A 69,281-nucleotide genomic window follows, 5' to 3' on the forward strand; every position below is an offset into this window, starting at 1 on the left:
GATCATTACAAACAATGTACTAAACAGAAAGAGTGTTCAAGGTACTAGAGCAACACAACCACAATTATATGAAACTTTTTTCCTCCTTTAAAGCAGTGAACAATTATCCATGCATAGAAAATACTGAGCACTATAAAGCATACAAAAAAAGTGACGCAAAACAAAAATTTGTATCCATCAACACAAAAGAGACCAAAGCTGCATCCCTTGCAGCATACTTTAAATTAGTATTTGGGAAATTCAAAATGTCCATCGACCAGAAAGGAAAAAGATAAGAGATTGTGTGCCATGTGTACTCTACTATAAACATGGAATGAATATTCCTGTCAGATAAAGGTGGGGGGATAAACATGCAAAAGCACATCTCAAATGGTGTAATGTTTTATATGCCTCTCAACAGCCCATATGAGAATGCTTCTGTTTATTCCCAGCACACTACACATGCTATTTAACAGTATTCAAGGCTTGTACAGACAAGATGTTTATGTGAAAAAAAATTATTAGCCATTGGATCACTAGCAATTTCCATGGAAGAAAGTTAATTTTATCTGCATAGAATTAGACTGAGGTTATTTTTTCTACTTCTTCCAGAATACACAATATTAAAAACAGAGATCCGTACTAACCCTGTAAATGTAAGTTGAAGTGGTGAGTTCTGTTATGTATCAGACTTGCTTTTAGTATGGAATATCAGTCATATCTGTAGGGGTAAGATTACTACATCATGTGTGTTTTCCACCATATAGATGATGAGGGATGTTAGCAGACATTCCAACTCTCCAGAAATCAAAACAACATTCAAACAATTTCCAAATGACTGCTGCTATGTAAAAAATAGCAATTCTTCAGAATACCAGCACCCAATGTGGCTTACTAGTGCCATTAAACAAACTAAAACTTTCCTATTTCTTTAGGACACAGAAGAAGGCCCGAAGACTTTATTTTTCTTTTGACATAGCATCTGTAACACAAGCGAGCATGTTAGGTACTCACATAACATACAGCTTTACACCTGGACATTTTATGATACAGAAGACATTGTTCCAGAAACAAAAGAAAAAATGGAAAAGGGTTAATCCAGATGTTTGGTAACACAGAGGCTGGCACTTGGTAAAACCCAGCATTTTCAAAACTTGCAAAAATAAATCTCAAGTAAGCAATGACTTAGAGCAGGAAGTTACCATGTCAATGCTTACAGAGTAGATTTCATAAATTACCTTGTCCCAAACTGCAGTTACTCTCACACAGCTCTTACTGCTGACTTTCAAGAACAAGTGTCTTTGAACAACATCAAAAAAATCTATTTCATTTTATTTTAAGCATTGAAACTGATGTTTGCTTTAAAGTGGGATAGAATAAACCATTGTTCAAAACCATAGACCAACCCAGTATAAATCAGTAACAGATAGATATATTGTAAGACTTCCTTTTCTTTAAAAACAACCAACTCCACACGTTTTGAGTAAGTCAGGTATGTTAAAATAACCAGTCAGACTTCATTCAAATGAATTAGACAACTTTTACTAAATGAAAAAAACCTACATTTAAAATATGCATTTAAAACAAAATGGAATTAGAAAAGAGACTTAAATCCATTTTAAAGAACTTGCTCACTGTGTCAGAAATCAATATATCTCTTGCATTATATAATGTGCCAGTTCATAAAACATAAGTTACTAGAATCCTCAATTTAACATTTTCAAAGACAATACTGAAGTCAAGAGTTTTACATCTACTGATGCACATTTAGAATGGTATAAATCTGCAGCCTTCCCCCAAAGAATCTAACAAATTTGACAGTATTCAGTAAAAGCTTTTGTAGTTGTGTCCAATAAGTATTGCATCCTAAAGCACCACAAATCTGTGCCTTTCATTTATCCTACTATATATTTTGTATCTTCTCTATATCTTGCCATTTGCCAATGTTAGCTCTTTTAATAAAGGAGAGAACTGAAAATACTGCTTAACTCTTGATCACGTACAGAAATTATTGCTACTATAGTACACTACAAAGCAGCAGTCTATACAATAGTATATGAAATTTGATCATGAAAATCCAAATGATAGATTCTTTAGTGATGTAAGCCTTACTATAAAGTTGGACATTCCTGTAGCATTTTCAGCTCACCACCCATCATCTAGCCTATTGTATGTTGAAGAACATCCATTTAAACACACCCTCTTCTGAAAAAGAATGTCAGCTTTCAAAGGCTTAGCAAGTAAGGATCTTCATGTTCTGTGGAACTATGTAAGATGAATTTTGATGCAGGTAGGAAGTTACCTGGAAGCTAAGCATGCCAAAGGTGTTTCATGCTAATAAAACTAAAGCCAAGGTACCACTAAATCAAGTTACCAACTAATAGGCAATACCATTTTTGTCCTAAGTTAAATGACGTGCCATTGCACAGTGTAATGTCAATAATTTAAAATAGTATAGTGCACAAATTCATTGTGTGGCAGTTGAAGTAAAAAGGTCAGGACAGATTTTTCTGTCTTAATGTATGTTGGCTGCCAAGCTGTCCAGTCCGGGCATTTGGGACTCAGTTTGCCTTTTAATGACTACTGTACTATAAACTTTGCATTATAATGGGGCACACAGCATTATGATGAAAAAACAGGGGATTGGGTGGGGGGGGGGGGGGATAAGAGATCAGTGGCTGTTCTAGAAAGCCCCTTCCTCATATCAATTTCAAAGAGCCAGGAAATAAGACTAGGTACCATATTCGCGTCATTCTAGCTACAAAATAACCAAAGTAAAAGCAATTAAGCAACAATAAGACCACATTACACAAATGGAACATCATGCTTTCATATGGTTTAACTATTACACCAAGTTTAACTGGGATGTTGGTCAACTTTAAAAACCGTGGTAAATGTGAATATGTAGTTGAAATAGTTTTTCCTAATTTTTTTTCCTCTCTATGCTGGATATTAGAACTTGGAGCTATACTTGTTACAATACAGTGTCGCACATCTTTCTACTAGAAAAATTAATAAAGATCCTTTACCCGTCTCTTTAAGTTAAACGTGTGACATCATAAAGGGTGTCAAATGGCTGGATGGTTTTACAGTGCACACTTATTATATATTGTAATATGGAGTTTTGTCCTTGACAGATCTGATGGTGTTTTCTACCATTATTTCCTTTCTTCACCTCTTCTTCGGTGGATTAGCTGTGCGAGGTGGAGTGACTGGACGCCCAGAATTCAGTCCACCATACTGGTACTTGGCTTTCTTTTCAGATGGTTTCAATATCTTAGAGAAAATAAAGAAGTTCCTTTGAGTCAGCAATAACTAAAAACATTTCAGATACTGTTAAGCCCACATGAAACCTTGTTCAGCAGGAACAATAGGGATGAGGATGGTGGGAGAGGGGGTGGAAATCACATCACAGCCCTACAAATTTCTTAGCTCTACATGCAACAGTAGCAGCAACTCTAAATCCTTCTAGTTCTACCACTATGTTGAGGTGGAAAGAGGAAAGAAAAGGCGCTGAAAACACATCCAAGAAGGAATAGGGACTCAAAACTGATCTTAGCAGCAGTATTAAAAGGGTCCCTATAACCATTAGTTTGCATAATTGTGTACTCCAATCATTAGGTATGACAAAAAAGAAATCACCCAACTAAACTTTAAATTTTGAAATGAGCATTTGAATAGAATGAACAACTTAATATGTAATAGTTTGGAAAATATCAAATTCCAGTTCTCTGGAGAACAGCTGGTTTGCAGTTCCAGTTGTTCACAAATGCCAGCCTCCTGTGCAGTCCCCTCTGTAGCCCAAGAATATTGCTTTACACTAAGCACCAGCACAGCCACGAGCACACTAACATGGTCCATACAGCCCAACACCTACAGTCATCTTACTGCACAAATATACCATACCTGGAAGGAACACATCAGAGTTTCATCCACACTCATCATGCCTCCTGCATTGTCAAACTCTCCACAGTAATTTGGAGCTGAGAACAGGGTGACCAACTGCCGTTTAGCAAAGAACTCGTATCCATCTTCAACCACCTGGCAACACCAGAGAAATCAATACGGCTCACATACAAAGTTTTGAAGAACAAAAAAAGTATCTTGAGGCAAACTGCACTTTATATTAGAAAGATAAAGGAACTCAAACAGCTATTTTATGTCTTGACTTTCAGACAGGACAAGTTCACTCATTTTATCTTACCTGACAGTATACCCCTTGTCTGACACTTCAAATGTTAAGCACACATGAGCTTGAATGTTAAATAATTTCATAGTTGAAGTCCAATTATACACTGCCAATGTAAGGATTCCCAGCATTTAATGCTTTATACACAGAATGTGGATGTTTGACCTAATTAGTTTGGAGCACACAAGGTCTGGATACCCCCTTCACTGCAACTTGAAACAATTAAGTTTTGCTTAAATTGGTGTTGACTGCACACACCTCAAGTGTAGGTGATTTTAGAGCGTCAAAATTATAAAAAAAGAGTGATTCTGCCAGATCTTGCCTAAGAGCATGATACACCTTTACAATTGTGCAAGAAGTATGATGCATCAGCTGAGGATGTTCCCTCTTTTCTGAAATAAAAGCTTTATGTTACAATGTAGCACAACAAATACACCCAACTGATTGCTTAGGTGCAATCATCATTATCTTCTATAAGATATCATCCTCCTTTTATAAAGAACTGAATCAACTATATGACTTAGAAAATTGGCAGCAATCTTGATCAGCAGTTAAGAAATCCAGTCAGCATGTGGAATCAATACTAAATCTTCTCTAATGTTTTAGCAGTAAAATTACAAAGAAAAAAATTTAAGTGTTCTAATAGTGTACCCAAGCCTAACAGTGACACAGAATAAAGAGCCTATTTTTGTTCCACAGCAAGAGGGAGCTTCTAAAATAGACTAAATAATGAAACTGAAATGCTATACAGGAAACTGAAACCTGATGTCCACCTAAGTAGCACTCTTGCTTGAAGTAACCTAATAAAAAAGCGTGCTCAGGATTGGCAATGCAAAAACTGCCTGACTGAAAGGTGAGGAAATAAAAAAACCTATGCCAAAATACTCTGGATTGCTGAATCAAAATACTGGCAAACAGTGAAAGTTTTTACGTACAGACTTATTTGTAGAGATAGTCAAAATGCATTTAATATTTCCATGAAGCAAAGTAGAGGTAGTTCAAGCCAGAACTACCAGGGAATTGTCTACTGCTGAACGTGAAGAACTCAAACTTCAGTGTAAATCTCAAATTCAAGTCACTCTGCCCCTTTAAATCTGGAGACTTTACCTGTGATGCTCACATACGTAAGTCTAACATTTAACAGACAGTACAAAAGGAAGACATCAATGGAAAAATCCAGTGTTAGTATTCTACTCAACTGACATTAGACACAGTTCAACATGAGCCAACAAAAGGACACAGCCTTTATAGGCCCTTTATTAGAAAGATTTTTGTCTCTAGAAATAACACAGTGCAAATTAATTTCCAAATATACACTACTGATAAGGAGCAGGAGAGGTTTCAAGAAGCAACAGCAGCAAAATTCATACCTGATGAGCTCGACAGATCAAATCCAGATCATGACGATTCAGAAATTTACTGACCACATCAGCACCAAAAGTGAAAGAGACCCCACGATCATTTTCACCCCAACCTTGCACATCTTTGTCTGGGTCAGACCACAGCAGGTCACAGAGCAAACCTTTGAAAGATAATAAAAATGAAAATGCCAGTCTTGGGAGGTATTTGATAATGCAAACCAGTTCTATTGTAATCACCAGAGCAACTCTCCTAAAGAAAATAAGCCTTAACGACAAATGCAACAATACTTACACTGCAACTCAGACAAAGAGTACAGTCTGAACCTCGAGATTGTTTACACCCTCACCACTGAAAATGCCTTGAGATGAAAAAAGTCAGATTCAAATAGTTCTCTGAAATAATCTTTTATTGTAATATTCAGTGTGTTTACAGTGAGCATTAAAGGAGTTTAAAAATATTAAAGTGCATGTGTATGAACAGGCAACCACAGCTCACCGAGAAAGCTTAGTTTGAAAGGTGCAGTAAATTGAAAAGTCCTATGCAAAGCCAGTCATAAAGGCAGTAATTTTGTACTCTGAGTTTCTGAACACAAACAACACAAACAAATTTCTGATTCTTACTTTTCCTGCCATTCATGAAGAACCTTAAATGACTAAATCAAAATGTAACGCAGCAAAAAACTACATTGTCTCACGTAGCACTGCCAATTTGCTAGGACCCCTGTTGACTGTTTCAAAAAGCCTCGTGACAGCCAGTCTGGAAGCTAAGCTAGAACAATAAACCTCTCTGGCATTTCAGCACCGGTCAAGATCTTTTTTTTTTTTTGCTGCCAACAAAAGGTCAGCCAACTCTGGAGTTAACACCGGGTATTAAAAAAGATTTCTCTAGATCAACTGCAATGCCTTTACACATATAGACCTTTCCATTGATATTAGCATGAGAAAGAACCAGGCCAATCCAACTGGAACACAAACAAACCCCCAAATGTTTGAAAGGCATTGTACTTTCTTTACCTGTGATGACCCACGGACATATAAATACTTAACAGCATTGTCTCACAATTTGAAAGATAAGCTGGAAGGCTCCTTCATCTACCATTCAGAAGTTTGACTGACATTTACATTTGGTTACTTGCTAAACAAAATATTGAAGGTGTTATTTCTTAAACAACAGATCCTTCAAGCTGTAATCAAGCAAACCAATGTTTGAAACCTATTGTGCAACTACACCATTTTATATTTACATATATTTATCAAATGGTCTTTGGCACCAGACACAGCTGCTCTCTAACAACAGGCTAAAATTTGATTTGTTTTTAGAAGAGAAAGAACAGAACAAGTACAACTGGATTTTAGATAATATTTCCATCTAGAGATAAACTACTGAATACAACCAATGCATGACAAGAACTTAACTTTACTGAAATTTAGTTCTATATTGAGTTTTTCAAAACAGTAATTGCCCTGCAATCTCTAATGGCTTCTTACCATGAGTTCCCAACAAGTGATAGAAGCAGCCTGTCTCAGCTGTTTAGTGAGTGCTTCCTCTTCTATTCTTTCCCCAAAATCAAATAATCTCTAGGGTCATACAGAACAACAGGCAAATCTGTCCTAAGAGGTCTTTAAATTGAAGTTGTAAAGCTTTTTTTCATCAGGCTCAAAGAAGCCATCATAATGATCTAATCCTAGCACAGCCACATGATCATCTACCAAAACTTTCGTATCAACACAAATATTCCCCAAGTGACACTCCTTCACAAAGAGATAGCTTTGAAGGGCTTAAAACTTTAATGGAAGTGAGACTACATCAGTTTATTTTCAATTTTCTGCAAGATTTACTTCCATTATGTAAAACTGGTTTCCTTAAATAGGTCCAAAAGATGAAGACCTTGGTCATTGCACAACAGCACGCATGCCTCTGATGGGACATTTCTTTTTAGCTCTGACAGTACACACACAGCTATTGCTTCTGAAAGCAAAATTAACACTACGCAAAACAAGAACCTTTTACAAAAAATCTGCATACTTATTTTTAGGAGGTACCAAGAAGAGAAATCATTTCAGTGGAGTGTCCATGGAAACAAGAACTACGTTCTGTAAGGGCATTCCTGAAGTGGGGGTGCCTCAAGCACTATTATGCCTGCTGAATAAAACCCTCTTTTCTGGGAACACTGATATATGCAAAGATTGACTCGTTTGTGCTGACATTTATTTGGTTATGCATTGAATGAATAAGTAGCATAAAAGGACAAACAGTATAGTAATTTATACTACAGAAACAATCACTCATCAGTCTATAATGCATCTTAGTGTCAGGAGTGTATATACTGGCTTGCACAGAAGTGGTGTTAAGGGACAGTAGATATATTAATATTAGTCCCTGAATTACTCCATGCCAAGGAACATCACAGGAAACAGAATGCTTCTAACTTATTTGTAACTTATGTTCAAAAAAAGGTTCAGATCTTATATCTCCTCTGAAAGTTAATTTCAGACCACTGTTGAAATCAACACTTTAAAAGTTATCCCACTGTATTGCTCAACAATCCACTAGTAAAAAAAATCTGTAATAAATGAGACACTGAGCAAGACTGATTTAAGCCATTCAAAAGAACATTGTACAGGAAGCACTAGCAATTTGCATCCAACATTTATAAACAGAACAATAACCTAGAAGAAGAAAATTTCCCAACTAGTACATTGATAGATGCAATTGAAATGCCAACTGCAATGAAGTAAGAGCTGTATTTTTCAAATTTAATGAGGAAGGAGACAAACAGAGAGAAGCTCAAATACTTAAATACCCAGGAAATTTAACTTTGTTGTACTGTTTAACTTTGAACAGTTATGTTCTTTGACAGACTAAAAGGTTTGTGCATGCCAAACCAAGGCAAGGGGAATGACCTCTTCCATTTCCTTTATCTTTCATTACACTTCTAAGATGTTTTAAGGAAACTTGTGAATAATGTATCCAAAAACATGTATCAAAAAACATACCCTACTCTGCTATGACAAACAACAACACCACAGACAACAACCCTTAACACATCAGATAGCATAGCCATCGTGAGGAACAGGCTCACATCCTATACAGGCACCAAGGAATATCGTACTGTGAACAGAGTTAAGTCACTACATTGCTTGCACAGAAATTGATTAAACCCATTTCATCATTAAGACTTGTTTACAGTAAATTTCATATCACTCACCTGTGTCAGGAACATCTGTAGGTCTCATAATTCTCCGGATCTGCTCCATTGACTGGAGATCTGGAGACAGTCCTGTAAAAGTACAAGAAAACAAGTGACTCATATACGCATTTTACCTGCGGAAAGGGTTCCAGAGAACACAAGATTTGAGGTTCAAAGGCACACAGCATCCATTGTTTCCACTGCAACATAAACAGAAGGCAGTTTGCTATAAGACAATTAAGTTGCTGAATAGAGGACAGAGAATAATGCAAGTGAAATTAGCAAGGGGTTCTCATCACCATCCTTTTAGCCATGGAGGTTGTCATCTACTGTAGCTCAGCTGCTTAAGTCAATTATAAAATGACAGTACTTTGATTACTCAAAAAAAAAACCCAAAACACTTAGTGCAGACACAGCTATCTTTCAATAGTTTAGCCATTAACATGCAACTGCAATTAAAGCATGGAATTCCAAAGCCACCCTTTGAGGAGTTTACACACCCTAAAGCTCCTCTGCTTGGGGGGGCGTACAGGTATGAAATAGAGCCTGCTAGATGCTACAGCATCCTAATGTGTCCTTCAATAAGGGTCCTAAGTGTTTTAAATGACTTAGGCCAAGGTATCTAATTAAGAAAGCTGCAAATTTTAAAACAGAACATGAAGACCTAATTTGTGATGAAACACATTTTGTGTTAACAAACCATATCAATTTGACTCAGTCCAGAACTCTGAACAGGACAGAAGAAAGCTGTCATTGGAAAGGTCACTTCACCATGTAAAATAATTTCAGCTAACATCAGTTTGCACAGTGACAATGTATATGTTACAAGAACAATGATATTTGACAGAAACCAAAGAATTTGACACAGACTTGAGAAACTTTTCTTCAAGTATGAAGACTTAAGATTATTTTTCTTGAAGCAATCTTATAGTAAAAGCCTTCTATCATCATCACCTTGCGAAAGCTGTTTTCATGCTCTTGCCTTGAGGTTGTAAAGAATGGCAGAAATCTAACAGTAAACTACTTAAAAGGAGTATTAATCAAGTCTATAAACACAACAATACAGGAATAATAAAATAAATTCTAGTTGAAAATCACCTTTCAAACTTTGACGAATCTACCACTTTCCCAGATCTGATCTATTTGCACACACATTTCATTAGCACATGGCACCGCACCCAGAGATTGCAATGGGCAGTCTCAGTGAAATAAACATGACCAGTCTGTGACTTTCTATGAAGGTACAGCTTTCAGCATTTCAGATTGCACCCAAAATAAATCTTTAATCCCTGGAAGTGTTCAAGGCCAGGCTGGATGGGATGGAGCATCCTGGTCTAGTGGAAGGTTCCTTGCCCACAGCAGGGTCACTGGGAACTAGGTGCCCCTTAATGCTCCTTCCAACTCAAAGCACTCTATGATTCTTTAAAAGGAAATGTTACTACAAACCACGTCTCAACCATGCAGCTGTCCATTTTTGTGCTATTTTGCATTACTGGAAAACAGCAAAACCCTACGGAATTGCCTACAGGTTTGCAGACTTTTTTGTAACCATTTCTTTCCCAGAGTATTTTCCTAACTCCCCTTGCTAACATCTCAAATTCATACCTACAGAGAGAAGTCCTACACGATCAGTGTTGAATAGAGGATATAAGAATGCCAAAGCTCACTGTAAAGCTGCTGCCAGTAAAGTGATTGCTGAAACCTACAGCATACTAAAAGCACAGAATTAAGTTGTCTTGTCACAACAGCTAAGCACAGGAAAAACACCTTTAAGTATACTCAGTATACTATATTTTTGAAGCATAAGACCACCTCCTCCCTAAGGGAAAACAAAGAATTCTCATTACTCCTGGCAGACTCATCAAATTTGATTTGAACCACCCTTTGACTGTGTGGAATTGGTAAAGTAAGTGTGATAGGTACTAATTTCTATAGGGTAATCTTTGAATACTATGTAAATTAAGTAGAGATAAACATCAACATCCAGCTTGTTGTCATTAATGTCACAAGAAAAACAGAATTCCAGAGCCTAAAAATACTACATAAATGCAGTATTTTACTGTACAAACACAACTCCCATCTCAGAGCTTCAACTGAGTGTGGTAAGACCAATGTATTCCATCAATATGACACTACAATATGGACTTCATTTATAGAAACTTGAAACTAACCATGTAAGTTTTCTAAAGATTAGAGCTAGAGAGTGCTGTCATAGATAAGAGGACCAATGCTGTACAGAATACAATGCAGAGAGAAAGGGAGAAGTCAGAAATAGTTAAGGAATAAGGTTTAATGAAGTGAGATAAAGAGCAAAGTCAGAAGTTAGTTGAGAGGACAGCCTTTAAAAAAGGACAAATTATTACATGTGTGAGGAATGTGGGAAGAGACGGAGCTGATGGAAAAGATACAATGAAAGATCCTCTCACTAGCTTGAACCTTTAAAGACAGGGGTAGCAAGAGAGGTTTGAGTTAGATTGCAAGATGGGTAACTCAAAACAGATATCCAGAAAAGTTTAGGTAAAAGAGATGACTCAATATATTAAGCTATTGTAGATGGCCTACTGGGGTTGAAGTTAGGTGCCTTTTGTTTTACTATGTTATGCGGTTTTGCAAAGTTTTATTATATCCCAGAGGGCAATAATTTAAAAATAAACTATGCAAAAATGCGCAATATAGTAAAAAAGGCACCTACCTTATATCTATATGCTAGCTTCAACCTCCAGCAGAGTTGAATGGTTTGTGTTGCTGCCTCAGTGTGTATTAGAGTAGTAACATCATGAAAAGGCGTTGACAGTCCATTACTTCATTGGAGCTGGAATGCAGTTTGGATAGGACTGGAGAAAAGTGGAAAAAGGGCAAAGCTTATTTCTGTGCTGAAAGTCCACTTCCATTTATTAGGAGCACACAGCACTTTAGTAGTCTTTTCACTTTGTTTCACAGCTACAGATCAGTTCAGAGTGGCAATAATTTCAGTTACAGACTAAGCCTGTACAATTTACGGGCCAATTAGCAATGAATAACAAAGTAAATACTGCTTTTCATAAAAAGATCCTTAAAGCCTACTATGCACAAAATAACCTCTTGTTTCGTGAAATAGGAAAACTTTTAATTCACACATGCTCCCCTCCCCCCCCCCCCCCCCCCATTTACAATGAAACTTTAAATCTTTTTTCTTGAAAAATAGCTCTCGAGGCTTCTTTCTCATGATTCAGGTCTCAAATGCATACACACAAAAAGCTACTGGTTTTGTCACAGAATTCTGCTCTACCTGCTAAGCTGCTTTGATTATCTTCCGCCTAAACTTAATTGTTTGCCTGGAACACTCTAGTATTTTGTTACTATTCATGCTCTGTTTTCCAAAAAAACAAAATTCTAAAACATATGTTGATAGTAAAACAGTAATTCTTTCATAAGCTGTTTTGGAGACAAATTTATTACATGGGTTTTTAGCCACTGATATTTGGCTACCTAGGTACAGAAGTGACTCTATCTCACATTCTTAAAACTATGAGACCTAGCCTGTAAGATAGATACCAGTGCTTAAAAAGAAAACACCATCACATGGCTTGAGAATAAGATTAAAAGATGAACTGCAAACAAACAGTTATTCTGACATGTCAGTGCTACCCAGAGACTGGCAGACCCAAGTGTATTACTGCATTAACTATGTTTTTACAGGGACTTAGCAGTATCTCAGAGCATGTTCTGTGTAAGACCCTGTTAGCCTATTCTAGCAGGCATTGAAGGCAGAAGCTTTCAATACAAGACACAAGAATACTCCAGACCATTTTTAAAGCACATTCCATACAGGCATAGCTCTTGAATTGATACCTGTAATTAATAAAGGCAGGATGGCAGCCATCAATAGAACCTCCTGAAGTCTGGAAACGGAGGTGTTCAAACAAGATGTTTCTGCATTGCTTTTTTTTCCACTAATTTCCATCTCACTGGCAACACAGGTGTGACATCTACCAAACCATTTCTAGATCACTCAGAGAAAGGCATTAAGTTGCTTATTAATGGAGGCAGTTGCAAACACAGCTGCAGAAGGCAGGATGGCTCTTTGTACAAGTAATTGAAATTCTTGTCAACTGTTTGATACTGCAAGCTTCTGAAAACCTGTTAAACATCATTGCCTGTAAAATCATGGCAAGGCCTGCTCTACAAAGAAGAGAACCCAAGTATGCTCCAATATTTAGACAAGTCACAGCCCTCAATCAGATCAACACCCAACATTTTTTTCAGTACACCGACAGGGCAGCACTGGGACAGGTACCCACAGAATGTAGAGTGTCTAGCACTAAAGGCTTTATGGAGTCCATGCAAGCCATGTCTAATCTGTTCCAGGGTCAACAAATGCTTCGCTTCAAACTGCAGGATTGACTGCGTGACCTCAGTGGTCCCACCCACCAAAGTGTTGTGAAACGGTTAAAGAGATAAAGTAGAGAGCCAAGGTTACTTGTGACAGCCACTCTTCACTGCTAGGGATGCCAATGTTAGCAAGGCTGCACTGATATATAGTAACAGCAACAGGTAATGTGGCAAAGTAGGCAATAATTCTAGCATTAAGTAACCTTCAGAGAGGGATACACTGATGGGAATACTTACAGATGCACTGCCCCCTCAGGCACAAGAGGCCATGTGTATCAGGTAAAGAATGACAGTCTACTGACAAGTGCACAGAAAAGCATGATGGTTAGACAACACAAGGTTAAATATCACCAGTTAAATATCAGGTACACACAGCCACACTCCATTTGGTAGAGCATTAACCCAAAATAAGTTTAGATACAGCTTCTAAAAAGCAGCCATCAGCTTACCTCCATGACAACAGAAGATCTTCTCATCCACAATGGCTGCAATAGGCAGACAGTTAAAACAGTCTGTGAAGGTCTTCCACAGCTTAATGTTAAATCTCCGCTTGCCTGCAAAAACAGTGTGTGACATTAGGAAGAGGAAGCTGGTTTTTAAAGATAACCTGTAATACATATCAGAGCCTAAGCAAAAACGCTAGCAAATTCTGTGAGCACACTAACATCTCAATCTCTTACAACAGCAGAAGAAAAAAATATTGCTCCAGAGTGACTTTAACCTTGTCTTGGAACTTAGAAAGTTTCAAAGCAGGCTCACAGAATATTGAAATCCTTTCATTACAAGAGTCACTACTACAAGTGTTTCCAAAATAAAGTATTAATCTGTTATAGTCTTGCAAAAGTAATAGATTTTGCTTACATTCATCATAAAATCCATAGATTCGATTGATGCTAGCACACTCATGATTTCCTCTTAGGAGAAAGAAGTTTTCTGGGTACTTGATTTTATATGCCAGTAGTAGGCAAATTGTTTCCAGAGACTGTTTGCCTCTGTCTACATAATCTCCAAGGAAAAGATAATTAGCTTCTGGTGGGAATCCTCCATATTCAAATAATCGAAGCAAGTCTGTATACTGACCATGGATATCACCTGAAAAAAAAAAAGTTTACCAGGGATTAGTGCAACAACATAAAGACTTACATAAGTCAAGAACTTAAGCCAGCTAATTAATTTTTATTCAGTGATATTAAAAAAGTCATTAATACTACCTTTAAAAACTGGCAATATGCATTACAAAGCTAAGAACCATGCTAATATTAAAGCTGAAGTACTCACAGGATATAAATAACTCACCATATCTGCACAAATGCTATGTCAGGTATGAAGCCAGTCTGAAATGCAAAAGCTACAAAATCTTCACAATAAAGCAGAAGCTTTCTAACCAAGCTTTAATTCACTTAAATTAAAACAAGGTCAGAAAGAAAACCTCTAATTGAACAGGTATATGACCAGAAAGCAAACGTACCTCAAAAAAAAATGACATTATCTACTGCAAAAACAGATCAGTGAAGAATTCAGACTGGAGAGAAACTGAACACTGTGCTGGCAAAGTACACTCACTTCAAAGGTCAATTTCCATAACATTGCTGTACTAAGAATCCCATCCTGCAGCATTTAGACTAACTCCTCCTTTGATGCGTGTAACAAGCAAGACAGACTCAAAAGACTCCATCCCTTACAAGATACTCAACCCTGCAGCTTGTTGTTAGGAAAAATACCTGTCATGTTACTCTTCCCACTGCCAGCTTTAAAACTAGGCTTTCTACAGAACAGCTCTGTGTGGCATTTACACCACCACAGTGCATCACATCAGAGCAGTCACAGCTAAACTATCTCTGAGCTGTCCACATGGGTGAAGAGGCCAAAGCTGCTCTACAGTAACTTCCAACATACATGCAATATATTCCAGCTGAGCGGAAAACTTATTATCAGAGTGACTGGATGGAAAACAGATAAGCCAAAAGCCTTCAGTACAAGCTGTATGTTATTTAGGTTCAGTACCTCCTGGTCCTGTACATTAAGCGTTACATAGATGTATCTTCACTATTGCTGCTTGTTCAGTGACAAAATCCTGACTTTGCTTAGCAGAGTTATTCTCCAGTAGAGCACAAGCTACTACAGCCTCAAAAGAGAAAAAAGAACAACTCACATAACTTTTTTCATCTTCAAAAAGGTAAAAGATTCCCAAACCTGTATGCTCTCTGGTTCAACTCTTAAAGCATACAGTGGTACGAAGAGTACATGTTATATTATATTCCTTTAAACTTCCCATGAAAAATGCAGTACTTCCTCCTTTAGGCAGCATTCTCCCATAACTATTTCTCACTCGGGAAGAAGAATCACTTTTCCAATTTTCTTCTAATAGACGTGATCAGTATCTACTATCCAATTTCAGTGATAATCTGAAGCTCCACTCGCTAAAATCTCTTTCACACATGTTGCAACAAGAATGATTTGTATTCTAACTGATATTTAGAAGTCTGCAGGTCACAACCTGAAGAAGCAGAGGACTCCTCAACAAATTGTTTCTATGCTGAGTCTAGTACTCCAGAACCATGTTATCAAATCCCCAGACTTCATCACTAACAGAATGAACTACCAAGTAAACACACTACAGAAAATATTATTATTATGTTGGCTATAACTACTTTCAGTTACACACATGCAACAGAGGGACAAATGCACTTAATGGGTAAAAACATTTTGCAGAAACAATTTTACAAAGGTACCAAGGCATTTACCATTCCATTCAGGGCACTTAGCACTTTGAAATACAGCTTCATGTGAGCACAAGTTGAAGTCTACCAGATATAAGACTTACATTAAAAACCACATCTATTTTAAAATGGACATTTACATAAGAGCATCTTTCATCTTACATTAAAACACAGCCATTTGAGATGTAGAGCTTATTTTGAACTGACTTGATTGTAAGACAAGACAATCCTATTATGGTTCCTCAGGCATTGCCTGAACACACAAAAGTAATAGTTCAAAGCATTACCAGCTGCATATTTTGCTTTTGGTGAAAGCAATCATCATTCTTTTGCTTTTATCTAAATGCAGCTCTGACAATTGCTCCAATATTAAATTTACATGCACCTGACACTTCCTGGTACTTTCACTTTTCCATGTTTGGAATCCGATTTAAGATAACAAATGCCTTATTTAGCTGTGCATTAGCTACATCTATTACTGCACACCTAACAGTCCATTCAACTGCTTCCATCTAAACAGATGAGGAGAACCTGACTTTGAAGCAGGAAAATTATTCTTTGCAGACCTTGACTTATGGATAATCTACCTGAGTTTCTATGTTTTCTTCATCTAGGAATACATTAAGACTACACTACAATGAAAAGTCTAAAGAAACCACAATGTGATAAAGTTGTATTTTACCTTCAACTTTACATCATTAGGCAAGCTGGGCTGGTTTTTCCTCCCCACCCTACCAAGCAATTAGTCATTTAAAAATGACTTTGCCATTAGTGGTTGGTTTGCGGGTTTGGCTGTTTTATTTTGGGGTTTGGGGTTTTTTTAATTGGTAATATCCTCTCAATGTAAGAAACATTGCAGACATTGCATCTGCCAGGAAGAAGCTAATCTATGTTTGAAGATATAAGTAGTAATGAATACAAAGACTGCTTCTCTTTTAATATTATGACACTTCAACTAATCTAATTCAAGGAATTTTATGCTTTCAAAGGCATTGTCTATTGTTAATAAGCAAGTTGAGGGATGGTTACAATCTGGTATTTACAGAACTTTTTAGACAATTTTTACAAGCTTGTAGTTACAGTGTACTTTGGAAGAAGTCTAGCATCTTATAAATGCTTAGTGAGGTAAAAATGCACATGTTGTATTTGTGTTTCAGAGTAATACTGATGTTTTTTAAAACATGCTGTAAAGCTCAAGGAATTTGTTACATGGTAACTAAGCCTAATTTAAGTCTGCATTCAGTTTCACTTTCTCAATTGAAAGACTAACAATGCCTTCAATTTTTCAAGTGTTTCATTTCACGAGGTCTTTGTTTTGTTATGCTTTGAAGTGAGCAACCCCAGCATGTGGGCCTTTTAAAAGCAGCTAACTGCTTTTTGAAATAGTGATCAGAAGAGCACCAGCTCTGTACAGGCAAGGAAAAGGTTGCAAAATTTGCACTGGATGAGGGCACAAGCAGTCCTTACTGCTAAGGACACTTGCTCCAAAACAGCGTGAGCAGCACTGGCAATGTACCAAGTGCTAACTGCCTGAAAACTACATTCAAGATTTTGAAGACCTCCCTCTAATCCCAACTCAACCTCATTTGCCTGACTCAAGTATTCTTCCAATCCCCCTGGCATAGAACTAGATTAAAACACCTACATATAACATGTATATATCAAGCTTACATACCACAAATTTTCAGAGGTGCCTCTAGTTCCAGAAGAATAGGTTGGCTAAGAAATATTTCCCGTGATTTTATGCACAAGCCCCGAACTTCTGCTTCGGTCATCTGAACAATCTTCCCAGGACGACATCCTCGTACTGAAATGAGATATTTAACAGCTGAAGGTAACTGCCACACAAACACACAGCAAGAGCTAAATGCAGATGATCTGTATTTAAAACCTGTATTTGATAAAAAGCCAACATCATATTCTACATGTGTACCAAATACCTTGAATTATGCTGCCCAGTGAATTGTAAAATTAATCTCTGATATTGTGGTAATCTGTGATTAAAGATCTATATGCATTCCTGTTGAATCAGGTCTCAGAAGAGAACAATTTAAGCTGTGCTTTTGTCCATATCTGAATAAATAGCAATTTTAAGAAGCGTTTAATTTAACAATTCTTTTATGCTAGAGTATTCATAAAAGACAAGAAAAATCTTGATACCAGAAAACCTGAAAACACTTCCACATTAGCACAAGGTAAACTTGTTTAGGACTGTTAAGTTTAACAGCAATAGTTAAATACAAGAAAAAAATGATAGACATTATTATGTTTAAATAAACTGAAACTGCCATATTAGAAACATCACACTAAAAACTATGAAAGTCTGATGGAACTTTCATGTATAATGGCTCTTAAATTACTTGAACCTTTACAGCCAAGAACATTCTAATTAGAAATGAAACTGAATTCTCAAAACCTGCAAGTCAGGCACTCAGACCTATATTTAGCATAAAATCAAAAGCATTTGCATGTCATTGCACTCCAAGCCATATCCTCTGGCAAGTTTATCTGCAGCTGCTTCTTTTTACAAGTATCTGTATGATTCCTGTCAGAGGCTGCAGTGTGTCTAATGAGGCAGCAAAATAGAACAATTGTGTTGTCACTTTGGCTGATCCACTTCAGTCTTCCATCTCAGCACAAACTAAACTTCAGAGTTCAAACAAATAAGCCAGAATCTATCAGTGTCTACAATAGGTGAACATCCTGTCCTGCCATCTGTTTTAGATGAAAGTAACATTCAGCATCAAACCATGGTAGTACCTTCAAGGGAAGGTAATATGCAACTTTTGCAGCTCAAATCCAAATGCTTTCAAATTCATGTATAGTAAGACTTTACTTCATAAAAAATTTAGCTACAACTTCAGTTAGTCTAGTAAATTTGTGAACAGAAGAGCAAGAACTATTTCTTCACACATAGCAAATTCCTAGGTCACCTGCTTTCCCTCTTCAAAACAGAAGAGTAAGTAAGCTTGTAAATTTTTTTTTAATTAACATAACCTCCCTTTTCCTTTTATTTCTGCTTAATTCCTAGAAAACTTACTATATAGAGGAGGTCAGTATAATTACACCTAGCATTATCTACATTGTGCAATGGGGAAGAAAGGATATGAGGGAAAACAGTTTGTCCTAGGTCACCCAGTACTACTGCTCTGGTTATCACTGCATACTTGTCCCAGTGTAACTGCACATCTGACCACACCAACACTGTGCTATAAATATTTATTTTTAATAAACACCAAACACTTGGTGAACAGAGGTTAGGAAGCAGTCACAGGGACACATGAAGAGGCAGAACTGAAGAGTGGTTTTCAAAAGCAGGGAAGAGATGCAAAATTAGATCCTGGGACAGCTAGTTTGAGTGCCAAAAGAGCAGGAGGAATAGTATATCTGAAGTTGAGGATATATTGTAAATACTTAGCTGATTAGAACCTCACAAGAAAAAGGCTGTGTCATACAGGACTTCTTTCAGTGACACTCAGTGAATCACTACCAGGTGATATTTATGACATGGTAAGTCACATTCCTCTTGCTGATTAAGATTTCAACTACACTTGGGAAAGTAAACAGCATTTTAGCAACACTTCTGTGTCATTTTTCCTCATGTATTAAGATGTTCACTTACACTAGAAGAAAACAAAGGCACACATCAGAAACAATCAATGTGACTTGCAAACAATATGTGCCTACAGGCTTCCATTTCATCACATTTCAAACAAATGAATGATGTTCTTACAGATACATCTTCAGCCCCATTATTAGCAAAAAAACTACAACCAACCAAACTCAGGCTTGACAGCTTTGCACAGGACTTGACTACCCACTTTGTGAGGTACCAAAATGTTCCAATAATCTTAATTTCAAAAGCTCGTGTTCCAATAGTTTATAATGATCCCCTTCAGAGACCTGGGACTCCTTCTGATAGGCACAATAAACTGCCATTATACCCAAGCAGAGTCTTCCTATTACAATGGCTATAATTTTATTTTAACAATTGCTCTATTTTAGACCCATAGCTTGCAACAAAGTGACACCAAAGCACCAAGCAGCACAACCAGCTTCCCAGTCATGTCTTCCCACAGACAGTGCATTCTTTTAACCATAAGCAATGACATTCTCTTCTGTATTTAACTCTCATAATGTCTTGCAGTACCAGAATGATGCCATTTCATACAGATCAAAACAAGAAGTCAAACCACACACTTATATCCACTATAGTTTTGGAATTCAAACCCAGGAAAGTCCACTATATACAACATGAACATTACCAGAAGCAGCACCAGACCAAGCACTGAGACCAAAACTGAGGTAACAGTTCAAGTAGGGTGCCCATAATACTTTAAATAACTTTGACCCAATCAGTTTTTCTTACAACACCAGCCTTTAGCTCCCTTTGAAAGTCACACAGGGGTTTAAATTTGGAACATCTGATTTATAGAATTGATACTTTGAGTGGTGCTGGATTTTTTCATGAGAAACAAGACACAGAGAACATGCAGTCCCTGACTTCATAATTAACTGCCAGTCAGTGCCTTGATGGTGTTTCTTTACCTCTAACAGTAGAGCCCTAAAAGCTGCAAGTCCTTAACAGACAAATCAACTAAGCTACTTATTACCTCACTTCAGATTTTCCAGGTTAGAAGACACTTCTACAACTCTGACAGGTCTAGCACTCTCAGAAGAGGAGACAGCATGCACAAGATGATCAGTCCCTTCCACCCTTTGGGAAAGGTGCAGGTCTGAGCCATTGTACCTTTGCAAAGGCCCCTTCCACCCAAACAGTCTGCAGCTCCAGAGCCAACACACAGGTTCAGTTACATTTGAAGTAATACAAAACCTGGAGTTTCATGAGGAATAATCATCAATACTAGTTAAGATAAAAGCAGTTTTCTCCCACAGTTCCTGGATCAGCAACAAGGGTACTATGTATTGAGAAAGGAGAGGCTCCTGTGAGCCCTGAAAGGCTTAGCACTACACTGGATTCACAAAGACACTGGAAGGTTTGCCAAGCCTTCATCCAGAACAGATGTGCCACAGCTGTGGTACAAGTACACAAGTAAGACTAAGCACTTATTTCAGCAGCTTACATTACAACTAGAATTTTGTTCAAGTTCCCTTGACTCAGCTGAGCTTTGTATGGATTGTAAACAACACTGCACTTAGTTTTTCAAAAGCCAAATCCCCAAGAACAGATTGAAGAGGAGGTTCTAAGAACCAGATCGAGAGCATAAGAGATGTTTTTCAGACTCATTTACAAATTACTAGAGCTAACCACTCCAGTCATGGCTTCTCACACTGCAAAATCTGTAGCTCAAACAGCCTTAAACAGCATTGGGAAAATCATCATTTTTAACAGCTGTCAGTTACCCAGGGCAGAAATATCTCAACATAGAAGGTAAATTAATTATCTTTAATCTAAAATGCTGTAAACAAGCTTTGATTTACATAAATTAGCCCTTTGATAGGGACAGCACTTCTGTTGTAATTCACAAACTCATGTGCATAGTGCTCTGAGAGAACAAGCCCTTCCTCCAGTGAGCTTCAAGCAGAGTGACATGGCACAGGATAAAAAAGAATAAAAGCAAATATATGCACTGAATACTGAGACTTATTTTAGCACAATAGATCCTACAGTTATCTAAAAGCTCTAATTAATACTAGAATAAGCTCTAATTAATACTAGAATAAGCTCTGCATCTACACAACCATTGGTAAGCAACCTTAAGAAGTTCAGTAACAGTAATTAGCAATCCAAGACATGAGTTGCACAGTGGCAGTAAGAAAAACTTCAGCAAAAAATATTTTTTTTAATCCCTCTAAACTTATGCCAGAGTGTAGCAGATTATGTAAGGCAATACTAGCAAGGAAAAGGAAAGTGGGTCAAGAATTGGCAGTTCCAAATTCCACTTGCATCCCTTTTTTCCATAGCCTTTCATGAAATGGAAAAAATGAATTTAACCTGTTCTGTCACACTGCTTCTGGTGTGCCTCTCTCTAAGCAGCTAAGCTGCTCATTTTGTGCCACCACTAATAGTTTCTTCAATGACTAAGTCAGCTATGGTATGCACAGCTACCCTAAGCATTTACCTGGTGCTGCTTTCCAAAATCACAGTGTCCAGTTTACTGGATGTAACACTCACAGTTTTATCATAACATCAGAACCCAGAGACTTCTCCCTGGTATCATAAAAAATTGGGTCAGCATCATTGCACTCTCTTTTCCATTCACTCTGCTCTTTTTGCAGACATGCACTTATGTGGCCACACAGTAGCCACACAGTAAACTGCAGTGAACTGATATTTTCTTCCTAGAACAAAGATACAACAAATCAAAAATGTAATCTAAATAGTTCCCCAAGGTGAAAAATATCCTCCTCTGTGAACTTGAGACAGGGCTAAAGAAAGAGTAAGGAGCTGGTTCTCCTTCTTTCCATACTAGCTCCAGCCAAGCTTATGTCAGAAATTATGGCTTTAGAAGTCAATTTTGCCAGAGCAGATCTAAAAAAGACCCCCAAACTACAACCCAAGACTGCAAGCATGCAATTTCACAAATTGCACACAAGCAATTCCCTTGCGCTTACACTCCCCCCACATTCTGTGGGATGTTTAATCATTGGTGGTTAACAACTCACACATTTAACTAATTTTTTTTGTACTTAAAAGTACTTTTGAGTATTTGGCAAATGTTGAACAGCCTGTCAATAGTAGGAGCAGAACAGATTTTAAAGCTTAAGGCGGCATTACCTATGACTTGGGGAAAAAAACAACAAGCAGTCCTCACACTGATATTTGGAAATATGTTTTGAAGTTATCTGCTCTTGGTATTTTTTAAATCCAAATTACATACTTTCATGAGTTTACATCAATAATCTCATACTTGATTTTAAAAGCAACTCTCAATTTTAAAAGCAAAACTTCTATTCCCTCAGAGTATCTTCTGTTATTTAACTTGTTCAGCGGCCATCCAGAAGCAGCCACTCCCTATCTTGCAGCAAAACAGAGAGTAAAGCCAGCAACACAAGTTTTAAATTTTCAGAACTGCTGTGACAGAACTAAGCTTAGAATAGCTCTCATTCACGAGTTACACTGGTGGACAACAATAATATAAATGAACCTGTTAGAACTTTGCTCAATTCAGCAAGAACAGAGCGCTGAACGTACAGCTCTTCTGCAGCACACCGAGCAACCCTGCACCTTTCCTAGGGTACATCACCCAAATTTCTCACTAAAAACAGAATAATCAGTCTTCCTGGGAGCTTTTCTTCCTGAAAAACTGTGCTTTTACATCCAAGTAACCTTGAAGTCTTGCTAAAATTGCCTTCACTAGATGACCTTGATATTAATTATTTTGGTGAAGAACAGTGATTGCTTACAAACTCATTTTAGCAGGCTTATTTAATATCAAGCACAAGTTCACTGCAGAGTAAGAGACTGCCTAAGCCTTTAATGGGAAAAAACCCCTAACAATTAAGTGGTGCTGTTCTACCCAAACTTGAGTTTACATTCTTCAAATACACACTACCCAGCAAAATTAATACTCATGGAGAAGAGGCTTTGAAATGACTTAGAAACAATTATGTAAAATTGCTTCAGGGGATGCTCCAGTAAGCCCATGAATACCCATGCAACTTTTACCCATTCCTTTAGCTTTTCATGGACCACCTGCTGCCTTATACTGAAGTTCCATAAACTAACTGCTGTCTCAGTCATCCTGTATCACACATGGTGGCAAGAATTGCTGAATTCAATGCTGAAGGACAAGACCCTATGTTCTGCATTTACTGTTTGCTTAAGTACACTTGAACCTAAAACTCCAGCAACCAGCAAACACAAGGTAGAGGCCTCTTAGAATGCTGTATTACACAGTGATAGTAATTCCTGGAATTACTATCTACTACTACTTGGAAAGCTAACTTAGCATAAAAATTTCATGAAACGAAGAATTTCAGCTTATTTCACAGGATGACTTTCTTTTCCCCTATCACAGTGCTAATAAAATTCCTAAAACTCAAGGAAGGTGGAGGTAAATTACAAAAGTGATCTAGTTAACTTCTGAGAAGAACCAAGGAAAGAAGCTACTGAAGTTATGATACAAGAAGCTGGGTGTAATTTCTGCATATCAGTGTCACTGCTGCTTAACCAATACAATTACATGGGACATATACAGAAAAAGCTTTATATCAGGCTTGATATAAAAATACCAAAAAACAAACACAAAACACCACCTCAAAACCCAGAAAAGATGGTAAAACTAAAATGGTAAAACTGCAAAACTAAAATGTCCTAGTCAATGTACTAAGCAAATCACACAATAGAAGGTTGATTTCAATGTCTCAAATTATAAAGCAGATACCCAATACCTTCAGAGGCACCTCAGGCTACAGTTAAGAGTGGATTCCCCTCTACAGCCCCTTCACTGAACACTGCACCTGACCTTAGTGAGCAACAGCCAAATATAGCAGGCTGTCCTCACCACAGTCTAGGGTTCAGCAGCGCAGCTTCTTCCTTTCTGAAAAAGTTACACTCCTACCTCTGGTGGTAACCAATGAGCACTTAAAAGGAATTTTAACAGTTTATAGTTGCAGTTACCTTAAATATGAACCGTTTCTCTCTTTTTATACTATGATTTAGCTGAGCAGGGAGAAAGCACGGAATGACTCAAGTAAAACCTGTGCTGCAGAGTATCTAAATGAAACAGACAGTGATTCATGGAGCCTTCAAGTGGCCAAACAGGCAGGCAGAATAAAGAACCCCATCACAGTGCCTGGTGCTGGCTCTTGGCCTTCAGAGCAGTGTTTCAAGCCAACCATTCCATTCTTCATGCACTTATAAAGCTAAAGATGAAGTGGCTGATATCTGCACTGCTGAACAAAGCCAGAAACAAACTTCATTCCTTATCCCTCCTCTCTGGTTAATACAATACCTACCCTCCTAGAAACACACCAAAAATGCCTATTTTCCTCCTCTTTTTAAAAACTATTTTTTGAAAAGTCCTTTGCAAGCAAGTCCTTTTACAGTTATTCTTGTTTATTTTTCTAGTAGCAAATTATCCAGTCATTTCACACCAAGCCAGGTGATAACTCCTGTTTATGCAGGATTCATCTCCATGGTTTGTTTGTATTGTTTTGCAAGAGATCATTAAGGTCTATTTTATTTCTCTCTTTCTCAGCATCAGTAACAGAGCCTAGAACTGCAAGCACTACTACCATATCATAATACCACACCATCAGGCTGGCGGGATATATTAATTAGTTAAGACAGTAACAAAATAAGAAATGTTATTGACCACAGCACATTTGACCAGTATGCTCTATACTATTTAAAACTAATAAGGAAAAATCTCAATTATTTCATAAGAATATAAAATACAACTTTCATTAAAAAAGTTGAGTACCAGTCACATTTTTATATTTATCACAACCTATAAGACCTCCAAAATCACAAGAAAACGAAGCTTGCAGCTTTCTTAGAAGACAACACATGACATGGTAAGAACACCATGCAACCAGCTTTATTAAGGCAATCATAAAAATCACCTTTTTAGCTGAACATTGAAGCAATAACCATTCCCCACACCTACTGGTAGTCCAACATGTCTCTTCTTGGATAAATATTTCACAGCTTCTTTGGTGCATTGGAACTGCCAGAACTAGTAGCCCTCAGCCTCACCAAAAAAATTTGTTTAGAAAAGATCCACATTAAGTTCAGTCAGATTAATTCAACTTGTTAGTTTTGATTAGGAAAGCTAGATGTCTTGCCTAGGCAAGGCAAATTTGTTTGTACAGCAATAGAAATGAAGCCCTTTTACAGAAAGCCGTCTTGTACCTAAGGTTACCGTGTCTGGGTTTCCCTGAGTACATCCTCTCTTCCATATGGTAAACTCCCTAGTGTTTACTAAGACACCTATAAATTTAAAAGAGCAGAAATTCATTCCAGCTGGGATGCCTTATACCCATAAATTAAGGATACAGCACAGAAACAGGAAGCCCAACACCCTGACAGAAATATGGAAATCTTACTTAACACCATTCACAGCACGCTGTACAAGTCAAGGTTACACCTATTCCAGGATCTTTGCTTTGATATAGGGGCAACCTTTTCCACATATCACACATCTAAGCTAAATTAAAATTAGCTTAGAACGTGGCTTAAATGTAGACCTGGTGCACTGAATTTAGCTCAGCATTGTTACAATTTTCAGGGCATTTCCCAGACAGGGATACATGGTATTCCTAGATGAGGCAAAACACAAGTAGCAATTTCAGCTGCAAAGCCCAAGCGAAAAAAAACTTCTCTATTCACATTGGAGAGCAGGATTCAAGCAGACCATTGAATCACAGCCTTCCAATACTTAAAGAGGGCTTATAAGAAAGATGAGGACAGACTTTTTAATAGGGCTTGTTGCAATGAGACAAGGAAAACTGATTTATACTAAATAAATTTTAAAAAAATAAAAGTAGGTTAAGTCTAGATATATGGATGAAATTCTTTTACAGTGACAGTGATGAAACACAGAACAGGATGCCCAGAGAGGTGGTGGATGCTTCATTCCTGGAAATATTCAGGATCACACTGGAGAGGGCTCTGAGCAACCTGATCTAGGTGAAGCTGTCCCTCCACTGGAGAGGGGCTGTACCAAGTGACCTTTACAAGCTCCTTCCAACCCAAACCATGGTATTATTCCATATTCCGCATCTGATGTGCTCACGGCAGTATCGTGTGTGCATATTCCTGTTTGTTGTCCACAGCTAGAAGGGACTAGGAAAAAAATCTATCCACCAGATGGCATAGCTGGGATAGTAGGAAGGAAAAAAATAATAACATGTAATAAGCACACACACTGAAGCAAAAATAAGACCACCATCTTCATGTACCGTAACATAGCTAAGCCCGATCTGTGATTCTGCATACCAGCACAAGAAGGAAACACTCTTTCAATGAATTTGGATAATTCACTTTCAAGGTCACATATCACTCTAAGAGTCTTTTAACAAAGATATGGAATTCTGTATTTGAATGACCTGCAAATCTTTGCAGATTCACTCATGACAGACAGTAAAACTCAAAGTGTCTCCAAGATAGTGAGGCACACATGTCAGAGCACCAGCATCTCCTTCATTCTTCTAGTAAAGCAACAGGAATGACAATTTAAATCTGGCAGATGGTACTTGGTAGACAGAGATAAAAGAAAAGAAAACACTGTTATGTTCAGACTTTATGTACAAACTTGAGTTTTTACCTTCCTACCATTTCCAAACAGTAGTTATTTATAAGGTATCACTAACTACTGGCCAAGAACTAGACACATTGTAAGAGAAAGTCAATTCAAAATGAGATCTTACCATTCCTAAACTCACCACTTAACCAGTGAATAGAGAAGAACTTGGTATATGCAAAAGGACATGGAAATTAAAAGCTGATGTCACAGAAGACTATTAACATTCATTACACCCTGGTTCAGGTGAATCTATGAAAACTCTCCCTAAATTCAACTCAAGAGTTAATCGATTTGGCTTTCAGCACTCAGAAGATCTACAAAGTAACTAAGTACACATTCTAGATAAGCAGGTGGGCACACTCCTTGAGGAGTTCTTGGGAAGATGTTCTTGAATTCTCCCAAGCAGCCCAGCTGTAGGCCACTTCATATTGATATCTCAAAAAGAAATGAAAAACACAATTAAACACAAAGAAAGTAAGACAATCTAAGTAGGTAATTCCAATCAAAAGGCAAGTTAATGTGTCATATAACCCAGAAGGATAAAAACAGTTAGAGTGACCTAATTAAAGTAGGAGCAAGAACTCCTGACAGTTAATATCACAGCCTAGAAACAGGTGTCACCACCCAGCAACACAGTGACAGCAGGAAGTTTCCTACGGCTCTGGCTTTTGACACCCCTTTCAAGGGTTTTGCTACCCTTGAAAAATTACATGTAGCAGCCACTGAGAAACAATTGTGGACTGTTATTCAAACTTAAAACCATACATTTCACTTAAAGCAACAAAAAGAACTAAATATGTACTGCATGACAACATTTAACTAAAATGTCTTTTTATTATTTCACTGTGCTTACACTTACAGCACAAAAGCCATGTTAAATTATCCTTTTAAGTCAAAGTTGAAGTGTGAGTAATGGAGCCAAACAACTCGCTTTGAACAATTTAACTGGAGATAAGAGTCAACAGAAATTTTTCTGCGCAACCAGCGTGGGGAGGGATTCAAACTCACTTTACCAGAACAGGTCAGCTAAGCAACAGCATGAGCTCCAGAATGTGAGCTGCCAATTGAACAAAAAACCAACCTTCATTGTGGAACACTGCTGTTTGAACAACAGGTTAAAATGCTATATGCTAGCAGTGCAACAAATAAAAGATGTTAAAAAGAAAGCAAAAATAATGCATTCCTTAACTGCTGCCATTTTTTCCCAAATAAAACCTGTAAGAATTACCTATTACATTTCAGATACAAGATGTTAAACAAGGCACTCCTCGAATGTTAGCAGATGACAAGCAGAAAGAAAGCACCCCATTCCCCTAAAAAAATCTTCATAGTCTCTGCTCAGAGTTAAAAATGGACTCAGAAACAGAAAAGAAAAATTACAAGCAAGGCTTGGTTCAGAAGTTGTACATACATATATCCCTAAAGGTTAAAGTACTATGGAAGACAAGAAGCACAGAGTAGGCTGCTGAAACACAAGGTAAGAACCATAACCCAAAAGTAATGAAGTTGTAACACAAGTATTTATGGTGTGTGTAAACTGTATGGAAGACATATTTTAAAAGTTTTCAGCAAATAAAAAATAAGCAGAGTAATACTTAAGAGGGAACATAACAATCCAACAAGTTGCACACCAAAACACTGCAGAATCCCCTCCTCCTAAAGCACTTTAGATTACTACACTATCGTGGAACAAGTGTCTTTCAAATATATTATTTAAAGTGTCTCAAAAACCCCAGAACCATAAGTATCCATGTATCTTCACGTCTCCCCCCCAAAAAATTCTGCCCTAAAATGTCAACATTTACTAGGTTATTATTTAGTTTGTCTTAAAACCCTATCTATTAATCTGTGTTTCAACATCCAGAAAAGGGAGTTTTATCTGCATTAACGATCTAAGAGAAACTTCAACTGATACTTGTTTCTTCATACTATACTACACTGCATATCTCAAATCACAAACATAGGCACAACTGTTCAAAGACTTTACGTATTTTTAAATACTGCTTTTGCTGTTCTTCGTTTTCACATCGAAAAAGATGAGATAGCAGCTGCTAAGAAGTCCTTAAAGCCCTAAACCCCCTGCTTTGTTATAACTCGACTAAACAAAACTCAGCCTTACAAAACTTGTTTCACGTCCCAAACTATACATGCTCCATAAATTCCTTCCTATAAGCCTTCTGCAATGTGATCCAACTATCTAAGGAGTACAGCTACCAAATAAATGAACGGCGCATACCCATGCAAGTACTCTCATCTCATCTCCGGCATACCAGGTATTTGTTGAATGTGGAATGAAAGATTAATGGAAGAAGAGGCCCAAGAAGACTAAACATTCACGACATAACTTAAAAAAAAAGAAAACGCTAGCAATAATTCCTCAGCTTCTCCAAAAGCAGGCAACAAGCGAGCTTACTTTCAAGGGCAGAATCACTGTTTAATACACAGAAAACCCTCCACAGCCTTTATCAGCCACCCGTAAGATCCACTTCTGCAGACTGCCCCGTGGGCAGGCTGAGGAATGTCAGCGCACTAAATCCCTCTGCTCCCACCGACACTCACGTACACACAACTCCACAACTAAGGCAGCTCGCACACGTAATTTTACACACGGAGGGCTGCGACTACAACCCGACCGGAGGCACGGGGAGAAAAGGCCGCTCGGCTAGCGAGGAGAACAGCTCGGCTAGAGCGGCGCCCCCAGCTCGCCCCTCAGCCAGGCAGCTGCAGCGGGGTGAAGAAGGGAAGATGGAAAATTAGGCTTTTTTTTTTTTCTCCTTCCTATTAAATAGGAAGGCAGCCAGACAGGGCGGGCATCCCCCTGCACAGCAGCCCCTCCTCCCTCCGCGGGGCTGCAGGGCCGGGGCTCGGGGCACCGGCGGGACGCGCCGAGCCCGCTCCCAGCCGCCACCCCGGGGAAGGCGCTGCCCCCGCTCGTCCCGCGCCGCACCGCGCCGGCAGCCCCGGCTCGTCCCGCGGGGAGCGGCGGCCGTGCCCTCTGGCTCCCCGCGGCGCCCCGCTCACCTTCCAGCAGCCGGGTGATGAGGCTGTCCACGTTCAGCTCCCCGTCCGCCATTTTGTGGCCACCAGACTCGGTCCCGGGCGGGGAGAGGGCGGGGTGGAGGGCGCTCCACGGAGGAGGAGGAGCAGGGAGCGGCGGCCGCAGCGACAGTGGCTCCCCCCACCCCCCTCCGGCGGTCCCCGGCGGCCGCCCGGCTTCTCCCGCTCCCTCGCAGCTAAATGGGAGAACGCGGCCACCGCTCCTCCCCGCGCCTCCTCCCCTCCTCAGCAGCCGCCAGGGCGCATGTGCCGCCTCGCCCGCCGCGGCCGCTCCGCGCCCCGGCAGCGCGCAGGCGCGGCGGGCTCGGCGGCGCAGGCGCGGAGCGGGCCCGGGCCCGCGCCCGGCCGTGCCCCGCTAGCCCGGAGGCCTCGGGCCGGGGCGGCAGCGCCGGGCTCGGACACGGAGGAGAGGCAGGAAAAGGAGCCCCGGGAGCCTCCGTGCCAGCCCAGGGTCACCCCTCCGCCTGCTGGCACCGCACCTGTGCCACCTCGCAATTTATTAAAAATAATTTTTAAAAAACGTGTCATAACTGGAATGACGAGTTGTGCCCTTTACACCGCTTTTCGAACGCAGTTCGCAGAGAAAACTCTGTGGTTCGTGTTTCTCTGCGGCTGGAGCTGCTAAGAGTACTTTTTTGGTGATTTCTGGAACTTCTTTTTTTTTTTTAAGATGAGCTCTCTTAAGACATGTTTACATACTTCTGTCAGCAGATGCTTGCCTTGGATGGACACAGAAGTGCTTTAAAATGTAGGTGGTGAAAACCCTCTGTGAACCGGGAGAGCAGATAAATACATGTATGTTGACAAAGTAACAAAGTGCAGATGTTCTAGGAAAAACAGACCTCTCTTTTATATGCCTAAATATAGATGTTGATGTAGAAACTTGAACTTGAATTTTTCCATCAGTCCCTACAAGCCAGCAAAATGCTTCCACCTTATATAATGTTGAAACCCAATTTTTATCTCTTGATTAGAAGAAAATGAGTATGAGCAAAACAAAAGCAATTAGGACAAGGTGGGGCAGGTATCATCAGGTATCAGATGATGCTAAGCGTCCAGACAGTCAGGTGGAAGAACGCTCTTTTGAAATGCCTACACAGGTGGGCAGGATACACAGAAATAAAATTTCAGCTCATCTGTTCATGATAGGATGTACATCTATCCTTTCTTGTTTTTCAAATTCTGCTAGTATTGGAAATCTAAATTTAAAAAAACAACCCTAGAATGTTTTTTCTTTCATTTTTCATTAAACTGGGAAAAAGAATTATTCCCCTTTTTGAAAGTTCATCCTTATCCCAACTACTTTATTGCTGCCAAGACTAATAGATCTGCAGTCCCTCTTGAGCATTTAGGAATTGTCCCAGTTTTGTTTCACACAACTGAACTGCCCTGAAGGCTATTTTAAGCCATCACAACATCAGGTTCAGACAGTTCATACATAATAATATATTATTGCAGAACATTCTGCATTGATAATTAAATGGGGATATGAAATTATCTTTCACTGTGGCATAAAAATATAATTAAGGCATCTTCCCAAACTCCATAGGACGATAAACTTTCAGGTACACTGAGCAAAACAATCCCCTAACAACTGTTTTTACTAGGCATGCCAGCATCTTCCAGAAACAATTTAGCAGCATATCATCACAACAAAATAATTTAATATAAGCAGAGATGCTATGAAAAAGAACAAGCTGCAAAACATAGCTCATTTCTTTCCTTGTAGATTCTGTGCCAGTTTTATTGGGAGCATGGCTGGGTGACAGCCAGTGCCCAGCTGTACCTGGGCTCTCAGCTGGATGGAAGATCCCCTTACTGTGCTGCATAACCCTGTCAAGTTTGCACCCCTCTTTCTTTGTAGCTTGAGGAGACACAAATGTGTGGGTTTCTTCCTCAGTGGGTTAAAACTTAGCATGTCCCATTGACATAATCCAAGTACAGTAAACAGAATTAAAAGATCAGAGAATGAGGCTCATTGTCTTCTGCAATACAGAAAGCATTAGTCAGTGAAAGCATTTTCTGTGATCAAGGGTGGATGTTCAGTAGTTTTTGGCATTATACCATGCACACATACAGGCCAAAGACAGATATCTGGTGATTCAAGTACAAGGGGGAACTGGACTGATGCCTTGTCAAAATCTCATTAACAATGCTCACCTTTCTAAACTGTCTTTCAGTTATTTTGAAATTCCTCTCATGTCCAACACTTTATATAAACAAATGTCCACCAAGATGGCTTTGCTTCTAACTTTCCCCTACTTGGTCTCAGAGCTATTTACCCTAAATACCTCATATGTCAACTTTCCTTATCCAATGCTGTCTCAAGATGTCTTTTAATTTGCACTGCTGTGATCTGAAAGACAGAAATTTCCTAAGAAATTGGCAAAACAACTATGTGCTAGTAAATGTCTTTTCCTGACCTGTGACTGTGTAGACATGAGCTCTCACTGAGGCTGCTGTTGCTGGGAATTTGAGAGAGTTGCTTCCCCAGGTACAGAGCACTGACTCAGCATCTCTACTGTTAACCTGCTCTTTCCTGGTGACCTTGTGTTGGTTCAGACAGAACTTCTGCTACTCACTGCACATTAAAGTTAGTGCACTACATACACTTTTTATGTTATTTACTATGGAGTTGTGACTTTCAAAAACCATCTCCCTCCTAGGTCTGTCATCAGGTACCTGGCAGACAGTACATGGCAGTATTTTACAGCACTATCCCATCACTAGAGCTCATTTCTAATGTACTTTATCACCTGGCACACTGTAACTCAGGGCTGACTGCAACTCTTATGTGGATGGGAGGGAGAGGCCAGTAGGAGCCATGTGGTTAATTTTCCAGTGTGTAATTAGGAGCATATCCTCCCTGAGTGGCAATAGCTAAACCACTGCTGCCTCCTCAGTGCCGTTTTCCAGCAGAAATTAGTGATCCAATTGACAGTGTATTTCCTTAGGAGAGTTTGTTTACAAAAATTTTTAAAGATCCTATCTCTTTTGTCAGAAATTATAGGGAACTGTATTAAAGTAATCTCAAAATAAACAAAATCTGCAGATAACTCATCCCTGTTTTGTCCAAAAAGCTTAGATTAAGAGATAGAAGAAGAAAAGTCAACAAATCCCACTCTGTAGTACTTTATGACCCTTTTCTGTTTCTCAGTATTTGCCCTAAAACTGGGTAAATAGTTGGGTTTGGTTATAACATTTTAAGATGTAAAAAATAAAATAATTATTCTTCTACACTGAGCTAAACTCAAGATTTTCTCAACCTTCCTCACAAATTAAGGTTGAGAGTCACAAACTAGCCAGCAGTTTGCATTTGGAGGCACGTAGCAAGGATGTGGAAAACTCTCCTCTGAACTCCTGCATCCATACTGATTCTCTTGATATCCCTGCTTGGAACTGGAACACTTTATATACACAATGAAACACCCACTGGCCCAGGCACTCCAGTCTGGGTCTGTGTCCAATTAGTGCCCCAATCATTCAGTGCTAGTGCTGTTCTGTCTCTCTTAATCTAGTTTTTGTTGGAAACATGAGATCTTTGATTGAGACACAAATGCTATACTCCTCAAGGCAATAATATTTTTTGAAGAACAAGATTGTTTTGTAGATTAATACTGACCCTTGATTCCTGTGAATGTAGTTATGCCATCATTGCCTTTTATGCATATTTAAAAGGCAGGGCAGGGCAGGTCTAGATATTCCCAGAAAACAGATTGCTTATGTCAAAAACCAATGCTGAAACAGTAAAAAAAAACCAACAAAAAAAAAGGAATAGATATAGTAAGTAAGACCTATATTGAAAATCTTATTTTTTAAAAAAGAGCAGCTCCCCCTGCCCTACCCTACAGCTCCCAGGTGGGTTAGAGAGTCTGGAAGGCAGGAGAGAGTCTCCCAGGAGCTGCATGCAAAATGGGGACAAGGTGAAGCATAACCAGGGTTATGTATTACAGGTTACTTCATCTCTCTGTGTCAGAACTATTTCAAAGTGTGAGAAGCATTGTTTTGGGTTTTTTTTTTCTTTAAATTATGTTTATTAGCATGTGATACAATCTCAGTTCCCCTGGCAGCCTGTCCTACTGCCCACAAACCATGAGAAATACACAGCACTTGCTGAGGCGTTACTCCCCAAGTGAGGAAGGGGGAAGGACTTCTGGAGCAAAACAAGGAAAATAATTTGGGCCTGCAAGATCTGCAGTTTGCAGGATGTCAATCAAGCTTACTATTCCTCTGCTTTGGAGAGAAAAAATCTTCTACTGTTTCCCAGGAAGGAACAGCTGCAAGAACTGAAAGTGTCTGCATCTATTTTCCTCAGTAAACATGGGAATATTTAGTTTCAGCAAAACCAGATGGTTTACGCCCTGTGAATATGCTGGCATTTGACACCAGCAGCAGCCACTTTCACAAAGTGCATGCAGAGAGTGGGAAAGAACTCCTTTAAACTCTGGGACCTGACACAAGAGATAAAAGCTCTGAAGGCAGGAATAACAGATTGACTAAAAACCCAACCTTTATCCAGGGATCTCTTAAGTGCTCTCTAAATATCATTAATCAGACTACATAACAGTCCATGAAGTGATTAAATTTTGACACACATTTCTTACACTGAGGGTTACACTTAAAATGAGAAGGTAAATAAGTTCCTCCAGGTTATGTGGTGAGTCATGGTCTGGTCTCCTGCACGCTCTGTGTACATCTCTTCTCACTAATGCCTCTCCAGTGTGCTGTGTCCTCAGCCATATTCCCAGGACACAATTTTTAAATGTGAAACCATTACAGTAATAGCACAGGGACAGGATTGCAGTGTTTGCAGCATAAATCACCATAGCTGGGGCATCTGAGTGCTCTATGGGGAATTTATAATATGCTAAAGAGATTTATGAACAGCCCTCAAACCTCTTGCTAATGGTGGTCACAGTGGGTGTTAAGTGACTGAAAGTTCTTAATTATTTGATGATTTTTATTGATTTGTGTTGTTATTGCTTAACATGACTCTGTAGTAACAAGGCATCTGTCAATCTGAGAATGTTTTCCAGCCAGTGAATTATTAAAGTATGTGATTCTTATAGGTTCTCACTGTTCTGTTGGACTGCTGGCAGGCTGAAGTGGTTTGCTCAAGAATACTCATAGCTTGCAGGGCAAGGCTAAAGGGGGGCTTTGGACATAGCAGTCTCTGATGGATGCACCACATGTTCCTGAGCCAAATCTGCCCCTGCTGACTCTCTGCTGTCTGCTGCACCTAAAAGCAGGCTTGGGAAGGATTTCTTTTTACCTGCTGTTACAGGGGGAACCTTCCCAAAAAAAGTACATTAATTCACGACTTAGTGAAATATGTATTTACAGTGAATCACTAGGTATTGCTTCTCCTTAGACCTACAACCATGAGCCCTAAAGGGGTTCTAGTCCTGGTTCAGGACACAGCAAAGGCCTACAATATCTGCTTCAGTCTCCTGGAGGGGAGCTGTGTTGTGCTCCAGTTTATCCCATCGTCTGCATGATGGAGGGTGTGCCACTGAGCACACCTGCCCTGCAGTTGAGGCAATGCTATAATTTAATATACTTTGTGATCAGCATTTTAAGAGTTTGAATTTGCTATTTCTCCATTATGTAATTACATAATAATAATAATTTAGCTAACATAATGTATGTGGAGTTTTGCTGTTGCTTCTTATGTAAATTAGAGAAATTTAGCAATATGTTGCAAAATGGATATGTCTATTTCAGGCTAAGATGTAAGAGGTTACTTTGATTCAGAATAAAATAAAAAGAAGCTGTTGGAAAGACCTATTTTATAGAGAAATAACTATTTAATTATAACTCTTTATCCCATGGCTTATTCACTAAGGTAGAAACTGTAGAGCTTCAAAGTGTTTAAATTTTAAAAGAAGACCAAACAAAACCTCTCTGTACTTCCCTCTCTTTAGAGAAATTCAGATATTTAAATGTAGGTTCATAAACTCAAATTATATACAAATGGGGAATTTGAGCCTGAATTTTGAAAAAGCAGCCTGAACAACTAACTAAACATTAAGGAAATAGCTAATCTTTAGGTAGAAAAGAACACTTATTTTAGTTGTTAATCTGCTCATAAGAAGCAGAGACACTCCATATTTAAAGTACGCTCCAGAAGAACTTACGAAGAAATTGAAAGTCAAATTTGCATATCAAAATGCATCAGACAGCTTAACTTCTACAAAATTGTAACAAACACTTTTCATTCCTATTAAATTATGTGGCATTTTTATTGCCCATTAAGTAATCTAATTTAACCCTGTTGTTCCAAAAATAGTTCACTCACATACAGTGTGGCTCAGAAGAACAGGAGGTGGGTGAGACCACAGCAATGAGTCACACTGACAGGTTCAAGCCTTGAGTCAGCAAAACCTGGCCTTACTCTCAAACCTGGGTGGGCTTGATTAAGAGGAGGCCATAGCTGCCATTTGGGTATGGGATTGTACACATGCTCTCCCAAAAGCGGATCCCAGGTCTGCAAAACACATGTGGCCATGGCTGGCCACGCTGCACTTTCCCTGGTGCCAGCTCTGGCTGGAGGTGGTCATTCCAAGCTCCTGCTCTCCTTCCCCACTGTGATTTGCCATCCTTGCCACCGTGCTGATGTGTTTCTGGGACTGCACTGCAAGTCAGCTGTCTGCAGTGATCCAGATGAATGACAACTCCCTCTGGCTCTCTGGAAAGCAGCAGCTTTATCCCATGTTGCTCTGGGTGATCTGGTGTACAGCAACCTCCCAAAGACACGTGTCTCAGCCCAGCTGAGGACTGAACTGTGGTATGAGGCTGACCCTGGCAGTGGCTGGTGGAGGAGGGGACTGGCTGAGCAGCCCCCAGAGCAGTGGGGTAGCTGTACCTTCAGCAGGCTGGCAGGGAGGCTTCAGTCCCCAGCTGCGGCTCTCGCGTCCTCCTGACTCATCCCATGGCTCCAGATAAGCCTCGCGCCTTATCGTGCCTCAGCCTGCCACCTGCAAATCAGAGATAACAAAATTTAAATAATTCAGAAGAACGTAGCAAGGCTTAATGGAGGTTTGTAATATGTTTTGAACTCCTTGCATACACTAGTGTGGAATTTAAGGTATCGCTGTTACAGAGCGTGTTGCTAGTAGTGCTGTCTTCCTTTAATAATCCCTGCAAACTCCCTGTCTTCCTACTCTCATTATCAGTCCTAGGCTTTGGTGTCATTGTGCTGCTTGGACACCTTCTAATTTAAATTTCATGTTTTGATTTCTGGGTGATAACTTCAAACACCAATTTTCTTCTGATACGCTATGCAGCCTTTTGCTCATTTTAATGAAACCTAGCAACCATAATGTAAATTGGAAATAACTACAGCCCATTAGACTATTGAAATCCCTGAAGATTTGAATTATTCACTATTAACAGAACTTGTATAATTATAGGTTAAGATATCACTTAGGCATTTAGCATACATCAGCTCCACTGTTAATTTTTAGCTCTTGATCTGTATTAGTAACCTCGGCTAGCTAAATTAAAGGATATGCCTCCAATTAGCCTAAATTTAACATTCAAGAACACATCTCTGGTGGGATGATGCTTATAAGTTTAGAACATCCAAGCAATTTCAGCTGATCTACTAAGTCTCTATCACAAGTGGAAGAGAAAACATTTTCTTACAAACACTTCCGTGACTTTCACAGGGGTAAAAGAAAAAAGGACAGAGCTGCATTTTGTGTAGATCCAAAGCCAAAAGTGTGACAAGCATTGCAGTCCTCTGCCCCTGTAGAGATTGCCAAAATGTTTGTACCTGGGACACAGGCAGCTGGGTCATTGAATGAGCACCTTCAGAAACCAAAACACTTAGTCTGAAGCAACAAGAAAGCATTGAGATACATAGAAAAAAAGGGAGAGCACTGACATTGTTAGCAAAAAAAACCCCAAACCAAACCAAACCACACCAACACAGTAAACAACAAACCAGCAAAAAGTTGTTACTTTTCCCCAAGAACTTGCCTGTGTTGAACACAGCAGGGCTGGGCAGGACACTTTTGTTTGTGCACTGGACATGTCAGGTATGTACTGCAGTGCAGGCAGTTGTGGCACCTGTGCAATGTGTGGTTCTCGCAGAGTTTGGTGCTCTAAAAGCAAAACTCTGCACAAGCTGAGTGTCAGAGTTAAGCAGTGTAAATCCTTCATTCAAAGCTGAGCTCCTTTTTTGGGATTGTCCCCAGGAATTTTCTGCATCTTCTTTCCAATTAAGTGACCAGAAAAGTTAGTGTGACAGAGTTAAAATCTCATGTACTCCCCCATTAAAATAAGGGTGCTTTCTGATCTGACTAAACTGTAATTGTCTGGTTAGGGATCTTAAGAACAGGATTTCAGCTACCACTGGGTAGTTTTAACTCCTTCTTGAGGGTAAGAAACTCAGCTGCAGTATCTTTGATAACACTCAACATTTGTCCTTTTTCTTCTGAGAGCAATGAGATGACTTTCTGTTTGCTAGTGTATAAATTAATTCTTCTGTTCCACCTGGAAGGAAAGATTCCTGGTAAGCATCTGTGTATTTTTCCTACCATTTGATACCTGCTTGAGATGATTTGCTTGCAGTACATAGTCCTAGGTAATCACACTTCCACTTCTGGAAAGCCCTTTTAAAATATGTAGCTAGAAAATGGTTTAGGCTTCAAAGCAGATGATGAGTCTGTTCACATGTGCTGGTCAGAAGATGGAATAGAATCTTAAAGCTTTTGTCTTGGCCAACACTGAGAAAAAAATACAGTTTTTCACAGTGTCATCTCTTACATCCATAAATTCAATAAAATAAATTCCAGTAAGCATGAGTGATCTTGTTAATGAGGAGAAATGCAGTGCACTTGGTAGCTGTATAATTGTGTCATAAGTATAATTCAAAAAATGGTTGCTAATATCGATGAGTGTCTCCATAGGAAAGCTCTGGGTGATAACAAATCCTCTTGTTGGGAAATCTGCTTATAAACTTATAATGGCAACCATTACAGAGAAGGGAAAAAGCACTAAACTGGAAAATGCTATTAAAAATGTAATAGGACCCAAATTATTCAAAGATTAGTAATGACATTCATTCAGCAAAACTTGTTGCAAAGTGTGGATTTTATTGGAAACAATTGGAATCAAAAGATTATACTACTAATACCTAACTATGGTGTATCCAGAACAAATGAAAAAGAAAAAAGAACATTTTCAGCTCATAGCACACTGAGAATTTTTCCTCAGGGCTTTTTTTTTTCACTTAGGAAATTGGACTGTGTCATATAAAACCTTTTGTCATGCTAAGCAGTCACTGTAGTATGTGCATCTTCTTAGTTAGACCTCCAAAATTATGGGGGTGCCTCACTCCTTAGACAGTTCCTTCTGGCCATGCCAAATTCCAAAACCATAATGCCCATAGTTGTCCTACCAGCCCCCAAATGAGGGCTTTGGTTGCTGAATCTCAGATTTGTGACATCCTCCATGCACTTGCAGTCCTGTTTCTGAGCAGCCCCATGTGGTCCTAGCACAGGCAGTACTGGTATCCAACACCTCTGTTTCATGAGGCTCCTTGAGCTTTTCATTCCTTTGGCTCTACTGCTTGTCCCTGATGCCAGCATTATTTGTGTCCCATGTAAAGTAGATGCCATCTAGTATAAGATCCAATAAAGCCCTGAGAGTAAGGACCAAAGCTGAGGTGCCTGACTAATTCAAGGCAGCTCTCTGATGAGCACATGGGATTTTTCATCACCCTTTGGAGGCTGCTTATTCTACTCTGTGGTTGCAGGGAATGCCTGTGTGCCTGACTTGAGTGCTTTGAATCACCCTACATGGACAGGGACTGACTTCTCAGCCCTTGCAATGTCTCAGTAGAGCTGCCTAAGCAGTCTGGCCTCCTCCTCTGCCTCTCCTTGTGTGGGTTTATGCCTGAACCCTTGCAGATTTCTCTTTAAAACTGTCACATGTTTAAGGAGTTTGGATTTCTCTCATCTACTCTAGAATTTTATCTTTAATTACTTAGAACAAAGACTTTTCCCATTCTAATTAAACACCTTTTGCCTCAAGTGCAGACTATTCATGCTTCTGCATGATCATTTACTTTTAAGATTTTGAAAGCATTTTTCACTTGCATGCTCCAGATGGCTTGCCAGTGACAACATTCATGCATTTAGTTCTTTTCTCTCATTAAGCTGTGGATTTTCAAAATATTTCTGGAATGCGATCTTACAGTTTTCTCTCTCTCTCTAATTTTTTTTCCTCTGCCCTTTTCAACCCAAATGCAAGAAAAAGTACAAAATAGGTGTTTCCATGTCTGACTTAGGTGTTGGGGTTTTTTGGATGGGGGAAGAGTGGAAAGGGTACAGGCAGAGCTTACTAAATTAGTGATGCCAACAGTCAGAAATACAATGGGCAGGTACAGTACTGCTCAATTGCTGTAATCCTGTAAATGTGACCTCCAGCCCAGCCTTTCTGGGTACATCTGCTCTGTGAGTTGGAAGAATGACCCAAGCTTTGACAACCTGAGCTGGTGAGGCTTCCTCACACAGCATCACACAGATGCAGTCTAGCCACACCACAGACAAGAAGAGAGTCTCCTGCAGCTGGTTATGGATGGGGTGAGGGAGAGCCTGTTCCATGCAGGGCACAGCCTGCTTGGTGTCCCATAACATCTCTTAAATCCCTTTTGTCCCAGCTGCACCCGTGCACAGATCAGTAAGGAAGTTAGAGCTGGCATGAGTTACACAGGAGGGTGAAAAGTCACACAAATGTGTCAGTAAGTAGGAGTAGGACAAGCAGGACTAATTTTTTGCATGTTTTTGTACTTCCCAGGGTGTTGCTTTTCTCATTATACCACCCTCTGCTAGTGGGAGAATCCCATTAATGCAGCCTTTCTCCAAAGGATCAGGCCTGATCCTCCCTCTCAGGTGGGCTGGTGTCCTTCTGTTAACTTCTGAATGGGGTAAGAGTCAGACCCACTGTGAGGCTGGGGAAGGGGAGGTTTTGGAAAACAAATTATGCTTTGTTAAGTGGTTAGAAGACACGCTGACTTAAATAAGCACTTAGCTCCTATTTACACTTGAAAGTTTGTCTGCTGGTAGAGTTCTGCCAGTAAACTCCTCCCACATAATTAGAGGCTTTTTGCCTATAAGATGCATTCCAGTCTGGCAAGCAACATCAGCCATAACATCAAAACCACCACTTCTTTTTGATTTCTTTTCCTTTTTTTTTTTTCTCCCTTTGTTATTCTGTCTATGCAAGAGCTTTTGTTGAAGTAGTTATGTCATAAAAATCACCCTAAAAAACACAAAGCCTTCAAGTACAAACTAAAACCTTGTCTACCCAGCCAGATGTTACTGTGCTTTAAATACAGTTATGGAAAATCAAGGTAAATTTGTTGGAATGTGCTGATCACAACAGAACAGTCATCAGAGATGAAGTTAAATCCCATTCATCACTATATGAGCTAACCCTATATCCAGAGTGGTATAATCTAATTTGACTTTTTCGTAGCTGTGGTTGGACAGGGACTGTTCAACTTGCCTTAAACTATATCAAATTTTAATAGGGCCAGAATGAAATCTGCTTTATTTCGGTTTATTTTTCACTAGCATTATAAAATATTTATTCTGACACCTATACTGTGGTTGCCATCTCAATTAAGTGTGTTAAGCATTCTTTCTTTTAGGCTTTCATATTCATTTGCCATTTTTTTGATACCATGAACTCTAAGCATATCTGAGATCTCAATGGGAAAGAAATGTCTGTCACTTTGATACTCCACTGGATCTTTAAATGCAGGCCCCCTAAAATTTCTTTAATTGCCTCAGTTAAACTATTTTAAAGCATTAATATAGCAGATTATGAATACAAATGATAATATATCTTCTTAGCTGAGTATCACTTTTTAAAGGATGTCATTAGACACACTCAGATTCACTTTCCTCAGTAGACAGTAATTTGGTCTTTCATTTCTAATAGTCTACCACATTTTAATTATATTTCTATCACATGAATGTTGCTAGCTTTCCCCAACAATGCTAATGTTGCCCTTCAGCAAACAATGACAAGCTTTTATAATTGGCAAGGCTAGGACCTGAAGAAGTAACAGAAATTTATTTATTAGGCCCCATAGAAAATCAATATTATCTTACACATACAAGTGTAAGTGCAAGTTTCACTCACTGACATCCAAAGTCCATCTGCTAATGAAGGACTGGAGCCAGGTGTGCCCCAGAATCAGTCACAGTTTGTTACTGAATTCAGAGGAGGTAGATGCAGGCCTATACAAAGTAAAAGAGAAACCTAATTTTTCTCTGAGGTGCAATTAACTCTGCAGTGTGATGTGGAGCAGTTCAATCAGCTCTGCTTGTTTCCCAGACATGAGAATGCCCATGACCATGCTGTGAGTACCAGCTGACACTCTGACAGCTGAACAGTTTGTTAAGCCACAGCCAAAGCAGGGAATGCACAATGCTATATCCTGGTGATACCACTGGCAAATGTGGCTGGACCACTTAAAGAGCCAAGCTGGAATTAAACTAGGCCTTTACCTTTATTGCAGAAAGCACTGGGGGTTTCCTACTTGCCACATGTGGGGTTTGTGCCTCACTCCAGGCAGGTACTGTGGCTCATGATGCGTTCGTACTGAGTCTGGCAAAGAGAGTCTGTCTTTGTGTCACTGTGCCCTCTGTAAGACTTTATGTGATGATAATCCTTGGAGAGATCCCTGCCACCAGCACTTAAAGCTACAGAAAGGACAAACTGAAAGGCTGAACCAGGAACCAGGAGCACAGGTGAGTACTGGCACGTGCTTCCAGTCATGGGATACCAAATAGACACAGTGACTGAGGTGTTCAGGGACCATGAGAAAGTCAAACACTTGGATATATTTTTGTATTGTTTTATAATTATATTGTTTTATAATTGATATTTTTGTATTTTGCCTGCAAAAACAGTGAAGGACTAGTGGCTGATATTCCACTTCAGGCCAGAGCCTCACGTTGAAATAATGAAATTCTTGCTTCACTACTCAAGCAAACAGACCCAAGAGCATTTTTTCTAAACACAAACAAAAGTGATGCAAATGCAATTTTTATTGCTGGCACACAGCCTCCGTGTGTATTGCACCCATTACTTTTGCTTTGGTGCCAGGCTGAAAACAAAATATATATAAGCCTACATGGCTGTTTAAGGTCAATCCTGCCAGGCTAACAGTAGGGTTTTCTCTGACCATCTATTTACCATCCATCATTGTCATCTGTATCACCACAGGAGAGTATCATCTCCTCTTTGCTCTAAGTGTTTGCTGTTATCCTCTGCAGCACCAATTGATTTCCCAGTACAGATAATAATAAACACCCATAACAGTTACATAATCCACCCACGATTTTCCAAGAGAGGACATAAAAAATTATGCCTGTGAAAAGCAGAAACTTTCTTCTTCAAAGAATACTGTGTAATTTTGATAAATAGTCTTAAATGTATAATTCAAGTGCAGAATTCCAAATTCCGATTCCAAAGATTCATTAGTTGTTATGTATCTTTTAGCTCCAGGCCACTGACTGAATCTGGACCACACGAGTAGTGACAGAAAGTTGTTACTGCCTGGCAGCCAAGGGGAGAAGAGGTGCTGCTCCATCCCACTCAGGTTTTTCATGGGCTGCTGACCACAATACAAAGACCCTGGACTGAACAATGTGCACAGATTAATCATCTGACTCTGATCTGGGAATTATCCCTTTTGATCAGAGTAGATAAGCAATTGCCCTGCATGGCAAGCAGTCTTACCACTGCCCTTTCTGTATATATCATATGAAAAATGAATACAGGCAGACCTGTAGCCAGTCCAAATTGTCAGAGTTGGGGTCATTGATTTCAGAGTGATTACCATTGCTGATGCTGCTGAGGAGCTAGCCCAACAGGGTTTATACACATTGATGGAAGCCAGATTTTTCATGTGCATTACATATACTTCTTATATATGCCAACTGTAGACATATATATATATATATATAATTGTATATATATAATTATTCCATCTTTTAAAGTTATAAAATATGTTTCTCAAATTACTTGCAATCAATCAATATCCAATGCACTGGATTCTTTTCCACCCTCTTACTATACCAGATTTCATTAATTTTACAGCAAATTGGAGTAAAACACATGGGTTTATATTTTTGAGAGTGCCTTATGGTATTTTTGCTAGGAAACTACTTTCAAAGTTGGGTAAGGGTTTTTTTCTTTTCTTTTTTCCTGTGTATTCATTAATCCAGTCTCAAATTCTGATATTTCTGTCCTTTTCAACCTTTGATAGATAAGAACAGGACACACTATAGTACATTCACAATTCCCATTTCACTGCAAACTTTTAACTTGCTTCTATAAGTCACATAACTCCTTCTGCTGCTAGTGGAAGGTATGTGTCCCCAACAAATGATATACCAGGTATTAGTGGTGTTAAACTCTAAGAACTCTAACTTAAAAGAAGTACACCTGTCATTACATATTTCAAGACATGGGCAGAACACCTTTTTTAACTGTCTCGAAGGAAGCAGCATGGGTGCAGTCTCATGCTTAAGAACAGCCATTTCTACTTCTTCACATCACATGAACAGCAATAAACAGCTGGTGTGATTAATTAAATGAACCACAACCTTCTCCAACCTGATTTGAGTATTTAGTTAGTCAAAGCAGTTCTTTACTTCCCATGTGACAAAGCATCGGCAGTTCCTATAATTAATAAAAAAGCAATAATAAATAATTTTGAGAATATGAGCTGTATGAATGTTTACTAAATGTTTGAACAACAGATTTAAAAAACCCCAAACTCCTCCAAGCATGACTCTATAACCCCATGTTTCCCTGCCCTGAGTTTTGGAGGCGAGCCGTAACGCCCCAGTGGCTCCGCTCTGCTCTGGTGTGGGCGAGAGGAGGGGACACAAACCCACGTGAATGAGGCCACTGGCCAAACTCCCTGTTTGTGGCACAGCTCTGAGGCACACACACCCACAGAGGTGTGGCTGTGCTTTCAGTGCTGTAGGGCACCCGAAGATAAGCTGGGGAAAGAGCCTGGGCAAGTGGAAGATTTGCATCTCCTCATGGAGAACCCCATGAGCGGGTGATGACAGACCCGACGTGGGGGCCGTGTCTCATGGCTGGCTTGTGGTCTGCACTGTTTTCAACTGAGCAGCACAGGTCAGCCTGGCAAAACAGCACCATGTTTACCCTTTGGTATTCCTAAATGAGGTGTTCCCATGTTCCTTTTTCATCTCTGCAGCTGCCATTTCTTATTTATGTGTGATGTGCCACACATCTTCTCATCTGCCAAGAGCCTTTAACTCACAAAACATAAAATAAAACTCCAAAGTATCTCATCCCAGCCACAGCAATACACAGGTTTTCATCATTTACTTGGTTCTTTTTTCAGCAAAGAAATACTTTGGGGGAGAAGCACAGAGACCTATTGATCTACTGACTTTGATGTCAAATTGGCAGATCACACATAGCCTCCCCAAAGCTTTTCTCTTGCTGAGTACCCCACTTTTCCATGGCTTAGCAGCCTGACCTCCTGAAGGGAGATTTACTCAAGTAACATGCAGCTTTTCCCAATTGCATTTGCTTTTCCCAACACCCATTTTGTCAATGAGCAATTCCATGACCATCAATGACTCTGGCTTCACACTGGACCAAATAAATGTTTTGTGTACTTGAAGATCTGATGCATTTGATTAGAGCTGCAAATAGAATGGACTCAAACACAAAACCAACTTCGGCTTCAAGGAAGAAAGTTCCATGAAGTAAAAGTTTGGTGAGTCTAACAGAGGTTAAAGTTATTTGACCTGGGTTGAATTTGAGCTTGTAAGAAGGGCAAATTGAGAACAAGCAAAGACTTGAAGAATAGTTCCATAAACAAAAAAGGTACTTTATCAGATAAGCATTCACATTAATTTTTATTCAGTCTCATTCAAGGAAGTTATTTTTTTCGTGCAAAGAGATTTTGTTAAGATTAGTTCTGAACTCCCAGAGAAAGTGGTTGGTCTCTGTTTCTGAGCCATGACTGAATCCTCAATGAGTAGAAGACAAAAGAGAGCTTTTGTGGCACAACAGCAGACAAATGAAGAGCCCACAATCCTGGGAGGGGACTGATAGGGGCAGGCCCAAAGAGAGGCAGAGGCATCACCATTTGCCTATCAAGGGAAGTGTGAGGTAGAGCAAGAGCAAATCTTCCTGTCAAGGTTTGGTGTAGACAGGAGAACCTTACACCCAGCTGGTCAAGCTCTTAGTGCTTCTCTTCCAGAAAGAGGTAAGCTCCTAGCTGTGGCCTTGCCATACAGAATACATGAAAAAATAACAGAAATAGTGTCCACCATACATTGGGATTAAAGAGGGAGAGCTGTGACATAGTGCTGATTAGCCCATGACTATATTCTGCTTTTTTTGCTTTGCTCTTCTTTTCCTAAAATTTTCCACTGTTTTTATTTCTCCCTCTCTCGTTCAAGCTGTGTTTGAGAAACCATTCCTCTCCATGGACTACAGTGGGGTTTGGATCAAATCTTAAAGCACATTTGCAGCTTGTTAAATTACTAAACACGCTTGCCTCACAATCTTTGTGCTATATATTGCTTCATCAGATGAAACAATGATAAAATTTGATCATATGGTCTAATTCCAAGGAAGGCAAGTACTCTACCCTAGTCAGAACTAGCATGCTAGCTCAGCTTTTTAGTCCTTTGGAAAGCTGAGCTCCACTAAACACAGGCTTTCACTGCTGGTAGGTGGCCAGATTTACAATACAATAAATTACTTGCTCCTGGAGAGAATTGTAATCAGATAAATACAGTGAATTCTTTATACTGTCTGGAGGCAGTCTCTGAACAGAACCCCATTTCATACAGCCTGATGTGACTGAGTTAGTGTTACTTTATAGGGATACATGCATTTTGTATGATGGCTTACTTTTAAGAATGTTTATTTTTTCCAGTAGTGATCTCTATGTTACTATCACTATTTATCCAGGCGAAGAAAACTTGTGGCTAACAGTGCCTTGCCCATATCAGTCCTCACTCCCAGTACATTCCAAGTAGGATGTGAGTCTAAATTTATGGCTCATCAGAGCCCATTAAGTATGGGAAAGGTTTTTTCTCTTCTGATTTAACCTAATAAGTAACCATAAAGAAGCCAAGAAGAAGAAAAAATGGTTCAGAACAGGTTTCTCTGCAGTAAACACTCAAAGATTGTGAAAAGACTATGCCATCATTACCAGAAGATAAAGCTGGCATAAAGGAATAATACTTATTTCAATGTTGCGAACAGTGAGATTAAAAAATTTAATTAAAGAATCTTGCCCATATATAAAAAATGGTGGGCTAGTCTAGTCTCAAACGCATAAGTGCGAAAAACATTTGGGGCTTAAAATGAGTGCCTCAGCTGCTGCTTTGGACAAAGACCTTTAACCAATAATTAAATTAGTAAAATAATAAGTTGCTTGGTGTTTTGGGGGCATTCTTGGGGTTTTCTGGGGTTTTTTTTGGTTTGGTTTTGGGGTTTTTTTTTTGGTTGGCTGGGGTTTTACTAGCTTGCTTTAGGTTGTGGGGTGGTTTTTTTGGTTGGTTGCTTTGTGTTGGGGTTTTTGGTTGTGTTCAATTGCTAAAACCCTATACCTGCCTTAAGACACCAAAACTGCCTCCATGTCTGAGAAATTAAGTGCCCACAACCATAACATGTTGGCTGCTTCTGTAGCTTTGTCAAGGAGACCTCACTAGAAGGGTTAGGGAAGGTTCCAGCTCAGTGGTTCTCAAGCTAGGATTATAATAAATATATGGAGACTTTAATACCTATTTCTTGCTTTCCTTCCCTCTTCCTTTCCTTACTAGCTGGTATCAAAGACTTTCACCATGCAACACTTGTTACTTGGACTTCAGAACAAATGCATTCAGTGCCCACAAAACCCTACAGAGAGCACACTGCACCTGGGTTGAGTGAGCAGGGGAGCACACTCAGGGACAAACAACTCTCATGCCTGTAACAATTCCTCCTAACTGCATCTGCACATCTGTCATTCATCTCTCTCTTTATATTTGCTAGCAGATTTATTACTATCTAGGCCACTAAGCAGATTTTCTCTTCAAAACCTGTGGCCCAAATTCTTAAGAACACACATTATATCCCCTTAAAAGGACAGAGAGGAGTGTGTCTGTTTGTTTACATTTGATTAGAAAGCAGAGCCAATGAGCTAAATTATGACACATTTGCAAAGAAACAGTGGAAATTTGCTTGATTAAGAGTTCCAATAGATTTCTGTTTTCTGGTTAATATCTGCCCCGCATTTAACTCGCCTTATGATGGTTAATTCTGTCAAAAGTATAAATAATACAACCTAGGGGGTCAAGCCTAGAAGCCAGGAGCTGTATCCCCTGCCTCTTTACATCCAAAATGCCTCATGTTAAAGAAGACTGCAGTACAGCTGCTTCATTGTTCAGCCACTTAAATGAAAACAAAACCAGATAAACATTCTTGAACCCTAATCTTACATTGGCTGTCAGTTCTCAAAAGAGCATCTTTTCACCTTAGAACATAGTCCAGAACAGTAAGAGACCCCACAGTGAAGCCTCACATACAGGAGCCCTTAATGAAACTAACACCCAGTGGTTTAAGCAAAACAAATCATGCATTTAAATTTGCTTGAGAACATCCTATGGACGGTGGAGTGGAAGGACTTTTTTATACTGACAGCACAGGCTGGGAGAGTGCTCATCTTGTTCTGTTCCCTGGCCTTAGCTAATAACTTCTAGCATCACCCTGGGCACACTAATTATCTCCTGGTTACATTTAGAAAAATCCCATGAAGAGCTTTCCAAAGCTGGCTTTTTTTCAGAATTCTTGATGTGAAATGATTAAATCAGGATGAATGGTGTTTCTAAAAATAGATACTTGTGTAGTCACAGGTTGTTCAGTCCAATGCAGGAAAAAGGGTTAAATTATACAACATAAGCAGAAGTTCAGCATAGATGGTCATAACAGTCCCTGCTGGACTTAATATGCATGAATTAATGTATGACAGGGGATAAATGCAGTGGGACATAGTGTGATTACTGACTCCAGCTCCTGCTTCCTCTTCTATGAAGCAGCTCCCAAGCCCAGCAGTTTACAACCCCACTGCATCCCTGATGAAATATACCACCAATGCATTGCTGCTGGTCCCCCTGAAAAGGATGGAAGAGGTTACATTGTTTTCTTATGCAAGAATATGTGCATTTTGGTCACAAATGTAGGGATAAGCAAATCTTCAAGATGGAAGCAGAAAATCAAGGGTCAGAGCAGAATTTTCCAGTCCTTATCATTACACAAGTAGCAAACATTTGAGATCTCTCGTGCTATCTTTTTTTTTGGCTTTTAAAAAACCTTTTTCCTTTCTTTTCTTTGAAGCCTCAGACACTGACCATTATTCAAGTCTGAATCACAGAATGATTTGGTTTGGGAGAGACCTTAAAAATCACTGAGTTCCAGAACCCCCTGCCATGGGCAGGGACATCTTCCACTAAACCAAATTGCTCAGAGCCTCATCCTACCTTACCTTAAGCACTTCAGGGATTGGACATCCACAGCTTCTCTGGGCAACCTGTTCCAGTGCCTCCCCACCCTCACAGTAAATAATTTCTTCCTAAAATCTAATCTAAATCTGTCCTCTCAGTTTAAAACCATTCCCCTTTGCCCTATCACTAAAATGACAATCTGTACAGGTTAATGGCTTCATCCCATGAGGGAAACTTTTTAAAATATGGTAGATTGGAAGAGTTCTTTGTCAAAAGCACACAGAGTAGCTGCCTTTGACAAAAGAAATTTTTTTTCAGTGTGAGCTTTTGGCTTCAACTGTTCTTCAAAAGTGGATCACCCAGTGCTGACTAAAGGCAGTGGTAAAGCTTCCACGTGACTTCAGTGACCCAACCCTTCTCCACTGCTCTTATTCCATCCATCCAGCACAATGAGTCAACTGACTGCATTTAGGAATTTGCTGTACACCTGTAATTTATTGTGCTGTCATCTCAGAAAGCAGTATTGTTGAAGAATGACATAGACTTTCCTTTAGAATTTACTGTCCCAATAAAATTATTCGCCCAATCTCCAGTTCCTAGAAAACTCCACAGAGGAAATCACATATTAAAGAAGGTCTTTTCTTATCAGTAACAACTGAGTAAAAAGTGAATCATTGCACAGGACTTGATGTGAAATACCGATGGCCTTGGAGTGGCAATCAAACTTTAAAAGTTTATGTTTCACAGAAAACATTAAGCTGGGCTGTTGGAAAAGTTTGCCCCCACACTTTAAAGCATTTTTTGTTTTAATGCAGTTACCAGTTGTTTCAGCATGCAAGGAGGAGCCCACCCAGGGCAACTGATGTGATTTAGATAAGGGAGATGCACAGCCTCATGCCAATGGCTGAGTCAGATGAGTGACAACACAGAGAATCCAGCCCAGCCTTTGCTTTGAGTCTGGCACCCATTAAAAGCCACCTCCCAAGGACACGTGTGACACAAAGCCACGATCTGGTAGAATGGTGAGGGCCCTGAATGAACGCAAAGCTGGTTTGTCCTAAGCCCTCCCATCCACGACTTCCAGTGCAGAGGGGCAGGTTTGCCAGGACTGAGGAGGTCCATCCATCCCTTCCCAGGCTGTTAGTGGTGCCACCACTCAGCACAGCACACACTGTGTGACTCCAAGGGAAAGCAGCCACACCAAGGAGCAGCTGCCCCATTGCTCCATCAGGAGTGCTGTGCTTTACAAACACTGATGTACAAAGACCCAGAACTCCTTTTGCTATGGATTTACCACTCCCTTCAAGAGGAATTCAGTGAAGTTATAGATGAAAACACAACAGCCTTCCCATTCTTCCAGTGCCTCACAGTTAGTGTCAAAGAGTTCTGAAGGAAAAAAATCAGTTCCAGAAAATGAAATCCCCCTACCTATGAGATCCCAGTCGACACCAGTCCTCCTCTTTTATTTTTTAGAGAGAAAACTCAAGATTATTCAGCTGAATCAGTAAGAAATATAATTTTCATGAGTCTTTAGAGGCTATACAGAAATCAAGAGCTCCATGCAAATTTTGCCACTAATTTGCTATGGTTAGGTCACTTAAACTCTCCATTCTCCCTTTTTCTTGCCCATAAAGTAAAGCCAATTCTAATGACTGCTCTTATGGCAGAAGTACTGGAAGATTTAATTAGCTAATATTTTTCCAACAAGGGAAAATATGTGAAGTACTCAGCAAATGCTGAATGTTATCACTAGTGCAGGAATAGTGGTGGATAGTAAGAGTGCCAGCCCTTTTAGCTAAGGGAGACATAGAAAAAAAATCTGTTTATTGAGATGGAACCAAAATTGAAATGGATTCAATTTTTACACATTTTCACAACTGCACATTTCAGAACTTGCTTAAAACCCCAGACATTATGAAATCACACAACCTATTTGCTGCTTTTCAAAACCAGGAGAGCGACTCCCTCATCTCCACAAACACACTTCAGTCTTGTTTCTACTGCTTCTTCACATACAACTTTCCATTACATATTTTAAAATCTCTACGCTAGGCAAAATGAACTAGTTCAAAAGTCTTACAGAAAACAGATTTATAAACTCATTTGATAAATGCTGTGTTTCAGCCTAGGATGTTTTTTTTTTTGCACATTAACAGATGAAAGCTACCAGAAATGATGATAAAGCACAGGATAAGAAACTCAGGTAGTATAAAAGTACTCTTCAGTTGGCTTAGCATGACTTACACTTTGAGGATCTGGACACGAACCAAGAGGAAGCTTGCCAACAGAGCTTTTCCTCAGCAACTGTCTCTTAGAGAGGCTGTTGCAATCCCAAATAATTTCCTCTATTAAGCCCCTGTTCCAGCTCAGGAGTTCCTTCCTTTTGCTGTAGCAATGGGAAAATGCAACCAACAGCATCAGACCCATCTGTACAAGTAGTTTAACTACACAGATCCATGATTAGTATTTTAATTTGTGCACTGTGCTTACCAAAGAAGCTTGAGAGCCAGCTTCAATTCATAAGGAAACATATTTTTCAAAACCATCTGAGCCGACATGTTCACAAAAGAACACTATCTGACTCACTGAAATCAAGATCCTCCTCAGCAAGAAAAACCTAGGGAAAGAGAGGACTTGCATCTTGCCCAGGATGTCAACAGGATTTGCTCAGTGACAACAGACACACTGATCACTGGCAGCCTAAGCCCAGCACAGCAAGCATCAGCAGTTAGCCCTGTCCTTGTAGATACCTTAGATGTGTTCATAATTTCCCTCATTTCATCAATTTCATTAAGTGAGTAAACATACACATGTGGTGAAATAGGCCTGTATGATAAGATTGCACTCTGCACTGGAGTTTCACTGCTGGCAGAACGTGCAGCTCTGTGCCATTACTGCCATGTCTTTTGTTCTCAGCACCCCCATGTTAACACACAGACCCCCAGTACACGGTAAGTGATGGCAACTGACATGGGAGGTGCCTGAGGCACAGAGAGAAATTGGTGTTAGTGCTCCTCTGCTGCCAGGATACAGCCCAGGTTTGTGGTTTGGGTTGTGGTCATTGAGGAGCCCAGCAGATTAATATTTTTCCTTATTTCTCCCTTCACTGTAGCATTCAATTTCACTAGGTTTATAGCTTGCACAGGAAACTACACTGCTAAACACAGATGAGAAAAATATATACTACATACAGAAAACATCCTGTAGGGACCTTTCAACATTTCCAGATATCACATTTTTCTGATTATAAAACAACTCCTCAGTATCTTCAGCTGTGCATGGTGACATGACAAACCCAACACAGTCATATCAAGGAATTTATCTGTTTCTATCTTCCTTCCTGCCACTAGCTGTATGAGAATTATTTACTTAAAAGCAACTTTGGAATACAAGTATTTTGACCTCAAGTATATCAAGACACCTCCAGGCAACCTCCTGTCCCCATTGCAGGATCAGCTGAGTATAGACCCATTTCCACCATGACATGAGGAATAATGTCATTTGATCTCAGTCTTTTTATCTTTTCTAATGCTTTTGTCTCTTTTGCCTACTCCTCCTGTTACTTGGTGTGCAATATGCACCTTAAGAGATCCAGGGTACATTGTCTCAGAGAAATAGCAATTAATTATTAAACCTGTCTCTATAACAGCCTTCCAGGTGTTGAGACAATCTGTAAGCTAAGCACTGATGTTTATCTCTGTAACACGGCACTACTGCATGAAACCTGTCAGCCAAACTGCCGCACAAGCCTTTTCATTTTTGTTCATTTTTATTTTTTATGGAATTGCCTTACAATAGAAAAATGCCTATTTACAGGAAAATTAAAAAAAAAAAAAAAAAAAAGAAAAAGAGACAATCTGTAGTTAAATCCTCCCTTTTGTCCTTTCTGGGCAGGCATGTGTCACCATGCAAAACATCACACTGATTTCAGTCCTGTCCTTATCACCTTTGCTGTGTAAGCAGTCAGGAGCTGGAAACCTGGAGCCAGGCTCAGATGCTGCACTTGCCATTTCCAAGCCAGGTCATTTCTTGTGGGATTACACATGTCTACACATCATCTGACTAATTTTAAGGTTGTCCATGGAAGGAGAATGGAGTGGGTGAGGGCTGAGAATCTGCTGCCAGCAAAAGAACCCCAAAATTGTGGGGTGAGATTTTGTGCCCTGCAATTTCCAGATGAACCTTTGGTGATTAGATTTCCTTTGTCTGCCTTTATCAGTATTATTACAGTTATTTTTTTCATGGTCTGTAGCAACACATTAAAAATCCATTTCAGGGATCTACAACTATTCTCCCAATCACAGTGCAAACAACCTAAAATTAACTTAATAAACACTAGAAGAGTCCAGGTTTCTTATGGGTTTGTTTCTCATGATTATTTTGAGGTACAAACTGAGGCACTTTTTTTGGTGCCTAACTACTGTATCTCCCTTATGAATTTTTTGGTATCTTCCAGGATAAAACGTATCTACTACTTTTCTTTCTGGCATGTGACTTCAGGGTTCCTCTCTGCTCCAGCTGGCTGCCTGCTTGTACAAAACTTGCAGGAATTCAATTAGCTTTAAGCCCACTCTCCAGCAGCCAAATTAAATCAACTGGTATGTTCAACAGTTATCTGAGGATGTACAGAACATGATCACCCTATTTCCTGAGGAAACCAGACCAGCAATTCCTACTTCTAAGAGCTAATCACTTGCAATGGGTGTATGAAATAAATGGGAAAATGAGAAGATGGCAGAAAGGCCAAAGTTAGGTAATAAGAAGTCGAACATTCCATTGTGCAAGAAAATGAACACTAATAACAGTACAATGCTGAGAGCTGGCACCAGCTTTGATACCAGGCAAGGCATTTAAAGAAAGGATGGGCAGCCAGGAGGGAGGTGGCAAGGTGGCATTTTGTCCCAAATCATCTTATATGCAAGGCAGCATGGAGGGCAACTCCACTCAAAGGGAACTTGTAGGAGATGTATAAGCAAAAGTGGTTGTGTCAAATGAGCAAGGATGAGCTTTTCCATCCTGGATCCATGTGCTGATCCAGGGAGACTGACCTGCCTCCATGCCCCACTTGCCCCATGACTTGCCATTCACCCCACCCTTGGCCTGGGAGCTCATCTTCTATCTTTCTTGGAAACACTCCTGCTGCCTCAACCCAAATGGAGAATGGGGAAGCTTACTTTGTAAATTCACACACATGCAGGTGGAGAGCTGCTGCTGTGGGAAGTCAGCAGACAGTAACTTTTTGCATTGTTTGCAAAAGAGGTGTCTGCCCACATTCTCCACAGGGCAACTGGTCCTGGGGAGAGACTGTGTTTTCAGGCACCTTCTGTACAAGAATGAAATGCTTGCACTTTTCAGTATGGGAAAGGGAGTTAATGTGTGTTGAGAGACATCTCAATGTGTTTCTGGCATTTTCTGGGTTACAAGAGACATCTGGGCTCTCACCTTTCTGCATGGGTGGGTACTGGAGGTATGGATGGAAAGAAAATCCAGATTTCAAGAACTTCTGTAGCATGTTTTGGCTGAGTAAAAAGCAGCAGCAAACAGGTGCCAGTGGCTGAATGGTAGGAAATGTAGGCCACAGAGACAGGACACAGTACAAGGTTCTGTGGAGCTAGGATTACTCACAGGTTTGATTGTTTCACATATCCATAAGGCAATGTCATGCGTTCCATTTGACCAAGTGAAGATGAGCCTGGAATAAATAAATGTGAGAATTACTGGCTGAAGCAGTAACAAATCAGACATGTATACTTTGCCTCTAGAAAAACTACTCCTCTTCCTCTCTCTGTATCAAGAGCAGGAGCTGGCTCTCATCAGCTCTTTCCCTTTTCTAGCTCTCTGCTGTCTGAGCTACCTTGTTCCAGGGGAGCTTTTTCCCCACTGGCTAAGCCTGATGCTTTAAGGCCCATGAAGGCTTTAAAGCTGCTTACAGATTGCAAAGTGACCTTTTTTAGACTTCAGACTGAGATTGACTCACGTGAACTCAGAGTCCCTGAACATGGGTAGCAAATTGTCTTCCATATTTCTAAACTGTCAGATAGTCATTAGTTATAAATAATAAATGTCACGTGGCTTGCAAAATACATATCCAGGCTATTTAAGAATACTTAATGCTTGTGGTAAGTTTTTTATCTCCAAGTATTTTTATCTTAACTAGTGGTTTCAGCCATTGGCCTCAGAACTGCCTATAGGAAGGAAGGAGAAAGGTAAATATCATACATTATACTCTTAAAAGGTGAAGAAAAGAGAAGGGGTAAGCCAAAGACAGAACTTGGATGAGACCCAGGAGGAATGAGGATGGACTTGTGCACACATTAGCCATCATGGTTGCAGTGCTTTGCAGAAAGGCCATGCTTTATGCCTGCTTGTTGCCAGATATCAGGCAGGAAGATACTCTGCAAGCCCCATCCTCAGCATCTGGCTGGCTCTGGGAAAGGCAGGACAGGAGGCAGAGTGGGTCCCCACTCCTCCCAGCTGCACCCCAGTGCTGACTGCCGTGCCACTCTGCAAGGCAGGCAGGGGACACATATCTCAGCTCCATGTGAATATTGCATGATTCCTCTTTCCTCTCTCCAGTTCACTAAGCTCTCATTTCCTATGCCTCTGCTAGCGCAGTTCAGGCTGAAAAATAGTCTTCCTAATGCCCAAGCTTGTTTACTTTCTTTGGGGATGTTTATTTAATATCTCCTCACTAATGAGTCAGGTTTTTTCTATGATCCACAAGGCATTAATATTGCATGTGCTCAGAGACCTGAAGGCTAAGAAATACGTGGATGCTAAGCACTGTGTATTTCAAGCAGCAAGTGTTTTGTTAACAGCAACAGCTAAACAAGGCAGGGAACAGCCTGAACTTCTGGAGTCAAAGTGAGATCAAAGCACATAAAGGTTAATGGGCAAAATGCCACAGGAGCCATTCTGCAGTGGGAATTTATGATTTACAAGCGTACTAGGAAAAGACTGTTTTAATCACTAGATTATGCTAAGTACTTGCCAATTTTAAATACAGTAAACCACTATTTTTTTCCTACTTCAGCACCAAAAAACTTGCCTTCTTAAATATAGAAACATATAATCAGATTCTTATCAAATGCTTTCTCCTCTTTCCCCAAGAAAAACATTAATATTATTAATATAACATCATCAAGATCTCTGAGAAAGGGGTGCAGAGGATGGAGGGCAGATTTTACCTCTTCCTCCCTGTCCCTATCCTGTTTTGTGCCTCCCATGACTATTTGCTTGGAGGCACTTGTCCCATTTGCCTGTGCTGCCCTCTGGGTTATTTTCTCCATGACTTGGAGTTGTCCTCTGAGCACAGAAATCCCCTGATGCCATCTCCAGTATCCCTGTGTACCTCAGTTGCCCCACATGCTCCTTGGACAACAACTTTGCCAAAACAAGAGGAGAGGGGATGTTGAGGAGCCCCCCAACCATATGGTGCCAAGGACATGCCACCCAGAGGGTCACCCCAGGGCCGAGGGAAGCTGCTGCAGGAGGGAGGCAGCAACCCCTGGTTCACCACCTCCTGAAAATGGCATGCTAAAAATTCTATTGTGTGTTTAAATGGTATTTATAAACACCATCAATCACAGAGGTCCTAAACACATTAAATCAAAATTAGTTTAAAAACCAGTGTTCTTCAAGACTCCTAAAAACAACTCAAAAAGATGATATCATTCTAGCCCTCTCCTAAATTTCATGGTTTCAAGTAGGTCTCTGATGCTCAGCAGGGCTTGGTTTACACTGAGGCTCAGTGCCTGACACTAGTATCCACCAAAAAGGGGAACAGAGACAGCAGGAAGCAAACTCAGACTGACCCTTTCTGTTACAGGGAACAGGGCTCACAGCTCCCTTACCTTAATGAAACAAGAGTCAGTCATGTAACATCAGTAGAGATTTAGTGTTGAATAAGCTAGAATCAGTCTCACAACCTTCAGAATTGGTAAAAATCAAAAGAGAGCATAAAACCAGAGCCCTATCTCTGAGCCAAGGCAAACAGCTGACCTCTTGCTCTGTTTTTAAACTCAACCTGCCCCTCCCTGTCCCTGACCATAACTGGGCACAGCTGGGTGCTCACTGCTCGCCTCCAGCCGGGGGGAGGCTGAGGCAGCAAACAGAAAACATATGTGAACTACAGACCTTGCTAAATTAGCTGTATGCAGTATTTTTCATTCTTGATGTGGTGGCATTTTAGGCAGTGTTGGAGTGCTCACAGGGGTGCAGTTTCTTTGGCTAAAGCTTGCTTTTTGGCCATCTGAACCTAATTTATGCAGCTGTAGCAGATGTGCCATAGCCAGGGACACAGGGATAGCAGCAGGCAGTACCAGTACACCAGAGCAGTGTGATAGGCACAGCTCCTCAGTCATCAGTGGACATCTATATTGCTATCCTGAGTTTGACTCTTTGGTCTAAAATGAGCTACCCTCTTGAGTTTGGATTTTCCTGGCTACTTGTGGTTTTATTTATGTTTACCAATTCATCAGTGCTGCTTGCAAAAATAAGATAGCACTTACAAGCTATTCTCAAGAGAAGAAGCATTTTACATTCCGAGTTTTACTACAGCATTGGTACTAGAAGCAGAAATAAGGCATAAGTCAGTGTGTCTCCTTGCAGTAATGCTGCTTATTCCCTGCATAACTAACCTACAAGGGTGGAGGAATATTAAGTACCATGTAGGCCACTGATTTTCCTATTCATGCAAAACCTCTACTGCAAGTTTAAGCAATGCCTATACCTATCATGCAACAGAGTAAGCTGTGATGCAGTTTGCTTTTTCTTCATTAATGTAATTTGTTTCTATCCCTTCCTCAGCTCCTCCTTTTTTTTTTTTTTTTTTTTTTTGGTTAGCTTTCTTCTACAAACAAATCCAATTAGCTAAGATTGTGGATGGATTAAGATTTAAGACTCTACAGAGATGCCTGGATGGAAACCCTTTACGTTAGCTACTTCTTATTCAAAAACAAACAAGGATGGAGGGCAGCACCACATTTAACTTGGGGACTGGTGGGTGGAAACCACCAGATAATTAAAGATCTCTCTTTATCACCCTTGAAAAGGGAGGGTCAGATAAGGCAGAATATGACCCATTACCGGCAAGGACAGGTATGTAGGTCACTGTGTCACATGGAAAGACACCGAGCAGAACCTGAGCAGCAGCCTGCACACAGTGGCCCAGATCAAAGAAGAAATTGGGGACACCTTCACAAAGAGCTCTGCCCATGCATCAGGGAACAGCAAAATGAAGAAAAACACTATATCCAGGTCTCATCTCCCTCTGGAAAGACAAATGGTCATCTTGGCTGCTGTCAGGAGATAGCTGATGAAAGAAAAAAACCTTTAACGAAGAATTCCTGGGATTTTTTCAGGGCCAGAAATAGGGAGGGCAAACAGGTGCAGGGAGTATGTAGACAGCTGCATGTACAGCACAAGTGACTTCTGCTTGATCCCACTCTTCCTGGAGTTCTTTCATCCAGAAATCTGTTGAAGTGAGGAGAAGGGAACAAAGATTTCTCTCCTAAGGCATGGAACACAAATGAGGCAAATGGCAAGACTAATACAAATGTTTTCAGCCATTCATTTTTTGGGAACAGGTTAGGAGAGATCTGAATCCAGCTTCAACAGGGTGAGCTATCAACTAGTCTGCAGCTCTGGCTGAATAGCTGCTACTGCTCTTGGAAATAAAAGTTGCCAGCAGATAGACGCCAATAAAGTCCACATGGTCAGCTAAAACTGATTGCATGAGAGATGCCGGAGGACCAGCTACCCAGCAGGAGTCACTAAGGGTAGAAGTGCTGACAGTCACTTCTCCACTGCTTTCTAGTGATGACTGTTTAGATCCATATGACTCCAGGAGGCACCATGCTTGTCACCTGCCCAGCAGTTCCCTTGATTACACAGTGTTGCACAGCAATAGTATTTGACTTTTTCTCTGCATCAAGACCTGGGTATTTCAGGACACAGTATTTTAAATAACTGTTTATACAGTAACAGCTGGCTGCAATGAGGTCATCAAGTGTTTCTGAGGTTACTTAGTACTGCAGAAAAATCGAACAAGAATCTGCCTGAGTTCCATAAACATGGTCTTTGTCCCAAAGGGTGCCACAAAACCCATGAAAGTGGCAAGGGCTCAGCACTGCAGCAGAAGTTGCTTTGGGTGCTAGCAACCCGAATTTTGGCAGTCTTTGATCTAACCAGCTTGAATATTGGGGGAGAATCCTAACACTGCAAAAGCCTCTTTTATGATGAGGGTGATGAAACACTGGAGCAGGCTGCCTAGAGAAATGGTAGATGCCACACCCCTGGACACATCCAAGATTGGGTTCGACAGGGCTCCGACCAGCCTGGTCTGGATGAAGATGTTTCTGGTCATTGCAAGGGTGTTTGGACTAGGTGACCTTTAAAGGTCCCATCTAGCCCAAATATTCTGTGATCTCAATTGTATCAGCTATTCATTCTGCCCCCATCAGAAAGGTACTCTCTACTTCTGCTGCTACCACCTCTGAGCAGAATGCTGCCCGTTTATCAAGAATATCTGCCACCAACAGAGCTTATTGGAGGATAAGAGCTGTCTTGTTTGAATGCTGAGTTGGAAATGTATTTTGTTTTCATATTGTAGTAAATCTGAATGTTGCAACCCCCTGGAAAATAATTGTTTAGGATTGATCATAATGGAGAAACAATGTTTTTTAGAATCTGCCTGTGGAGTTTTTGTGTCATTATGAAAACAAACGTTTTATATGGAAGAAAGAAATTTATTTTTAAAAGTCTCCAAAAATGAAAGCAAGACACTTCACTACCATCAAAACTTTGCAAAACATTAATTTCTCTAGAAGTGTGTTTTTTTACTGGCCTGCAATAGCTGTAATTGGGTATTGGTTTTCTGTCCAATTCTAATCAGTATAGCAATATCCAACAAGGCATGCAGAATAATTATATCACATCATATGGGCAAAAATGTACTTATAATGTATTTGTAATGGCAAAAGAATGAGGTAGATAAATGTAGTTTACTCCAGGGGCAGTGGTATGAGAGATCTATAAAAGGCTGGTGGGACCCAGGTGAGCCTACGCTAAAAGAACTGAAGGAAGAGCTGTATCATCAAAACTCTCCTAGGGAATAGTAGACAATATGGAAATATTAGATTAGGGGCAGAGTGGTCATTTTGAGCAACTTTGCATTTAAAATTGCCAAACAAGCAGAAGGTTGAGAGAGACCAGGAACACAAAACCTGGGTTCCAGCATTAGCAAGTCAAATTGTGAACTGACGTCAGGAACACAGTGATAATTATGTCATGAATTTCACAATATTTGGTGCAGTTTCCTACAGCTCTTGCTCCTGCAACTGTTTCCAGCCTTGAAAGTTTAGAAAGTATTAACCAAGCACTTTAAACCAAAAAAAAGTAAATAAAAAACCACATCAAACTAATTATTAAACTGCACCAAACTCTCAGGGTTTTCCAGCAGACAGCTCATGCTGTGTGATGGTCTGAGTTGAGCTGATAGTGCTGGCTGCTCAACTGGAGAAAATTTGATTTTCTTGAAGGGAAGGTGACTACGAGGGAGTATCTGTTTTTAAAGATAAGAGGCTAAAATACAGTGGCAGTGTGGTTGGTAGGAAGGAATAGCTGTAGTTTTCATGTGGATTTTTTTTTGTCTGTATTAGAGATGGAGGTAGGAGAAAGACTAAAAGTGGACCCTAGTTTTCATGACAATCTTTACTTGCTCCCCATCTCTTTCATATATTTCTTATGTAGCACTACAGAAGCTTTTGGACACCTGGGAAATGGATCATTAACTGGGATATATATACACATATACATGTGTGTATATATTCATATTTATCTGTATATGTGTTTTGTAAATATCTGCAACCCTTTAGTCACCTTGGGCCTTGTAAGAAGCAAAAGCCACAACATGCAAGAGGTACCAAAATAAGAATGTAGCTGCCACAAATCCATCTTTAATCCTCTTTTAATTACACGGGCCAGTGGGGCATTAACGCTGAGACAGCGTCGTGCTGCAGAGAGCTCCAGCAAGTGTAAAGGAAGCAGCAGCACCTGATGGTGCAGGACTCTACAGGACAGTGTGAAGTGAAGGCTGTAATTAGGAAACCACTTTATTGTGAAGCAGGCAGCCCAGTGAAAGCAGCTGATGAGACCAGCTGACTGCATCTGTACTGACAATAGCCTGCTAGCATCATTAATATCTGTCATTGTTTCCCCCCCACACCAGCTCATCTCTGAGTGCATAGAGTGAGGTAACCTCCCCACACCATAATGACCAAAATCCTCAGTGAATTGCTTTGCTAAGAACTGCCCTGAATTTCTGTGTTGTGATGGCCACTATGTCGGGTGTTGGGGGGGAGGATTTAATCTCTGGGCTCACCTTGGCAAACAGCCAAGAAAGGATGGGTGCATCCTACTCCTGCTTCACACATGCTCCCTTGTGTGTGAAGGACATGGAGCAAATACAGAAAATACAACTAGGCAGTGATAGATGCAAAGGAATAGACTATGCTCAATCCCAGCAGAACGATAACAAATGCAAGGCACTTCCACAGAGCTCTTCCTCAGTGAGCTTAAAATGCTCCTCACACACCTCAGTGAATTCATCATTCCTGGCTCTTCTGAGAGGGGGTCAAAGTCCAATGACCTGTTGTCCTCTCATGAAGACTGGGGCCAAAGGAGAGAGCAAGGTGCTTCTTTGAGGCCTGACACATGTACAGAAAATGAGTCTGCTAACTTTCAGTGCTTAATTCTGAAAAAATTAGCTTATATGCCTCAAAAAGACCTTTGAAAATCCCTGACTGATCTGCTCCTTGCATCTGGTACCCCATACTCTTTTCCTCCATGAGGGTATTTTGTGCAGTTTAGCTTGGAGAAGCCGAGAGCTTCTCTGTGTATGCTGATAGACTAGCCCCCTGCTTTTCAGCTCAGCTGTTAACGCAAGTGGAAATACATCCAGGAAGAAGTTTGCCCTTTTGCTGCCCTTGATACACCTAGACGAGCCTACAGCATTTTGGGTCTCCAGAGCTCTCCGTCTAGCAGCTTGTGAAAACGTTCTGAATTTACTACCCTTTTAACCAGCAAAGAAAATAAATCTTCCTTGCCATAAATGCTAATGTTGGTGCACTGAGAAATCCAAAGGGAGGCTGCAGAGGGAGAGAGAAACATTCCCCATGCAATGATTAAAGTGCCAGTTCATGAAAGCTGACGTCAGCGCATGCTTTCAGGGTGGCAGAGCACTTCGCATTTATCATTTCCTTGTTTGTGCTCCATCTGGATGGGCTCCAGTGGAAAAAAAAACAGAGAGAAAAGGAGAAGCTAATGCCTTTCTAATACACTGCTGAATTCCTTTGGTTCCACACAGGGAGCAGGCTCTGAAACATCTAGATTCTGCCTGCCCAGTTCAGTGAGATAAAAGAAACCGAAGGCAGCTGGTGCTCGGGCCAAATGAAGTCATAATTAGATTGTCATAGCAAACAGTCAGCTGGGGCAGCTCAGAGGAAGACCAAAGGAGAGCACATAGGTAAATAACATCTTCTTAGGATTTGATAACTTGCAGGGATAGCCCTGTTTCCCATCAAGAAGATTCATCCCAACTCACTACTGCTTTCATATGAAGTTATGAAATTTCAAAACTCAAAATTAAACTACACAAGTAAGCTACAGGTTTCTGCTAAATATGGTCTGGTGGGAAGACATCCAGGAGCAGTTCCCTAACTCCATGGTTGGGAGACAGGATAAGCATAGCCAGTACTAGGCTTCCTATTGAAGCAGATTTTCCTTCCCCAGGATAGAGCAGCACAGGGAGTGCCACAAATTCCCTCTTTCCCTAACTTTTTTTTTATTTCTGAGCTGCTATTGGAGTCAGTGGGAAAGGCTTACCCAATCACTATGGTCACACACATGCTGCAACTGCTCCAACAACTACACTGCAGGGTTTCTTGCTGAAGATGGCTGCTGATAATTTGGTTTTAGAGCTACACACTGGTACTGTCGGGCAGCAGTGATGATGACTGTGCACGATAGTGGTTTTGGTCTGTGGTCACTCCCATAGCTAGCAAAATTACTTGGTACAGACAGATCATGTTGATAAACACAGGAGTAGCTTAGCAGTGAAGCTGCCTCTTAAACACTTTAAATAATAGCTTTGCATTTACTGGAACTATTCAAAAGAAACAACTTTTCTTTCTCCTCAGACATGCTGATGAGTGTTGGTTCCCATTCAAAAGTCAGGATGGCAATATAAAAAAATCAAAAGGTTCCAAATCAGTCATATTTTTCAGCTGAAAAGTAAGTCAAAAGGCAGACATATTCTGCATTGCTGAATATTCTGAAACTAAAGAGCCTTTGAAATAACATTCTGAAATGAAAACTTGCACTTCAGGTCCAGTTTTCGCCATCATTTTTCTTTCATCAAGTAAAAAATGAAAGACAGACCAACAGCACAAGAAAAAAAATCTTCATTTCATCAACCTAATTTCTTCTCAATAAGATCGACTTTGTTCTGGAGGACACACCATCAACCATATAAACAGATCTCTCATCCCTAAAAATCCCGACTCTTCCTACTCTACTCAGTGTGCAAGGATCCCTCCAGAGCTTGGTGCAACCCGCAGCCCTGCACCTTGCAGGCTGGAGGTGGAACCTGCAGCTAATTACTGGGTGTGGGAATGCAAGTGGGAGCACGATGGGAGGGAGGGCAGTGAATTTTCCCTGTCTCCCTTCCCCACCCCGGTACTCAGTGCCCCGGGTTCCACCGCAGCGCTGCCCAGTGTCTGTGTGTGCAAATGGAGCATCGGGGCGGACCCGATCCCCAGAGTTGGCTGCTCCCCACCCCTCTCTCCCCCCTGGAACAAACTGCCAATATTTTGCCATATTTGCATTCAATCTATGGTGAAAGATAGGCGTTAAGCTGGCACAGCCACAGTCTCTCTCTTTGTGTTAGTGATCGAGTGATAAGTTGAACAGTGGTTACACAACTGGGCTGTGTCTGTGGAGCCAGGACTGCTGGGTTTAATCTCCTGCTCAGTCACTGACTCATCACGTCGCCTGGAGAACATCATTTCATTTCACCTCTCTGCACATAAATTTCATCATCTTTAGTTGGGGGGGTAATAAGGCTCTCTCACAGGAATGTTAAGACACACAAATTACCCTCATGAATATTTGTAAAATTCTCCAGCTGATGCTTTGACAAAGGCAATGAGTTTTTTGTTGTTGAATAAGCAACAGCGAGGGGAATGTCCTAATTGTCAGGCTGGCTTATTTACTTACCTGGTACCGGAAATTTCTGGCAGCTGTGACAAAAGGATGTCTCAGGTAGGGGAAAGGGTGAAGAGATTGTTTGACTCCTGCAGTAGGAGCAGCAGGAGGAAAAGGTCAGCTCAAGCCATAAAAACAAGTACGTGATAGATAAATGTTATGTCAAAGGCTAAGTGGCATTTGTGGCATTTTCAGCTCAGATGCACAAGCAGCTTATGTAGATGACACAGTGATGCAATAGGTATGTCTAATCCTGTTATCAATGTTCCCCACAGTGCCATGTCATTTCTTCAGAGTACATGCTGAACTCTGGTTTTGGACTTTAGAAGCATTTAGATACCTGGAGTTCTGCTTTTGCACCTTCCCACAGGTGCCATTTCTCTTGCCTACAGTGAGGATCTCAGTGACTGTCCTCCACCTGAGGCTGTCTGGGAAGCACAGCCTGGGTATGTCAGCACCTCTGATCCCCAGAGGGTCTGGGATGAATCCTCAGGGACAGACATGATTCATGCAGTCACTCAGTTTGGCTGTGGGATGTTTAGTAGCTGCTGCAACCCAGGCCCTAGAGGCTGTACTTGCAGACAGACAAGGTTTCTGAGGGTTCCAAAGTCTGTGCTGAAGTAATATACAATGGTTGCTGAGAGAGCTAAGGAGAGAGACATCCTGGAAACTTTCAAAAGATGCACCCTTGATCTTTGTTGTCTAATCTATCCCAGTTGTGTCCTCCCCACTTACTCCTAACTCCTGTGTTTTTCTTTGATCTGAAAACTGATTCAGAGGATATCTGTGGGCAGCCTGGCAGGAGCAGGTAAATCCCTTGTGGGTGGAGCAGAGCTGCTGAACCAGGCAATTCCCGTGTCTTTAACCAGTGCAAGAACACAGAACGTATCTTCTGCCTCATCCACCCACTGTGAAGCCCTTACACAAGGCCCATCTTCCCTGCTGCTGTTGAACTGAACCACAGCTGAGCAACCCTGGCTGCTGCTTCACTTTGGGATTCTCTCCTATCACTACCTAAGCCCATTGGGGCCCTCAGGTGGTGCTTTCCATCACCTAAGCAATACCTAAGCCCTAAAGGGCTTTCCTCCATGGCTAGTTTTTAACACCAAAAGGAATTTTTATAAAATCTTTGATGGTTTAAATTGAGACACTTTGAAGGTATCATGCTCATTTTCTTCACAGCCATAATAATTTTATGCCAATGACAAAGCACTCTTAGGCATCTGGAAGCAGCTGGCTTCTCCAGCTGAAATAACTCACTTCAGGGTCAGCCCATGATCAGTGGCAGGAATTCCTGACTGCCTCTCACAAAACCATGTCCCTGCAGCACCCCTACTCCAAAGAGACTATTAAATCCTTCTTGTAGGGAAGCAGAAGGCCTGGAAATTAAAAGCACGCTACCACAGAAAAACATTCATGGATCCCGTGCTTCATCCAACAGAGAACATTTGCACACTTTCATACCCAACTTCTACAAATCCTGCTGAAGGCCTGCAATTAGGGAAAACCCATACAGTTCAGCAAGTGATGTTTTCTTAGTGAACTTAATGCAGTTATGACTTCATCATGAGTGACAATTTCATAGATCATAGAAATGGAAAGACATAAGGAAACTTCCTATAGCCAGTAAGTAGTTCCAACCACCCTTTAAATAAGCTCACCTGTGTTTAATAGGATTTATTTTCTAAAACTGCTCAAGTCCTGTGTTTTTTCTGTCTTTTCCCTTGGGGTACTGTTCTCTCCAATGGTCACCACCAGAAATTTTTTTTGTTTCTGCTAGTATGGTCATCAAAAGCATCTAAAGTTAACAATTTTCAAAACAAGTATGAGAAATCTACCATTCTCAGAAAGATGGTGAAACATCTGATATCCACCAAAGTTAAGTGGTGGCAAGAACACTTAAATGGAAGATACTCAGCATGTGCCAAGTTAAAATGTGCCAGCCTTTCTTCCTCCTTCTTCCACCACCCCCTTTTTCAATACAGTCTCCTGGACTCCTGCTAGAGATGCTTCTCAGGTCCCTGGTTGAACAAATTAGTTTTAACACAATAATTCACAGGAGCGTCCTTCCCTGTTGTGCTCAAAGATCTATGATACCCAGAAAATTTGTTTTATTTATATATAAATATATATTTTTTCTTATTTATATATTTTTATATATAAATTTTTATATTAAGTTTTATTTATATAGAAATATATTTATAATATATTAACTACTTTATGGAAAGATTTTTTTTTTGTCCTGCTGGCCTCAAAATCCCAGATACCGTCCTTCTAAAAACAAAAGAAAACAAAAGGGTGCTTGTGGGGGGAGAAGAGCAAGCATTGCAAACCCATGATCCTCCAATAGCAAATTCTTTAAATTTTCCAGGAAGCATAAATCGCAAATATGAAGAGCTGTAAAAATCCAGAGCTTTTTCTTTCTTTAGGTGGAGTTGTTTCACCTCAGTGTTTTAACAAAATATCCCTGAAAGTAACAAAACTCTTGCCCAGCTGTCCCAGGCTATCACATACTGCCTAGCTGCTAAAATGACATAATTTGTCATTAGCACATCTCACCACCTAGATGGTGGTGGGAGGAAACATTTAGCAATCTGCAAAGCTGTGCAGAATTCTCTGCAGATGTTTTTTCTGAACTTTCCCTCTCTTCCTTAAGTTCACTGAGCACCTAAACTGGATTTTGGGGCAAACTGACCCTTGACCTTACAAAGCAGAATGCAGGCACTGTACCATGATGAGAGGAAGGTCCATCAGCAGTAAAAATGAAGGCCAGAATTTAAACTCCAGAACTGCTGAAGCTCCAGGCAAATGTTTGCCAACACTTGTCAGGCTTCATCTCTTCCCTGTTTGAAGAACAGATTATTTCTCGGGACCAGGGAACAGTGTAATATTTACTCCAAGTGTCCTTCTCAACAACCTGAGCTGTTGGTCATTATCCATAAAGGTCCTTTGGATAGTGACCACTCATGTGGGCTGAGCTGTGGCTCTTCTCCAGAGGAAGCATTCATAAAGCCTGTTTTCTCAGGGTGTTACAAAATCACAAAGAAGAGGTGCTTTTCAGTGGTGGGCAAGACCACCATTGCCAAAGCAAAATCCTTGGCTAAAATGGCATCCAATTGATCCATTTTTCCATACAGATTTAAAGTTTCTTCTAAGTCTCTCCTTTTGTGCTTCAGTAGGCTGTCTATTCAGCATCCGCTGAGGCATATAAGGCCATTTGAAACCAAGGGCATGTCCTTACAGAAAAAAAGGAGGAATGGACAACTGACAGATAAGATTACTTCCTGATTTAACATGACACTGAATGCAAAGTATCCAGACCTAAATTGGTTGTCATTCATTCCAGATCCATGTTACCTTACTAAGCATGGAGGGAACGTTCAGCAGTAACATCTTCACGGAAATGATTTTGCTTGTGGAACAGCTGCAAACTGCACGGTTCCTGATTTTTTTTTTTTTTTTTAAATGCCAGTGCATTTCACCACATACTTGAGTCTAGAGAAGAAAGATGCCAGAAGATACTTCCATAGACTAAATAAAAACCTGCCAGTTCCTGTTCCAGCTCCTACTGTATTCGTGTATTAAAGATACACCAAAGCTACAGAAAGTAGGGGAAGTGTCCTGTTGCATTAGCAGAACAAAGCTAATATAATTTAAGTTTGATGGTTTCCTGGTTTCCAAAAGCACCATTAAAGGCAGCATTCCTTGCAAGGCTAAATGCTGCAGGGAACTGCAGTCCACCATTCAAAAGCAGAATCACCCAGGCTCCTGCACAAGAATTATTTCCACTCTAGAATCCTTCAGGATAGTGAATGAGCTAAGAGCCATCTTTCCTCTCACTTCCCAATGGGCTACCCTTCTTATAATTTAAGTTTTAGAAGCTCAGAACAAAATTTAGCTTTCTAAGAGAGAAAAGGGGGTGTTTAGTTCTAGCAGGGGGCAAAGCATGAAACCCAAGAAGCACTTGTACCCATCTCAAGGCAGGACAAGCCTGATGTGAGAGACTGCAGCATTTTGTAACTCTAACTCATGCTCCAGGACTCCCATGCATGCACACATTATCTGGAAAGGTAAGTCAGTACTGAACTACTGTTCTTGAGTTTCCTTTGAAATACCTAATGCTGATGAAAGGTTCTGTAGAGAACTATTATCTTTTCACTTCTTCCCAAGCCAAGAGTTGTATGAGCAGTGGCTATCAAAGTTCCCAGTAGGGAAGACAACTCACAAGAACAGCATTTAGGGATGAGAGGAGATAGTAGCCTTCGGATATTTGCTCAGCTTCCTCACACATGAGGCTTAAGTTTTCCCAATGTGTCTGAGGCATAGATGCTATGGAATACACTGAAGTCTTGTCTATTTCTTGGAGATTGTGTTTGCTTCCATTTCCCAAGCTAAATAAATACCAGGTAGGTACTTAATGAGCCA

General features: G+C 40.2%; 1 protein-coding gene and 2 long non-coding RNA genes across 4 annotated transcripts; 1 reads left to right on the forward strand and 2 right to left on the reverse strand.

Annotated features, from left to right (window-relative positions):
- Nucleotides 1-905: 905 nt before the first annotated feature.
- Nucleotides 906-30,354, reverse strand: PPP1CB (protein phosphatase 1 catalytic subunit beta). Its single transcript, XM_071427943.1, has 8 exons — nucleotides 30,046-30,354; nucleotides 17,487-17,618; nucleotides 13,953-14,183; nucleotides 13,541-13,645; nucleotides 8,739-8,810; nucleotides 5,539-5,690; nucleotides 3,886-4,020; nucleotides 906-3,255 (listed from the first exon to the last, which is right to left on the reverse strand). Exons 1-8 carry the CDS (start codon nucleotides 30,095-30,097, stop codon nucleotides 3,151-3,153), a joined length of 984 nt encoding a protein of 327 aa, XP_071284044.1. The 5' UTR covers nucleotides 30,098-30,354; the 3' UTR covers nucleotides 906-3,150.
- A 5,772-nt stretch (nucleotides 30,355-36,126) lies between these two features.
- On the reverse strand, nucleotides 36,127-55,285 carry LOC139590391 (uncharacterized). Its single transcript, XR_011679331.1, has 2 exons — nucleotides 55,218-55,285; nucleotides 36,127-37,058 (listed from the first exon to the last, which is right to left on the reverse strand). It is a non-coding gene; the product is annotated as an uncharacterized lncRNA (long non-coding RNA).
- Nucleotides 37,031-44,832, forward strand: LOC139590386 (uncharacterized). Of its 2 annotated transcripts, XR_011679328.1 has the most exons (4): nucleotides 37,042-37,119; nucleotides 40,888-41,017; nucleotides 42,620-42,851; nucleotides 43,606-44,832. It is a non-coding gene; the product is annotated as an uncharacterized lncRNA (long non-coding RNA). The 2 variants fall into 2 exon arrangements; XR_011679327.1 differs by lacking the exon at nucleotides 40,888-41,017 and having other exon boundaries at nucleotides 37,031-37,119.
- Nucleotides 55,286-69,281: the final 13,996 nt, after the last annotated feature.

The sequence above is a fragment of the Agelaius tricolor genome, unplaced genomic scaffold, assembly GCF_023055355.1.
Source record: "Agelaius tricolor isolate 1412-34295 unplaced genomic scaffold, bAgeTri1.0.p SCAF_1, whole genome shotgun sequence".
NCBI lineage: Eukaryota > Metazoa > Chordata > Aves > Passeriformes > Icteridae > Agelaius > Agelaius tricolor.

Bases quoted from the DNA above. Each gene is read 5' to 3' on its own strand.
- PPP1CB (XM_071427943.1), bottom strand. From the start codon at position 30,097: ATGGCGGACGGGGAGCTGAACGTGGACAGCCTCATCACCCGGCTGCTG. The intron at 13,646-13,952 runs GTAAGCAAAATC...CTGTTTTTGCAG, and splicing joins CTATGGATTTTATGATGAAT to GCAAGCGGAGATTTAACATT. The intron at 5,691-8,738 runs GTGAGTGATATG...TATCTTTCAAAG, and splicing joins TACAGATGTTCCTGACACAG to GTTTGCTCTGTGACCTGCTG.